The following is a 60819-nucleotide window of genomic DNA, read 5'->3' as shown; positions in this document are numbered from 1 at the left end:
CATGCTCTGTGCCATGGCTGTGCCCAGCTTTCCCCAGGGTTGTAACCACATTGTCAGTCAGTCAAGGGCTCCCTCATTTATAGGTGCAGAAGAGCTTCTCTTTATAAGCAAAGAAGATGATGTCACCAGCTGTAGGAAGAGATGAGAGCAGAAGTTTTGCTTTTCAGGGACAGTCAAAGCATTTCTTTTTCTCCTCCCCAGCTTTCCCTCACTGCCTCCATCCTCATACAGTATTTTTCCAGAAACTCTACTTTGTGTGAGAGGCAGCACCTTTCTGAGGGACGAGTGAAGTGCCAGCCAGCAAACAAGCAAGTCTGAAAAGCCTCCTTCAAGTGAGACACTGCTTCCAAGACATACTTGAAAACACTTATATATATAATTTTTTTTCCCTTCCATGGAAGTTTATTTAATCCTTCAGCTGGTAAACAACCCAATCTGTGCTACACAGCAAGCTCTGGAGGGAAACCTCCCTATCACTGAAGCTCAGTTTTGTTTCACTGAAAGGAGAAACTCCACAGCTTCGTGTGGGCTACCAGGGATGAGGCCAGCAGCGCCAGAGCATGAAATGCCCACCATGCTCTGGAAGTGGGGCAAGAAGAGCTGCCAGTGGCTCCAGCCCACCTTCGACTGTGGCAAAGCTCAGCAGTGCAGGAAGGGAAAGGGGAGGGGGATCTTCTTGTCTGAGGCCAGGGTGGAACCTATTTGGTACCAGCATCCTTTAAGGGAGCTGGGGGACATCGCTACCAAGGTCTTCATTGCAGTGAAGCCAGGGCTGGCACTTGCTCCCAGGACATGCCCATGGTGTACTTGCCCCATCTTGGCTGCGTGACACAGGTGATCTGAGGCTCAGGAGTCTGACTGCTGCTTCCTATGGCAATAGCTGTGATCTGTTTATTTATATTAGACACCTGATGGGGTGGGAGGATGAGGAATGGAGGGTTTAAAGAGAATTTGCAAGGTTCCTTGCATGAGTTATATGCAGGTTATGTCTAACCTGGATTTCTCTGTTTGTCTTCAGGCTCTCATTGCCAAGCTGGAGTGACCTTGGCAGCATGGGCTGCAGCAGCTCTCCCTTGGCCCCCTCCAGTTCTCTTGCCCTAACCCATCTCTGCCAAAGTGCCCCTGAGGACTCCAGCCTGGGCAGAAAACAGTGCTGCCTGGACAGCAGGTCCCACATACTCCCATAGATGAGGCTGCTTGGTCATAGGGGAGGTGTCTAAGTGCAGCCACACTGGCTGAGGTGCCTCTGCTCCCTTGGGCATGGTACAGTGGGGACACCTCAGTGCTCTCACCCACTTGCTGTGGCAGCCACCAGCACCTCCAGCTTTGCCATGGGAAAATTCCTTCCCATCTCCCAGCCCAGCTGCTCCCAGCACCCCCAGGTGCAGTGTGGGTCATAGGGGTAATGGTCATACTTACCTCTGGGCACCAGCCATGCAGGGAAGGTTCATTTCTCTGCAGAAATACCAAGCGGGGCGGGGGTGTTTATTTGGCAAGCTAAGGCTTGTGTTTAAAAGCATGAAAGAAGTCCATGAACAAATAGAAAATAAATTCCACTGCTGCCCTTGAGGTTATCCCTTTGCTTTTTCCTAGGTGACAGCAGATGAGCTCATTCCTGGTGAGATGGTTGGTCCTGGCTTCATCTCTTCAGTTACAACACTACTGAAGAAGAGTCTTCACCTCTGCTCATCATCAGACCATGGCCAAAATGCAGCACAGCCAATGGTATGTAGTCCCACAGTGCAGCCACACCAAAGCCCCACTGCCACAAAGATAGACACGTCCCACAGGGCTGCATTTGGCTCCCATTTGGGATCCCACTGGTGCATTTGTACCCTTCATCACACAATCACATCTTGGTGCTGGGGCAGTGCTGAGGGGCTTACACCCTGTTCTGTACTCCTGGGGGGCAGCTCCCAGGCATCACCTTCTGTTTCAAGCCCACACCAGGTGCCACCACATTCTCAGTCCCAAGCAGAGGACAAAACCGAATCCAATTACACTTTAGGGGTCGCCTAGATAACGTTGATATTTTTCTCATCTGGCAAGAAAAAAACCACACAAAAAACAAAGCAGCCCCTCAAAGAAGCGGCTCCTCGCACTCTCACAGAAGTCACCACGCCTGTAGTTGGGACCACACGTCGCACGGTGTCCTCCTAACTCCGCTCTGCTCCGCTCCTCCGGCGGCTTTCGGTGCGAGGCGGGCAGGGGCCGGGCCAGGGCTGCCCACCGCCAAAGCCTTTCCAGACCTGGAAAGCTCCAGCCCGGCATGAAGGCCATGGCTTCAGAAATACGAAGTGGCCGTTTTCTTGTTTGCATGAGCAGGTTTTGCTTTGCAAAGTGGTATTTAGGCAGGGGGAAAGCCAAGGCTATGACCTAAACGGGTTGGATTGTGGCTGTTGGTTCAGGGTTTGGTTCTTATTTTTTTAGGTGGATATTTCCAAAGGTCCTACGTGACCCAAAAGACACCCTGTAACAGACCAAATATCAGCAGGGCATTGGCCCTGAGCAGATCATGGCTGAGGCTGGGGAGCTGCAGTCACCCCCTACTTGTGTGGCTTTGCTGTTTGGGTCACTGGGTCAGGTCTGATGGGGATGCTGGGCTAGAGGCTGCTGACCAAAATGACCAAATTACCACCACTGCAGAAAAGTTTTAAAATGATATTGCTAAAAGACAAAGCCCTGAGGGTGCCATTCCCTCCCTTTCTCTCCAAAGAGAGCTCACAGGGACTCTCAAATATCCAGCTATTGCCAACACCCCCCCACTAGACAGCACAGTGGAGACGAAGTCAGTGTATCTGCCCTTGCCCCTCACTGTGCCATCAGCTTTTAACAGCTTCCTGCAGGAAACAGTATATAGGAAAAGAAGAAAAGAGAAAAAAATCCGTCCCTTTGTGACTCTGAATCTGACCCCAGATTATGATTCATGACCAACCACGATGAAGAGAGCTTGTGGTGGCTCAAACAATGATTTTTCCAAGCAGAGGCTGTGCTTCATGGGGAAGATGAGAGCCCTGAGCAAGCAGGAGGAATGCACTCCCAGCCTGACTGCTGCAGATGAAATTTGTTGCATCATATAATGTGGTTTTTTGCTTTGAGTTTCAGCTAGATGGGGAGATGCTAAGATAACACAAGAAAGGCCATTTCTGTGAGATCTTCAGTCCAGATTGGGAGAATCAGTCAGACTGCCAGGATCACCAGCAATTTTCCTTTTTCTTTTTCATTGCTTTGCTAAACCCAGCCTCCAAACAGAGCAACCAAGAAAGCAGTGGCAGCACAGACCCAATCAGAGGCAGGGAGGAAAAAGGTTAAGATGCAGGAGCTGAAAGTTGTTAGATAAAAACATTATTTTGTAAAAGAGCCCAAGTGCATTGGGGTTTCATAAAACCTCCCATTGTATTGCACTAATAAGTCAAGCGTTCACAGCCAAGCCAGCAGACACACTACAGCATCCATTACTGGCGTGTTTATTTACAAAGGCAGCCACCGAGCCAAAGCTGAACTAGAGAAAAAGAGGAAAGGCTGAAATATGGTTTTAAAGAAACACAGCTCCTTGGACTGGTTTTAATTTAAAATCCTAGAACTGGGTTTGGCGTTTGATTGTGTGTTTCACCCTCTCCTCCCAGGAATGGATTGTCCAAAGCCAGCCAGCCAAAGAGAGATTTGCCTCTAGGTGTCTCTGTCTCCATTTTAATTCTTCATTTTTTCTCATACAAACACAGACACATCTTCTCTGCCATAGTAAGGAACAGGTGATGGTGGACTGGGAAGGCCAATCTCCCACATCCCAGCACGACACTGAAACCTGCCCCAGTACCTCTCCTGTCTCCCGATGCAATGTGGGAGCCACCAGCAGACAGTGGCAGGGGATGAGGCGCCAGCCCTGCAGGACACTGACAATCTGGTTTCATCTGAACAGACTCCTGGACCCCTCCTGTACATATGGCTTTGCAGAAACAGTCATTACCTGCTCCTAAAAAACAGTCAGTGTGGGGCCTGGGTTTATTGGGCTGGGCCAGAAATCCAGAGACACAGAGAGCTCTGCTGTCATAGTCCAGGAGAACTATGTCTCTCTGTGTCTCTATCAGCCTCTATCATACCTGCTGCAAACCTGCTCCTCCTTCTCTCTCTGGAATATTTTGAATTCCAGCTGAGAGCAGATGGAATAAGAAGAACAAAAAAGCCCTCTAGTCTTTGTCAGGGAGAAATGTTTGGTCACAGGAACACACCACACTGCCATCCCCGGTGATGAGGGACGGTGGAGGAAGCTGGGGGACGACAGAGGAGAACAAGGCAAAAAGAAAAGGTGAGAGCAATTTTAAATGAAAGGAGAAAAAAAATACATTAAATTATTGCTTTATTTCTGGTTCTATGCAAGTCTCTGACCCAGCCCACCCTGCCCTCCCCACCCTGAGACACCATGTTCCCTCCCAAACAGCCCAGTAAGGAGGAGAAAGACCTGAAGGGATCCTGCCCGAAAAAGGAGCCTTCTCAAGACTTGGATCTGCAGAGGAGTCTCTTAGTTAAAAGAAAGTCCCCAGCCAAGGCTACCTACCCTGCAGAGTCCAGTCCCACCACCATTCCCTGTGGAAGGATGGGAGGGAAAGGAAAGGAAAAATTCCAGTCCCAGTGTTTTGAGAAGTGTCCTCCCTCCAGACCATGCACGAACAAGGCATCAGGATGTGGAGGAGACCATAGCAGAAAGGGCACAGGGAAGAAGTCAACCAAGAGGTGAGTACAAGGTGGGAGGAGAGGAGTTGTGGCAAGATGAGAGATACCCAGCTCTCCTTCACCTCTCCCCCCAGCCCCTGCCTCATCGGATGCGGAGGTACGAGGGGATGGAGTAATTGAAGAGCAAGTAGTCCATTTTGTATAAATTAAAGAGTCTCCTTTGGTAGAAAGGGCTAATGTCCTGGAAGAACTGGGCCGTCATGTCGTCCGTTGTCCTGGTGGTCTTGGATGAAGACGGGAACTTGACGCTCGTGTCAGCCCCCACCAGCTGGAGGATGTAGTTGGCGTCTTCGGCCAAGGTCTCGTACTTGCCCACCACATCGTAGTGGACGATGCAGGGGTGGCAGAGCGAGTGCACCCGCTCCCAGTGCTCGTTGAAGGGTTCCTCCCGCTGTGTGCGTGGGTCCAGCAGGTAGTAGACAAACTCCTCGAAGCGCACGTCATCGCCACGCTCCAGGGCCTGGTCGCTGGGCTCCTGCCGGTGCCGCCGGATGATCTTGGTGCCGTAGCGCTTGTGGAAGGCCGTGTTGTAGCTGCGGGTGAACTTGTTGCGGTAGGCGGAGACCAGGCGCTCGAAGGGCTCCCGCACGAAGATGAACTTGAGGTAGCTGCGCAGGCGGTGGTTGATCTCGGCGACGCTGTACTCAGAGAGGGTGCGCAGGTTGGATGAGACGTGGGCCTCGTTGGCGGGGATCTCCAGTGGGTCCCGGTACTTGCCTTGCCCCGTCAGCACCATCATCACCCGCTTCCAGTTCGTGCAGGCCACTTTGGGCACGTAGCAGTAGAGCAGCCCGTGCGTGTCATCCACCACCAAGTGCCGTAGGTCATCCGGGCGCAGCAGACGCCGCTTGCGGGTGTAACGGTTGCAGATGTTGCTCAACAGCTCCCGACGCTGCTGGTGAACAGCCTGCAGTGAGGACTGCTCAAACTGAGGAGGAGAAAGCGAGAGGAGAGGAGAGGAGAGGAGAGGAGAGGAGAGGAGAGGAGAGGAGAGGAAGAGGAAGAAGGAGAGGGAGAGGGAGAGGGAGAGGGAGAGGGAGAGGGAGAGGGAGAGGGAGAGGAGAGGAGAGGAGAGGAGAGGAGAGGAGAGGAGAGGAGAGGAGAGGAGAGGAGAGGAGAGGTTAAGCTGTCACCTGTTCGCTCATGCTGATCATGACCTGCATGCAACATGGTCCACAACTGTCCCCATTCCGCCCCCCTTCCTTGGGCTTGGCAGTCACCCATGTGGGATTTTTGGGGACAACGTTGACTTTGAATGCAACTTGATTTTGGCTGTTTAGCCTAGGTGAGAGAAGACTGAGGGTGGCCCTCATCAATGCTTGTAAGTACCTAAAGGGTGGATGTCAGGAGGATGGGGTGACACTTTTTTTCTGTAGTGTCCAGCAATAGGACCAGGGGTAATTTGACATAAGGTGGAACACAAAAAGTTCCACTTAAACATAAGGAAACACTTCTTTAAGTGTGAGGAAGCCCTGACACAGGCTTCCCAGGGAGAGTATGGAGTCTCCTTCTCTGGAGGCTTTTAAAACCCACCTGGACACATTTCTATGTGACCTGATTGAGGGGAACCTGCTTTAGCAGTGGGTTGGGCTGTTATCTCTTGAGGTCCCTTTCAACCCCTACCATGCTACCAGACTATGAATCTATGACTTGGATATATCCTTGGACCTGTCAGAGCAAAAGTGAGAACAAAATCTGTCAAGGAGCTGGATGAGAAGTCAATGGGTTTGAGGGCAGAACAGGTTAAAAAATATTTGTTACAGCACACATTTGCCCCTCTCCACACACACAATGGGCTGAAGTGCTTGCATCAACATATGCCTGGTCCTTTGTCCCTTTTGATCCTTGCATTATGGCCCAGCAGCCATTCCATTGGTTTCTCAGGAGCCCAGAGTCCCCTGTCCCATCTGAAACTCCTCTCCAGGCTTAGGGATGTGACCTTTCCTGTCATGGATTTCATCAGAAATATCACAATGTCATTAAAGCGTTAGGGGAAGGAAACCATTTCCAGGAACTCAGAAGGGGAAGGTCCCCTCCTCCTCCTACCCACTCTCTCCCCATTTTGCTTACAAAGACTGGGAGGTTTCGTGTCCATCCCAAAGGTCATCACTGGGAACCTCCAACCACCTCATCCAGGCCACAGCTGTCAACTGAGGGCTTCACCTCTGGTGTGCCAACTCAGGGCTGCCCTGGCCCCGCACAGCTCCAAGGCAATGCAATGACCGACATGGCTCAAGACAACAGTGGCTTCCACTTTGGGGTGGTGAAGCCAGTCCTGCTGGCATCACAGGGCACCACAGCAAACACCTCTGCAGCCTGCAGAGACACTGCAACCTCAAGACAAAGGGCAACAGGCCACCTCCTTGGTCGCTACATCCTTGCTGTTGACAGCTGTCATGGCTTAGGACACCTTTTTCCATGCTTCAGGTGCCTCACCTCTCGCTGAGGGACCATAAGGGGTCTTTGGGAGCCACAGAGCCTGGGAGAGGCAGTCTTGTGGAGATTAGGGGGTTTCATCTCACAAAAGCGATAAATCTGTCCAGCTCACTGCAGTGACCACTTTCTCCAGGAACCTGCGTGGGCGTTAACATGAGACAGGGACAGGAGAAAGCATCCCATCCTTGCTCCTTCCAAGAGAATGATAAGGGAAAATGCTCAGATGGAGGAAACACAGATCAACAGACTCTTAACTGCCACCAAGATACGACTGTGACAATGTTGGCTGCTTGGCTATGAAGAAGATACAGCACCTACGGATGTAATAACCATAGCTGAAGAGACATTCTCATGGTACATCTCCTTGCCACACAGCCAAACCTTTCAGTAGAAACTTCTTTTTTTTTGGATGCTCCCCCCCACCTTTTAAAATCAGAAACCCTTTTTGCAAGTGCCTAAAATAACAGAAGAGGCATTTTACTGATGTGATTTCTTTTTTTCAGGTGTTTTTCCCTGCACTTGCATAACTCAAAACTATTGGACCAGACAGACAGACAGACACTGTCTGCAGGCATGGCAACAAATAACTGTGACTACACCAGCCGCCCACTGGAATAAGTGCATGTATTACAGTCATTTCAGAGCAAAATTACTCCCTTTATTTCCTTCTTTTTAAAGGCCAGAGAAATTAAGTATCACTTTTAAGGATATAATCCCACAACATTCCAGCAGCATTAGGGTTTGTTGGCATCATGGCCATGAAGTCCACATTTGCCATTTTTTCCCAGAGAAAATGTAATTTGGTTGCTTATAAGCATAGAAGCATCAACCTGGACAGCAAGATGAAGCATGGTATATGGAAAGGAGATGTGGCTGTAGCAGGCAGTGCACCAGGCAGTGGGGAGGCAGTGGGGACCAAAGCCAGCTGCAGGGACCACCAGCATTGCCCTCTGCTGCAGAAGATGACTGCCTCATGGACATAGGGAGGTGCAGGGCACATTTGCTGGCTGGGGCATGTGGCCATAACCCAGCCCGTTGCACCAGTTAAAGGGTGGTTTCCTGCAGGGAAGTTGGGGGTGAGGATCTCTGTGCTAAGACAAGTCTGGCTGCATGGGGGGAAAACTGCCTGCCCAGCAGTAGAAGAAAACAAATACACCTTTTTCAGCTTCAACTACATCCCCTCAAGCTCCAGTTCAGCTGCTATGGGCAAGTGGGACACCTTCCTCAATGATGTGTCACTGATACAATATCCTGGGAAGCATTAAGAATGTGGCCAGCAGGTTGAGGGAGGTTCTCCTCTGCCCTGGTAAGACCACATCGAAAGTACTGTGACCAGTTCTGGGCTCTCTAGTTCAAGAGTGATAGGGAACTTCTGGAGAGAGGCCAGCACAGAGTTATCAAGATGATCTGGAACATCTCTCTTGCAAGAAAAGGCTGCAGGACCTCAGCTGTTCAGCCTGGAGAAGACTGAGGAGGGACCTCATCAACACTTACAAATACCTAAACAGTGGGTGTCGGGAGTTGGCTTTGAAATCCTCAAGTGGCAACATCTCCTGGGTTTCCCCAGCTATGACTCAGCCTACCAGCAGTGAAACCATTTGCCCAAGTACCAGCAAGGGCAGAAGCTGTTTTTTATCAACAATTACTCCCCAAAGCAGTGTGGTCTTTTGGACATGGCCAGAGACTCAGGCACAGAGACCCTGGGAGTGGTTCCAGACAGTTCAGTGCCCCCCACACCAGAGGAGTGGAATAAGGGGTCAAGCCTCAGCACCACACTCACTCTTCACCCCTTCATCTCCCTTTCCCAGCCATCTTACCTGGTCACTGTCATAGAGGGCCTGGAGTGGGCTGCGGCCGGCCTTTCCCTGCCAGGTGGATCTCATGACTCTGTCTTCTGTGGCTGGAAAAGGAGCAAGAAAACTCAGAGGAGTTGGGAGGGGCTGCTTCCCTCACCCTTTCTGGTGATGCCCAAGTTGGGATGAAGCAACATCTCCCAGGAAGAGACAAATCCATTTGGCTCTGGGAGAAGATGCTCAAGCAATGCTTATTTCTCCCTCTTAGTTTTTAACAAAACCTGCAGTTAGGGTTTCTAACAAATAAAAGACCATAAATAAAGACAACAGCTTGTTACAATTTCAAGAGAACTGGGAACAGCTTAATCCACGTACATCTGTGAAATGCCACTGCATTCAGACTGCACTGGCAAGGGAATGACCCAGGAGGTGACAGGACCCCGGTCAGCCTTGCTACAACCCCACCAGAGAAGAGAGACATCTGTGCTTGGTAGAGATAAAGGACAGATCCAACACTGGCAGCTCTGTGCTGAACCCCCCATGGGCTCAGAGTTTGCATTTCCAGTCTCAGAAACACATTCATTAAAAGACAATTTAGTCAGCTGCTTTGTCTGGATGTCAAGTCTTTTTAAGTTCTTATTTGCCTTTTTTTTGTCTTTTCCTCTCTAAACCAGCAACATCTCCTCAAGTGTTTGAAGTTGAAGACAGCCACCCAAGCACTCCTCGCCCCTTCCCTGCCACGCAGTTGGGCTGGTTTGATTTTGGAGGTCTATTTGTGCAGCAGCACGAAACCTGAGGCTGGATCTGGCCAGCCATGAATGCAGTGCTGGACTCCCAGATGCTCAAGTTGTCATGCTTATAAATTATATGGGGATGCAACCACCTCCCAGGCCATGAAGCATTCACTTCATCTGCCATACCTCAGCCCCAGGGACCTGTTTCCAGCACAACATAGGCAAAATCACATGGCCTGGATGTCTCAAACGTAACGCAGGGAGCCAGCCATGACAGGGATGCAGGTTCACATATGCAGTATCACCTTCCCCCAAGCAGCTGTCCCACCTCTCACCCAATCCTCTGCTTCTTGTGTCTGACCCTGTCTGTTGGCAGAGGGTGCCATGACAGCTTTCTCATAACAAGGTTTCTAACTAGGGGGGTTGTGCATCCTTCTAAAAACCTCATAGGGACATAGTGATGCAGGGAAAACCATTTCTGGCAGCACAAAGTTTCTAACACAGAGGCTTTTTGCATGACAGTTTGGAGCTCTGGATCTTTTTGCTCACTGACCAAACTCAGATTTGTTATAAAAGCTCCAGATAGCATTTTTTTTAACCCAAAATAGCCAAAAGGAAAAAAAAAAACCAAATCCCATCTTCAAGTGCTTATATTTTGCTTAAATGAAAATTGCTCCGAAGCATAAAGTCATCAGGGTCTAAACTAAACATTAGTCATTCCTGGAGCTGTAATTAGGGGAAGTGACTGCCTGACCTCACAAGATTTCACATATGCTTGCGCCTTCATGGGAAACGGCACTTCCTGCAGTGCTGGACTGACCGAGATGTGACTCAATGAGAGGAACAGTTTCTTCTTCAATCTCCTCTATCAGTTACCCCACAAGAGGATGAAATGGCATCTGTACTAACAGAAGATAAGTGGAAGACCCAACGTTCACAGCGCTGGGCTGAGGTGCTCATCTCAGAGGAGCTCCATTCCACATTTCCAGTCCCAGCCCTCTGCAAATGACGGGGAACAACATCAGCCTTGAAAACTCAACTGGCTGCAGCTCAAATCTGCAAGCAGAGAGCATTAAACTCAAGTCCCTTTCCTGCCCAGGGCTGATAAACTCCTGCTCAACATAAGAGCATGATCCAGCTGTGGGCTGTCTGCAAGTGCCCTGCACCACAGCAGACACTTGTCCTATATTTAGTAAAAGCAATGTGGAAGCGTTTGTTTTTGAGATTAACACATGCATCAACCAGAACCTTTCTTACAAGAGACAGAGGCAAAGCCCAGGTGGTTCAGGCTGACTTGAAGCTGCTAGAAATGCAAATTGCTCAGTTCAGGGTCAGGTCATGGCCCAGGAGAAGCTGGCTGGTTTGGCAAGAGGCTTTTTTGGGTGAACAAAAGGCAAATCTGCAGTAAAGCAAGGAGCGAGCAGAGGTCAGACAGCTCAGATCCATGCTCTGACTTCTCTGGGCTGTGCCTTTCCATGCTCCTGAGGCAGGGGAATAAGGCTGGACAGGGCCTGCTGCATCTCGCACGACTCTTGCCAACAGCCCCAGCAGAAACGTTGCAAAATGGCTTTCCTCCAGCCTCTCCCCTGTGTGAGGATTTGGCAGAGAACAAGGTGTTTTCTCCAGATAGCGGCAAACTCTCCTGGGATCCCTCCTATGCTCATGTTGTGCAGGGTCCAGAAAAAAAGAGGAAGAGAAAAAATGGGGGGAAAAAACAAGGAAGAAAAAGCTGCCAGGCTGCTCCTGTGAGCACTGAGCTGTCAGGGGAGATGCCAGCACTCCACACTCACTGCATCTCCACAGATTTCACTCTCCAAAGTGATGACACCATCCCCTACCCTGGCCACCTGCCAAACTCTCCAGAGCCTGGCCCAATGGCAGCTTTTTAGTAGGCTCCAACTGTAGGAAGGGTCCCCCTGCTCAGAAACCATCTGCTCACACTATACACAGTGTCCCGAGGAGAAAAGCAAACGGGTTCTGACTGGTCCATGAGAATGACTTTTGAAGACAGTATTCAGCCCCGTGGTAGAGGGGAAGATGAAGCAGCCGCAGCCATTTGAAGCTCAGCACAGCCCCATACCAGCACCAGAGTCCATCTGTGTGCCCTGGGACCAAAGCTCCGTCCCCTGCAGGGCTGGGGTCTGCCAGTGTGCACTCAAACAGAGACAAGTTTGGGCCACCTGTGCCCAAAGCATCCTCAAAACATCTTAGATTGCCCAGCAGAGCAACACTGGCCATAACAGCAGTAGTCAAGCCATGGCTGATAAGACCCGCCCAAGCCAGTGGCAGGCTGCATACAGTGATTAAACAGAGTTCAGTCCTGCTAAAACCAGGCTTCACCACCTAATACAGCTCTGCCCCATGATCCCAAGCTGTGGTCATCACCATCCCTCAGCCTCAGCACCTGTAACATCTCTGCTGATGCACTCCTCTCCTAGTCCTCTCCTCTGTCACTAGAGCCCAGGTACTCATCATGCAGCTCTATGAACACAGCTCAGCCCTAATTTGAACACAAATCCTCTCTTCCTTCGCTGCTCCATCCCAACAACCTCACCAGCCAATCCCACACCGTGTTCCCCATCCCATCCTCACCTTCACCGCTTGCCACAAGAAGGCAAGCTGAGGAAGGCTGAGCTCAAGGGGCCACTCAGCTGGCTGAACTACACAGCTGGAGAGGAAACCAAACACAGAGGGGCAGCTGGGGAAAGGCTCAATTCTGTGCCTGTTTCTTCCATCAGTTCTGGGATACAGCCTGGACTGTGAGGAAGAGAAGGGGGCAGGAAGGGGGTAGATGGGCAATGACATTTACACACCTCTTTTCTTCCACATGTTCATGCTGAGTGTAAAACAATCACCCCATCCCCTACACCACTGGCTTACCCATCCCTGGGATGCTCCTGGGACTCCAAGAAGTTTGGGAAGGCCAAGGAACACTGAAATATATGACAGTGTTGAGGAGGAAGTATCATCAGAGTAAATTAATGGTTTGTGCTGCATTTTGGCACTATGGCCCCAAATACAGCAGGATCTTCCATCATGGGGGAGCTGCCAAGACCTTCGCACCCTGACTTTACAGCTTGTTACTGAGGTTCTCAGATTCCACCACATGTAGTGGTAATCCTTGGAAATTCAGCATCACCACAACTGCATCCGAAAGCAGAAATGTCACTCAGCCAAGGTGTATCAAGTTTCTAAAGAGGAGAAAACATCAACTCTTGGCAACTACCAGATCACTGTTTGGACACCAAGTATCAAGACAGTGTATGTCCAAAATGTTTTTCCCTGAGATGGGCAGAAGGAAATATCTCATTGGTCCTTTGCATCTTCAAAGGATGCAGCAAGGAAACAGGAGTGATGCAGAGTATGAGATGGAAAACCCCATGCTGAGGCAAGATGAACAGAAATCACTGAAAGAGATGATCCTGAAAGGGAGCCCAGGCACATTTTGGAGTCTCCTGTGCTTACAAGTGCTTTCAGTCTTTCCTTCAGACCTTAAAAAGGCAACACACCTCCTTCTTTCCCCTCACAGCCCAGATTTTAGTGCTGTCCCATCAAAACTGAAGCTATTCTCTTGCACTGGTGTGACATCAATACCACAGCAGGATCTCAGGTTTCAATGACCTGCCAGCTCTCCCTGGAAAAGGGAATAGATTTTAAAGCTGTGACTATTTAGGCGTACTAGCTGATTGCAAAGACAGCCAGACATGTGTGAGGGGAGGGAAAGACTGGATCATGCCGATCCCAGACTTCTGGAAGCAGCAGTGAAAGAATTTGCTGTTTTGGCTGCAGAGACTCTTAATTACAGAGGGAGGTTCTCTGCAACCACAACAGCAAATCCAGTGCCTGAATTTGGCTAGGAGACGAGATTCAGGCAGCAACAAGCCTGCTAGGCTAACATTAGCATTACCAAGGCTTTAGAAAACAGTCTGAAGGGAAGACAACAATTAAAAGATGTGGATGCAACTGGATAGGGTAATAAAATTAACATGGCATTTACTAAGCACAGCTTATACTCATGCAACCTCATCTGTGAACAAAATAAGCTGTTTCTGTAGATCAAACATATGTGGTAGATCTTCACCCAGATATATGTAACACGGGAGATATGACAGACCACAGGAAACAAGTACTTCAATCAGAGACAGTGAAGTTTAAAAGGTGAATTGTAAGGGAGGGAATGCTGGGCAGAAGACAGATTTTTACTAGAATATCTCCAAGGTTGGCTTTGGGATCAAGTTCAGGAGCGAGGCAATGTAAAAACAGAAAGATACTGGTGACAGACAAAGCATTGAAAAAGACTGACATGGCAGGGAGAGAATGAAACACCAAACAGGACAAGTAAGGCTTTGTCCTGGACCAGGGGAGTGGAAATTCAACAGAACTTAACTTCACAGTGTTGGAATTCAGCAGTTTCTGCTACTTTGTGCCTGGAAATGGCAGGAGGTCCCAGATGCATCAGTTCTGGGCTATCAGAACTAAAAAAAGGCAAATGAAGTTCTGAAACATGCCAGGTAAGCTATTTGCCACAGCAGCAAAAAAAAACCCCAATGAACACTCTTATCCATAGCACTGGCAATGCTCACCTGCAGCACTAAGAGCTTGGCTCTCCTGGGACCAAGGCAAGACCAGAGCTGCTGAGAAGGGCTGTGAGGCAGCCAGGCTAGCTCAGGACTTGCTCCATGGGAGATTTCCCAGGGAACAATCCCATCCCTTGCAAAGGCCAACAAAGAGGGATGAGAGGTGTTTCACATGCAGAACATCTTCATGCCCACTTGCTCAGGTGACAGATAGGAAGAAGTCTGGAAACCTCAGCTCAGTGAGAGTCTGGTTGAGACACAGTAGAATAAATCCCAGCTCCTTTTGGGCTGGAGGATGGAGCTTTCAGGCATTTTCCAGTCTGGACCCCGGGTCAATGCAGAGCCAAAAGCTCCACTTGTGTTCTCCAATACAAAACACTGGAAGGAGTTAAAAGCTGGAGACTGAGTGGCCTCCAGCCAAGGGAAGTGAAGAGACAGCAAGCCTGCTTGCATATGAATATGAACCCCAGAGGCCCCAAGGAGCTAAGCCTGAGCCCACCACTGTCTCCCTGCTGCTGTCTCACAGCCTCAGCTTCATTTCCTGTTGTGTCTGTGCAAAACCTAAAAAAAGACAAAAAGTAATCATGGTACCTGGCCACCCAAAATGATCAGTGTGTTAATTACAGCCTGTGGCTCCCGAGGGGTGAGTGGGATAGGTGATTGTTGGCGCTGTGGGAAGGCTCAGCTCTTGGAGCAGCCCCTTGTTGAAGGGGATGCTCTCTCTCAGACAAAAAAAAAAGCAAAGAAGCTCTGAAGTGGGGGGAGGTGGGGCTAGAATCCATCACATTTACGACAGGTTTGTGATGGATTCTTGATCTAAATCTAGGAAAAGGTATCAGCACACATGACAAGTGTGCAGCTGAACTGCATTCACAGGGAAAAGAAGAGTTTACAGTGGGAAACAAAGAACTGTCTTACCCCTTTTGGGCACTTATCAAAAGCAGAAAAAACACCCAGAGCTCTACAGTGTAAAAAGATCAGTACTTGCTTCAAGCCAGTCACTGCAAGAACCAGAAATTAGGACCCAGATCTCTTTGCGGGCCTGGCAAACGAGCTTTGCCAGACTTGCTGACTCTTCTCTGGCACCCATCCTGGGTGATGTTGTGTGCTTCAGTCGCAGGAGCGATGGCTGACGCGGCCCTGACTGCAGCAACTCAGCCCTGCTCCATGACGACAGGCTCCCTGCTAATCAAATAACTGCACCCAAGAGACACGGAGAAGGATGCTGCCATCTAACTTAAGAGAGGATGTTGAGAGTCCGTTATCCAAAGCCAAATCCTAGCTGCAGCCACTGGCTGCTGAATCTGTCCAATTTTCAGTTTCAACATCCAAGAGGGGAAAAGAGAGAGAAAGAAAAAGAAAAAGGAGCTTGGCAGCAGCAGTGACAGAACCAGACTGTTCCTGCACTCTGAGCTCAGTTTTCCCTCCCAGTTTGCGAGCAAAGCCTGGGACACGTTAGCATCTGGACACTTGGACTGTATGAGGATGGTGTAGGGCACGGAGGCCAAGAAATCACACGTAGAAGCAGCAGTCAAATCCCTGGGCAGTGGCCAGTGGTCCACATGAAGAGCAGCACTGCTTGGAAGGCTCTGAGCTATTGGGCTGAACAGAGCTGGTCTCCAGGAAGCAGTTTAATTCTAGGAAGCTCAGGCTTTTATGCTTGGGCTCATACTGGTAGAGAACACATTTGTTTCATTTCCATCTAAGCACAAAGGCTGTGATGTGGGAACCCAAGTACAAAAGTCCCACAGCAAACTCCAGACCCACTGACCTAAGGTTGTTGAAGGTAGTGACCTGTCTGATGGAGAAGCTGACCAGCAGCACTGAGCTGTAGGAAGTGTGGCAATCCTGCCATTCACGCATCTTCAGAGCTAAGGAAGCATCTCTGGGAATTAAAACCAAACCCCTATTTTTATTCTTACTGGAATGTTTCACTTTTGGAACGCAAATTTTTGGCTTCAGCAGAGAGACAACCCAATCTACTCAGATTCCTGGGACTGCTCATTTTCACTGAATCCAGGAAGCCAGGGATATAGACAAAAAGCAGCCAAATTAAAATGCTAGAGAAGACAGGAAAAGAAATCTAACAGAGCTACACGCTTGATTTGGTTAAATGCATCTGTTAGCTTTCGGGATCTGTAAGTGAAACAAGAAGCAGGAGGTGTAACCAGCTGGGCTTCAGGCAGGTGTTTGCTCTCAGAACCAGCTCACTGGCTCACTGGATCACCTCGAAATATTCAGGTTTGATCGAGCATCTTCTCTGCTGAGGCTGAAGATTCGCCACATACCATGATGATGTGGGGAGGGGATGGGAGGACACGGCTGCTTGATTTGCCAGTTTTGGATAAAGTAGACAGATGGCAGCCCTCGTTCCCCGTCACTGCTGCATCACACCAGCAGCTGCCTGTAGCAGGTGAGGTGGGACACTGCCTCACACCATCCTGTGGCACTACTGGGAACATGTATCTTCCCACAGTTCACAAGGGAAAAGGGAACATCCCAAATACTTTGGATGTGGGGCACAGGACTGGAGGTCATAGTGTAGGAAACTTGGGGTGGGTGGCAAGTGCCAGAGACTCGGTTGTGGGTGCCAGGAGAGAGGCATTGCAAATATGAGACCTGTCTGGGGGAGAGCCAAGAGCATCAGTCACAGCTAAGAACATCAATCCCTGAATCTGCAGGACATGACAGGTCCTGTTCTGCCCTCGAAGGTGAGACAGTAACATGATGACTGTGTACAAAGATCTCAAGTAGGTGTTTGTTTTTCTCCAGTATAGCCCCATCCATTGCCTTTCTGGGTGTGATGGAGATGGGCAGGAGAACCAGGGGATGTACAAGGCATTTGAGACTTGCCCAGCAGCCTCCGAACCTCTCCTGAGCCAGAGGGAACCACCTGGGCTGGGAGGAGTTGGAAGGAGCTCTCTCAGGAAGCAGACCAAGTTTTTGGCTACATCTCCAGAGCTGAGGTTTGTCCCCCAGGCAGCTGATGGGTATCTCTGCATTTTGTTTACCCTCCTTCTGTAGGAGACTGTGCCCCTTGGGCTTCCTCAGAGGTGGCAAGCAGCAGCTGGGCCCTATTCTGGCAGGCACACTTGGCAGCACAGCATATACAGGACTAAGAATTTTGGGGAGACACAGCATTTCCAGGTGAACAGTATTCAGACAGGCACAAGCAACAGTAGAAAGTAACCAGTCCTACAGAGAACAACCAGAAGAGATGTTTTCTGATCTTATATCCACACACAGTACTGCTCCCCAAGCACTTGCATTACAGAGGAGAGAGCTCAGCTATTGACTTGCAATGGCCCCCACCTTGCACAGCTTCCACGTGGCAGCTAACAGATCCCTTTAGAACGAACGCTGTATTTGACCTGGGGCTCTGCCAGTGAGTGGAGAGCTGGAGAGGTGATGGAGGGGAACTGGCATCAACTTGCAAAACGCTGTAACTCTAATATTTACAATACAAACATGTATTTCTTGTGCCAGACCAACCTTTTCCATACCTTGGGAAATGCCCCTGTGGCCCTTCCCATCTCTGTTTCTCTTTACATGGTGTCTTTTCTCCCCATTTATGGCTTGTTCAGCCTTTTCTGCCTCATGACAATACCCTCTTGCAGCAGCTAAGAACACAGGCCACGTTTTATTCCCAGCAGCAGGTGAGCAGTGAGTGACTGTCCCAGGCAGGATGGTTAGGTGGACATGGGCCCCAGGCTGCCACCCAACACAGACCCATGCAGTGTGGTCACAGGCAGACCCATTGCCTGTCTGTACTCATAGGGATGGTGAGTAAAACACACATGAGTCTGAAGCTCATCTGCTGGTCCATCACAGGGCTTAACAAAGCATACTTACAAAGTGTACTTCTCTTACAAGACTGCTGCTATGAGTTTGTATAAGACCTTTCCCCAACAGCACCCACACAACACAGCAGGCTGGAAGACTCGTATCTGCTCACTTTGGGGCTAAGCAACAGGCCATTGGAAGTTTTGGCTCAGGTGGCACAACACACCCTTGTTTTGAGGTCCTGCTGAATCAGCCAAGCATGGGATTGGGCCCCGAGACACCCTGTTTCCAATAGCTCAGCCTGCCCAGGCTGCTCCCCACAGGGAGTGAAGCTCTGAAAAGGCTCTGGTTGGTGGATCACGTTGTCCTGACTTAACGCTGTTCCTAGCAGCAGAAACAAAACCAACTGAGTGACTTGAACTTGGCTGGGTCAGACACAACACAATCTCAGCAGCACAGGGATGCTTGAAAGCTTAGCTCAAGGGTTTTTTTTTTTCCACCACTACACATTTTCTACCATCCCTCCAAACCCTTTTAAAACAGCCAAACCAAATGATTATCCCCCTCCCCCCCCACCTCTCCCCTCCCAGCACTCAGAAACTAACTACAGAGAGTGAAACAGAGATGTGTTGCGAGAAGGCTACCCACAAAGCTATGGGAAAAACCACAAATAAAAGCAGCTTGGAGGCAAAACTGAGCACGGCAAGACAGGACGTGCACATGAAGAGGTTTGCACTGAGAACAGCCCACGTGCAACAGGCACAATGAGCTACAGCAGTGAAACACAGACCGCCTCTCCCATGAGCTTGGATGGACGAAGCCATGCACGTTGACATGTGGGAGAAGGTGGTTTTACAGCACTTGAGGTACCAGGGTCACGTAGAAGTGATGTTTCAGCTGTTCTTTGGGGCAAGAAGAGGGAGAGGTGCAGAGGAGGGATGAAGTCTGCACAATGGTCTACCCTCTTCCTCTTCTCCACTTACCTGGCTATGTCTCATCTCTGTGGTGACAATGGAGGGGTCCTACCAGCCCTTATCACCCACAGTCTCCTCCCTGGAAATCTCCCCACAGGACTCTTTTGGCTTTCTGGGAAGCTACTTAAGGCTGAGTCAAAACAGCCACAGATGGCTCTTTAAGAGTGACAGGGCACCTCAATCCCAGCACTCATTTTCAGCCTACATCTCTGCTAATGAAGCATCCCCCAGTACCTCCTTCCCAGCCACAATCCTACAAAGAGCTACCACAGACAGTGACCTGAGGTGACACTTCCCAGCTCTGAGGAGATCCAGCTATACAAACCTCCTGCACAAGAGGGAAAAGAGCATTTTCAAGTCTCCTCTCACCAAACACACAAGCTCTGTGGCTGCTGTCTCCTGGGACAAACCCCTCTGCAGCATTTCCATCCTCAAACCACACAGTTCCCACACAGAGATCTAAAGGTATTGGGACTCCCCCCAATGCCCAAGATTACTTCCTTTGGGAAGGAGATGAAAGGAAGCATCACCCCCTAAAAATAACACCCTTGTTTGCTGCAATCACTGCCTTACAGCTCCCCCAGAGTCCCAGAGCTGTGTGGCACAACTGGACAGTAATGGCAGCCAGGCTCCCTTGGCACTAATGACAGTTTCTCTCTAGCCAAGAAACACGGTCTGAAGAGGGGACAATGAATCACTGTTTTACATGGGGTAATTCGACAGATCGCACAGTCTTTGGCAGGAAAAAATCATTCACTCCTCTTGGGATGTGCCCTGCTGGCTGGAAGGCAGAGGGCCATGGGCAGGAGAAGGATGGAGGGCTGATGCCTCCAGGAAATGGTAATTCAGGGTGTGGATGAAGGCTGTAAGCTTTTCTCTATGGAAAGTGATGGATGGGAAGAGCCACGCAGAGGGTTGAGTACATGTCCTGCTCTTGTTCCAGCCAGACAGGAATGGCCAAGCCTGCCAGGAGCAGCAGTGGTGAATGTCTGGGAGTGGAAACACACAGCTCAGGGAACTGAACCAGGACCAAAAATACAAGCATAACAGCCTTTACCTGTGTGTGAGATCCCTGATGTCTGCACAGTTGTCTGTTTCTGGCACTCTGTGCCCAGGGCTCAGGGGATAGAAAGGCCTTTGGCATGCTGCATTGGGGAATGGAGAGGCAGCAGAGCTGCATCACCTCTCTGTCTGATACTAGGGCACTTGCACTCCCCACAAAGCACAGATTACTCCCAGCACAGGGCTCTCATGCACAGAAATCTGAGGGTAGATGTCCGTACGGACAGCTCAGGAGCCCCGGTACTAAATGCACTACAGGGTTTCTAGCTACTGGTGAAAAAGCTGACCAATGCTCCCTATTTCCTCAGTGCAGAGTTGCAATGCCCCTTCCTCACGGCTATCACCTGCCCAGAAACATTTCCATGTTCAGCAGCTCACACCAGATTGAACAAAACTGCAGACCACAGATATGGAGCACTGGCTTCCAGCACTAAGTGCCACCAGAGTTCAGGTTTCTCCATCTCAATCCAGCTCAACACAGACAATATTGACTTTCACAGGAGTCTCAAACTCTGGGGCAACCTGGATAGGGGAGGCAATGCCACTGTGCCAAGGGGCGACCTCTGAACAGCTACCGAGAGAGACAGCAGCTGTGCAGCTGACCTGATCCCTTTCTCAACCACAGTCTCCTGCTGACTGTCTCCCTCATCACAAGCTCTTCAGTATCTTCTAGTTCAAACATGTCCTGATCACAACCCTAACCAAGAATCACACCTGAAGTGGGCCTTCTGATAGGTCACACATGGGGCTGGCACTGCCCTTACTGCAGTGTGATGATAAGACCTATTTCACATCATCACCCCTGCCTCCAAGGAAAGGATCTAGAAGAACGCTTCTCCAAAGGGCAGCTTCTTCATTCTGACTGCTGAGGGTCTTTGGTGCAGACTGTGGCTGGAAAGAGGACACTGTGCGAGATCACCCACTGCCACACCACAGCCTGCATGTGCCATTCAACACCATGTGGGACATGGGATGGGAGCAGCACAGCATTCCAATATTCAAAGCTATTTGGATTTTTCTCCAAACCACTTAAAAAAAGAGGGATCTCTGCTGAGCATTCTCCAAAGGAACACAGCCAGCACTGCTGACATGTCACCTCTGCTGTCCGTTTCCATTAATCCCTCTAAGAGCTGCAGCAGGAACTGGAATGCACGGTGCTGACTTCTCACCATAGTCCCATGCCTTTTGGAGGGACACTTCCCAGAGCACTTGTGTGTCCAAAGATACAATGGCCTCATGTGTGCATTCTGCTTCTCATGCCTGGCTGACAGACCCAGCCCACAGTGTTTGCAGTGCTAACTCAGCACTCTGAATGCTGGAGCCGAGAGACGATTTTGCACTAATGGGTTTGCAGCCAACTGCGTCTTCCATCTGCTGTGCACAACTGCTCAGACAGCAGCCATGAAGGTGGCTGAGAGGTTTGAGGGAGTGTTGTCTGATGTATGTGGGGCTTTTTTACGTTGCTAGAAAAAGGACATTTAAACTCCTGACGTGAGACTGGGTTTGAACATCCTGCTAGCTCAGATTCCTACCGCATGTCACAGACACCGGGCAGAAAAATAATTATCTTCCCAACTTTATTTTTTGCCTTTTTTCCCCTTTTTTTTCCCTATCAGGAGACTGTCCAGTCTTTAACAACTGCCTGGAAGAGACTCCTGAAACCTGAAATCCCTGGTCTACTCAGGCTTCAGCCAGAAGATTCTCATTTAGGGAGTGCTGGCCACAGCCAAGCCAGCACAGGGACTGGCAGCTGCTGACTCCAGAAGCGACTGTGATTCAGAGATCTGGCTGATGGATATGCTTTAAAACCACATGGACATTACTCTGATGCTCAAGATTCTGGAAGGTTTACTTAGAAAGAAGTTATTGTCATTGCCATTAAGAAGATACTGAAATTACATATGGGAGTTCCTTGTTTTCTCTAAAGCCTCATGCAAGCTTTCCTCTCTTGACTCCTGCTTTCTCGCACAGCTTACTTTGCTGTCATGATTTCTTGACACTTCTGGGACCATCACAGTGTCACCAGGCATACCCAGGCACAGGAATTGGCACAGCTGGCCTGTGACTACGTGGCTCTCTCCTCCCCAGAGATAGGGACAACTTGGCTTCTGTTTTTCAAGAAAGGCTTTTCTTATTCCAATTCAGTCAACTTGAGTCAAGTTAGGGAAGGGAAAAGACAGGGTAACTAATCAAGTGATGGAAAAGGGTGACAGCTATACCATTAACTCAATAAATCCTGAAGAAAGAGAAAGAAAGATAGAATCCAGCTGCTTCAAGCAACCTGCCAAATGCCACAGCACCGTCCGTGGGGATCAGAGCAGGAACAGAGCCAAAAGCAGCTGGTCTGGACACTCTGTCCCTTGCAGTAGTTCCTAAACCCATATGTCTCCTTAGTGGCAGGGGGTTCTGATCACCTGGTACCAGGCTGAAGTAGATGTCAGGAAGGTTAATAGAAGGATCACAAGGATGAGGTGAGGGGATGTATTTTTCTGGGGCAATATGCCTATCTCTCTGCTGTCAAAAGGACTGCAGCTAAGATCTTTACAGAAAACAGAGAATTAACAGTATCCACCAGGAATATGGCCTCTGTGAACAAATAAAATACCTGTGCAGAAGTACCATGCAACCTTCTGTTTTGAAACAGTTAATTCCTCCTACAAGCCAAGCTAGAAGCTTTCCAAGAGCAATTTCTCTTTCCCATTATGCCTGTCGCTCTCCTGGCCCCAGCTGGCTGCTTGCATATATAATGCAAGCCTGAACTGCCAGCATTTGCATTCCTTGTCAATAAACTCCTCCTTTCCAGTCTGCTGCTCCACAGGAATTGCAGTAGAAGGGTTTGTGGTGGCAATGCCAAGGCAGAGATCCCTGCTGGGATGCACAGGGGCTGATGGCCAGGCTGCACCAGAGACCTTCCTCTGCACTGCTGTCCATCTCTTGCATGCTCCCATTGCCAGGCTGCAGAAAGCTCTTGGGCTGCAACAGCAGCATTTATCTACCAAGCCAAGAGCCCATCTGCACCAGCCTGCTGCTTTCTGCTCAGCTGCTGAGGCCACAGCAGGCCAGTGTGTGGGGGGACTCAGAAAAAGAAGTCCCTCTAATGTTAAATGGCTCAATGACTCGCCTATTGAATACATTTCAAGCCATCTTGTCAGCTCCACGCATCTGGAATTGATGAAAGCCTCAACAAGCAGAAAAATGCACACTCAGCAAGCCCTTCCCAACACACCACCTTGCACACAGCCACTCCTTCCCCAGCTCTGTGCCACGTCTCACCCCTCTGCTCTTGGTGGAGGCAGTTGAGGGTCTGTGCCCTGCCTTGCCAAATGACAGCAGGTCATCACCTGTGAGACTCTCTGCCACAAGATACAGAGCAAGAAGCTTTACAATGAATTTAAGAGATGCAAGAACTTGCAAAGGAGGAAAGGAGCTATTATAGCCTGACTGAGACTAAGGAGAACCATCTCCAGCACATAACTTCTTACCACAAAGCTCCTTGTGTCTGCTTCTCCTGCATTTAGCAATGGACATTGCCTGAGGCCACCAAAGAGCCCTATCTCCCCAGTCAGCATGTTTAACAGAAGATACAAACATCACCAGTGTCACTGCAGCACTGAGATGCAACAGATCACCGGTAGCAAAGTGCCAGAGTGGTTGCTGGATTTATCTTCCTGTTGCTGGTCAAGCCCTGATAACGGCTGTTGGCAGCAGATGCTCTGACGACATCTCTCTCCTTTTTGCAGGGAATGAGCAAGGTCCAGTGGAAACCTCAGGAAGAAGGGACCTGGGAGTCTTGCACCCACACCCCCTCGAGCAGCAGCCGTTCATGGGCCACTAAAACAAACTCCACCAGCATCACGTCAGCATCGCTTCAGTCTCACAGTGCCTGTGTCTGCTGATCCTGTGAAGCTAAAGGGAAATCAATCTCTCCGATACTGCCGGGATTAAACCTGGAAAAGACCCAGCTGTGACTATACTGGCCCTGCACCCTTGCCAAAAGGAATGGTCTGGCTCTGCTCATGTGTGCAGGCCTGAACTCACCACCTCCCCGTGCTACAGGGAAACATGACCGTGCTGGCAGCACACCACAGTCACAGCGATGGGAAATTGCTGAGGAGCTTCTGACCTCCAATCAGTGTGTGCTAATCTCCCAGGTTCCTACTTTGAAGGAAGCCCTCTGGAATGGAGGAGCCAGCCCTGGAGCCACACCTGCACCCAACAGCTTCCAACAAACATCACCTTTGAACCTCATGTCAGTATTACTTGTCTTCCTGCAAGGTCAGTCCTTCATGGCACAGAACAGTGAAGCAACATCTGGCCACAGAACAGGCTTGGATCGGGTTTCTGGCAAGGCTCCAAATCCACAGGGAAAGCAGACCACTCCAAGGGAAAGCAGACCACTCCAAGAGACAGCTCAAACCTGCTGCTCCTGTCCCCATCTCAGAAGGGCTGGGAGAACAGCCAGGAGATGGAGGGCTATTAATCCAGTGGCATTTACAAAAATAAGCTGAGAGTAGTGTTGACAAGCAGCCAGAACTCATGGCCCCTGGGTCCCACCATACCACAAAGGTGACAAGGGACTCACAGGCAACAACATGCCCTGTGCACCGCTGTGCAGGTCCAAAACGTTCAACAGCACATCTCCACGCACACACAGCATGGCTAGAGTTGCCAGCCCTCCCATCTGCTGTGCCCAGGCTGGGGGCTTACTGAGCTGCCTCTTCAGCCACTGTGGAGACAGTGACACCTTCAGAAGAGACTTTTGGGGGAGAAAGCAACTTCAAGTCATAGAATCACAGAATAATTCTGGTTGGAAAAGACCTTCAAGATCATCGAGTCCAACCACTCACCTCGCACAGCCAAACCCACTGCACTAAACCATGTCCTCCAGCACCTCATCTACAGGTCTTTCAAATATCTCCAGGGATGGGGACTCCATCACCTCTCTGGGCAGCCCATTCCAATGCAAGTCTAGCTGGATAATGCTCTGGGAGAGTCTATGAAAATTAAGTCCCATTACGAAAAAGCAGGGCCTCACCAGCATCAAGTGCTTCATCAGCACAGCTGGTCTCAGCATCTGTGCTCAGCTATGGTTTGTTTACATGGCCACGAACAGACTCATCTGAGCAAGACACCAGATTCAGATGTGGGGCACTGTGGTTTGCAGCGTCTCTCAGCTGCGGAAACAGCTTCACACCGTGACACACCACTGCCAGGGTTTGGTGACAGTAACCAGGCAGAGCATCATTGGTAAGGTGGAGGGAAAGCAGAGAGAGAAGCAAACAGGGCTTGAAGGAGCCAGGCTGGGCTGTCCACAGAGGTGGGAATGGCTGGTGCTTGGAGAGCCCAGCTGTAGGTCAAGAAGCTCTCGCTGCTGCACAGGGAAGGACTGGAGACTACTTAGGGTGCAGACACTGAACCCACATGCACTTGTGCCCTCAAAACCAGGCTTTCGACCATTTTTAATATCAAAAGATGATCTTCATCTCAACATGGAGCTGCCAAAGGATGTGGGTTATGTGGCCAAGCTTTCCTGAATGAGGACGTGGTGACGAGACACCTCAATTGCAGTTGGTGCTGCCAAACCCCAGGGTGTCAGAGCTGCTGCAGGACTAACCAGAGGGGAGAAAAACTGCCTTCTTCTCCCAGGAAAGACCAACTCCCAGCTCTGCCCAGTCAAATTCCCATCTGTCTGCCTGGCCATAAATTTACAACTGTTTTATCTAATCGAAGCTCATCCAAGTATCAAGAGCTCAGGGGAACTGCAGGGAAAACAGGAGCAGATAGGCCAGACAGCCTGTTCCTCTGTCAGGCTGCAGGAATTCCCCACTGGCTGGCCCAAGCTTGGACACTTCTGTGCCCTAAAGCTAAACCCACCCAGTGCCAACCCAGCAAGCTAAAAACAATGGATTTGTGCAAGTTGAACAGGGTTTTAGTTCCTTCTCTGAGGCAAGGAAGAGATGGTCTATCTAGAAACACAATTCAAGCCTTTGTAGATCTTTGTTTCTGAGCCTTCTAAAGGTATGAGCTGGAAAGGGCTGCATGGCAGTGATCTTCAGAAAGGATATTCATCCCAGTTCCCCCAGTAAGGGCTGCTGCAAAGGGTCTGGGAAAAAATTCCTGCATTCAAAAGTGTTAGGGGAGAGTTTAGCTTCCCTCTCACCAACCTGTCCACCTGCAAGCCAGCAGAAAGATGCCTCCACATCATAGAATTGTGCTGGTTGGAAAAGACTAAGATCATTAAGTCGAACCACTAACCCAACACTGCTAAGCCCATCACTAAATCATGCCCCTCAGCACCTCATCTACATAGCTTTTGAATACCTCCAGGGATGGGGACTCCACCATCTCCCTGGGCAGCCTGTGCCACTGTCTAACAACCTTCTCAGAGAAAAAGTTCTCCCTACTCTCCAATCTAAACCCAGAGGTGCTGCCAGGCTGGTGGGCCAGATGGATAGTACAGATGGATGCTGGATGGCAAGGCTAGGGTGCAGTTCCCATGAAGAACTCTCATGGAGTTGCTCACAAACTCCTCACTCTGAAAAGCCATTTTTACAGCAGCTGCCTGAGATGGAAGCCCAGCACTGCCTGGGGCTGATGCTCAGACATATTTGCTGACCACAGGGCACTGTGTGTGCACAGGGCAGGGGGAGGGTGTTTGCTTTTTGCAATCGCTGTCCTGTCTGTGGGGCTCAGACTGAAAGTACACTTCAGGGCACACTGTACTCTGCCAGATGCAGCTCAGAGATTTGGGGCCTCTTAAATGGCAAGGTGACAGCTGAGGATACTAGCCACCATGGGTTCATCTGGCTAATAGGTCTCCTTGGCTGCTCAGCTCCATGCAGAGGAGGACAGGCACTGGTGGCTTCTGGAATCAACTGTGCTGTCTCTTGCAAGGTCTGTGGATGTCCCAGGGCCTGGCTGATGCTGCTGCAGCCTTCATTTGCTGACCAGCCAGCATACCATGTCCCCTGACATCATGAGGCTTGGAGTGGTCATGTTGGGTGTCACTTCTGCATAGGGCCCAAGTTGCACAGAGCCTCTTCTCACACAATGCCCTTTGGTTCCCCTTTCCTACCCTGTTCTTGTGCATGCTTGGTGCTCCCTCAGAGCATCACACACTCCTTCCAGCACAACAAAGAAAGCACTGACTTTGCTCCCTGGCTCATTAAAACTGTAAGAGAAACAAAATCAAACCACCTCCTACACTGGATGATCTCCTACAAAGCACATGCAGAAAGAGCTTATCTGATCAGTGGCCACCCAGCTCCTGGGCATACAGAGCAACTCTTTCTTCCCAATATTGACCATGCAGGGCTTTGACTTTGACTGAGATTTTGGCTTCCCCGTGGAAGACCTTGGCAAGTGGGAAATGGAGAACAGAGTGAGTCCAAGCTGCAGGAGACATTTTAGGGGGAATCTATTTATCAGAGCTCTACAACTGATATTACTCAATAATTTACTGAAACTACATCAGGTGCAAACCCATAACAGAGCAAAAAGTGGGCTATCTGGAATAAAACATGACAGTCAGCCACAAAGCAAAGATCCTGGCATCTGGAGGAGGGCATCAGGGAAGGGGGACATCTGCAGAGGGCAATGAAGCGCTGATGGAAGCATCTCACTGCCAAGGGGTGAGGTTGGATTTCAGGAAGAGAAAAATTTAAAGATCCATGTGAAACAGTGAGGAAATTGCAGAGGGTGGTAGTTGGATAGAGGCTTGTCCCAAAGCTGCAGATCCTGACGGACTGTCCCTGTTCACAACAGTGCAGTGGGAAAGAGTAGACTGGTCTGAAGTGGACAGCAGAGGATGTGAGAATACAGAGTCCAACTCTCCACTGACACCAGTCACTCCCCTCCATTCATGAACGATTTTTCAGAGGAAAGAAAAAAAATAGCCCCAGCTCTTAGGGTAGCTCCATTTGTCCCTCTTCTCAGCACCTGTGCAGGCTGTGCAGCAAAGGCAGGACCCAGGCATGGTGATGTTCATCCCAGGCCTTTCAGGCCACTGGGGCTACTTGGTGAGATGCTCCCTCCCTCCTTCCCTCTCAGACTGCTAATGGTCTTTAGCTGCCTTTTAACAAGGGAAGTTTTGGGCATTTGCCCAGCTTTGCCTCACAGCCTCAATGTAAAACATGCCTTCCTTGGCCCCACAGAGGTATTTGGGGAATTAAGCTCTTCTTTGGTTACTCAGCTCTGAGAGGAGTAATGGGAGTTAAGCACCTAACGCCTTTGTAGTTTCCTGGCTTCTGATAGCAAGTCCTGGGAAAGACGGCTGTGTTTGCACTGGGATTAAGATGGAGGGTTTGTCATTCTCTCCATTCAGATGCTTGTGGGAAGCAAATCCAGGCCATAATAAAGCCCAGCACCCCCAGGAGTGCCCCAGACACTGTGGGAGCACTCATCTCCCAGCCTCAGACCTGACTGATGATCTCCAGAAGATCCTTCCTGTACCAACACAGGCAAAGGTCCTATTGCTCCCAGAAGGCATTTTTGTGGAGTCTTTATTGCAGGATAAAAAGGAGTGCTGGGGTTTTGAGAGAGGGGACAAAGATGCCAGAGGGATGCAGGGCCAGTGAGGGCTGGACCACCTGGCAGAGCTGCCCAGATGTGAACCTCTCCTGCAGGCACAGAGATAACTCCTGGCATGCTAAGCCTCCTCCTTCCCCCTCCCAAACCTCTTAAACATATCAGAGATTCTCAGGAAACTGTAGAAAGCCAAGAGGGACTAGAGAAAGCATTCCTCATGAAAAGCCTGGCCCTTGGGAGCAGATGGGCTTCATTACTGCCCTGCTCCCATCATTAGACCAGGCACATTTTTCAACCACGGCAGGTCAAGGCTTGAGCATTTCACATCTTCTTCAAACATGGCAGATCTGAGGGCTTTCCAGCCCCTGTTGCCCAGTGGCTGGGCTAGCAAATGTCACCATACTTTGAGCATTGGCTCCTCGAAGGGCAGCAGCTGCATCCTGAGCATCACAGTATTGTGACCACAAAGCTGAGACATGCAAAACTGTCTCACGACAAAAGCAAACAAAACAGAAAACCCAACACCATCTCAGAGGGCAACTTACATTTCACATCCCTGGCCGTGCTTGCAGCGTTAGCCAGGGTGAAGGCAGTGTAGGCACTGTTATCTGAAAGGCTGAGGACATGTGTCAGCCAGCTGACAGAAAGCCTTTGCTGGCTGAACCACGCTCACATCCCAAGGCAGTGCCTGAATTTCAGTCTGAAAGCACCTTTAAACAATGAGGAGGAACTGAGGGTTAAAATAGGCTCTTTCCTGTTCTGAAAAAAAAATCCAACAAACAAACCCTGGTTTGTAAGGGTCTGCTAATACCAAAGTGTTCAGGGGAGGTCTAGGTGCATTTGTAGGTTCAGAGGACCAGGGGTTCGACAGGGCTGCAGTCACGTAACATATAAACTCTATAATCCCTATCACTCCATAATCTCTATAATTTGTCCTTCCCAAAGGGACCAATCTTTAGGTACAAGGATGGAGCCAACTGAGAGCTGACAAAGGAGCAACCACTGACTTTGGATGCATAGCTCAGAAAACCTGAAAGGTCAGATTTGCAACAATGAGAAGTAAAAGCTTCTCCAGGTACTGATGGTGCTGAGAGATGCTGAACCATTCCAAAGTTGGTAAAGAGTGGTGGCAATGGGTATCTTCCATATCCACCTCAGCACATTGGAGGGCTGCTAACCAAACCCAAAGTGATAAGGCAGTTTCCTGCCTATGACAGGTACCATGCTCAGTGGTGTGACTGCTCATCCTCCTACAACACCCCAGTCCTCCTCTCTCAGGCTAGTGAAGTGGTACCTCCACTCCAGGGCTGGCTGGAGGAGGCTTTGCTCTATCAGTGCCCAGAGGAGATCCAACTGGTTGATGTAGGAGAAGCTAAGGATGGAGAGAGGGATGTTGCTGCTTCCCTGCTTGCAACCCTTACTGGAACAGATTCTCAACCTTGGTGCTATTACGACCCTGGTTCTGGCATCTCTTGTTGTGAAAGAGTCGGATGGTTGAGTACATCTAACTCACAAAACCTCATGGAAGTACAACAGTTCATGCTGATAGGAGGTTGTGAAAGAACATTGGGAGTGCAGATGTCAGTGTTAAGCAAGTGCTGCTAAAAAGGCCTAAGAAGCAACAGCTGGATGCTGCAGTTGGACAGAAATGGAGCCAAAATGAAGCAGCATTTTGACAATGAAAATTTTTCGTTCTCTCTTATTGGAGAAGGTGATTCAGTGCTGGAACAAACCAGAAACAACAGGAAGTGGAGCACTCCCTGTCCCGCAGGCTGCTTCTGTGCAGGGTCTGCTTTTCTTTCCCCCATCACCTCCAGAACGCACAAGTCACTGGGCTGGACACAGGAAGGATGGGGCAAGAACTGAATAGCCTGGCTCTTACGCGAGCATCTCTTGGGATCAGATCGAACGGCCTCACCCTTGCTCCTTGCCTCAGGCTTCCAAAGGTGCCTTTTCCTCCAAACACTTCTGACTTTGCAAGGGCATTTTTTCTCAAATAACACTGGTGAGAGGTGGAAGGCTGTGTGAAATGCTTTGGATAGCACTCAATTGCCTCTCATTAGGAAATATGGTTTTTGGGATGGAGGAGTTGCTTATAAACTGCTTAGGAGACTGCAAGTTCATGCACACATCCCTCTGACCCCTCACTAGTCACCTGAAAACCACCAGCTCTCTGGATGTCAGAACAATCTGCCTACTCACAGTTACCTCAAAAGTTCTACCATTGCGGTGGCCTCACAGCACTCTTGATTAAGGGCTGCAGAAACCACAGATGCAGATGAACACAGGGCCTTACCACCTGCCACTCACCTCCCTCTACCTTCTTCAGATGTTCTCCTGTCCCTCTACCCTACAGCTCTACTAGCACAGTCATCCCCAGCTCCCTCACTGTTAAAACCAGTGCAGTTCCTCTGAGAACAGTCCTGACCAAAGCTCTGATGTAGACAAGGATAAGCACCCTCCGGCATTTACCACCATGCCAGTCTGGACACGCTACCAGCAGAGACAGGTGAAACAAAGGTCTGAGAGCACCACTGCTTATTCCCACTGTTTCTATGCAGAACATGTATGGTGTGCAGAAGTCTGCGTGGCCACCCCAGAGATGCACCATCCCTGAAGGAGTCAGCAGAGAAAGGTCAGGTTGCAAGATGAACAACAATCATGCTGAGAGGAGGCAGGATCTGGACCATGTCACTCCCAGCGCCAAGCTGAGATGGCATGAAGTTTGCCTAGGAGCTGAACATATCTGACCACACCATTAGTTCAGATGCAGGAGGGCCTGGAGATGCTGAAATATGTTCTAATCAAACCCCAGAACTATCCACTGGGGCAGTCTTTTGTCAAGCCCAGCTGCCAGCGTGCTCAGCACCACTTTGCTGCCTTCCTGTGATGCAGACATTCTGCCCTTGGCCATGTGTCTGTGAGTCTGGAGTGAGACAACTAAAGGCCAACATGACAGGTCATCCCCATCCTGAAGTGAGCAGGGGGATTGTCCACATGCTGAAGTTGCACCCCACGGACTACAGTTCCCACGGCCACCCACTGGTACAGTCAGCAGCAAGGAAAGCCAAAGCAAAGCAATTGGGGGATGAAGTCAATGCGCACTCAAACCCACATGCAGATGCTCTCCCTGGGTAACACTGAGAGTTGTCTCACCTCTCCTGAGCATCAGCAAGGCTGTCAAACACACCTGAGCTCAGACTCCTCCATGAAGTACAATGGGGGATTCTGCCACCAACTTCGGTACAAACTCAGCTCAGCACCAAAATAACCAACCCAGCAGCATTTAGGAGCAGAGTTATTACAGCACACGCTGGTGTGTGGGTGTTCCTGGGGCAGAACAAGAAAGCCTTCTTTCAGCCCTGAGTTCAGCATGAACCGCCCCAGCACATGCCTGCCCAGAGGGAGTTAAAAGTGGAAAATGCAAACAGAGGAGTTAATTCCCGCTCCCCTGACTAAGCAAGCCGTTAGCCCTCTCAAACTCAAAGCCTTCTGGTCTCATCATCTTTCCTCCCATCTCATATGCTTTGCCCTGGTTACAAGATGGTTCAGTCTCTCTGTGCTGTTAGCAAGGATTAAATTCAGCACTTTAAATGCAATGGACCATGGGTGGCCCAGGAAAGGCAACCTGATGAAATGTTAAAGATTGAGGAAAGGATCTGACTGCTCCCAGGGAAAACTCACAGCACTGCTGCTTTTTTTTTCTAGCATTTTTCTTTATTATGATAGAGAAACCAAATGACATCAGACAACTGGACCTCCACATAACCTCAAGGCAACCATCACTTTACAGGTGACATTTTTCTCTGCAAATTGTTTACATATTATAGTAACTTGTAACTTCTAAGAGAAGTAATTGGCCTCAATTTGCTTTCCTTTGGGATAAAAAAAAAAAGAAGTGGCAATTTTTAGCTTGCTTCTTTTCTGTATATGGTAATGACCTTTCCTCTGCTAGCTGCAGCTTTTCACAGGACTAAAGAGGAAAGGAAAAACTGTCAAGTGAAAAATAATAAGGGGAAGAAATGGTACAGAAATGAAGGCTGCACCCAGGGACACAACTATGTGGTTAGAAAATAACCAGGTTTTAGAGAACATTAAGATCACTTTAATTCACCTCTTCAGTGAACCTAAAGGGGCAGATCTGTGGAGGGTGTTCACCACCCTCACAAAAGGGCTTTCACTGAGTGACAAACACTGCTGGTTTCCACCAGCTGAGGATCCCTACCCCAGACCTATCACCACCTACGGTGCCTTTCTAAACCATACTTGGCTTATACTAAGGGAACAGACCTGAAGCCTATTAAGGGTGTTGAATTTCCCAAAGGCTCAGCTGGCCAACACTTCTCAAGGGACATTCCAGACCTGAAATGCCCCAAATCCCTCATGAGATGCCATCACCATTACCATCACCTGGTTTGCTCTGACTTGACAAGAACTCTGTGTGAAACTGTTGAGATCACGCAAGGAACTGAAGTCAAAGAAGCACAGAAAGTTCTGCTGACTCAGACAGGCAGAAGTCTCCTCTTGAAAACCAGAGCCCTAAGAAAAGCCACATTTTCCAGTCAAAAAGCAAATCCAATGTAAAAGGCAATCATCTCTCTGTTAGGAGCCCTGGAGATCAGAGCAGACTCAGTGCTCCACTTTAAAACAAGATGCATATATCTCTTATTTAACAACAAAAAAAGTTACTAAGGAATACAATGCTGATTACATTCCTCTGGGATTACTGAATTCATTTGACAAACTTCACATGCTCTTCTAGAAATAACAAATGCTTGTCGAAACCTGACTCCTCAATCTTATACAGCCAACAAGCCTTTTTCTTAAAATCACTTTTAGGGGGGAAAAAAACCCCACATTAAAGTGATGGAGCAGCCCTTATAAAAGGAAAATTGCATTTCATTTAGTCCACGCTGATAACATTCCACTAACGCTTCCTTCAAATCAATCTTCTAGATCTTAAGCTGTAACTTTAGAGGCCCCATTGATGGCTTGCCGCTGTCATCAGAAAACATTAGTGCATTGTTAAAACTACAGGAATTACCCAATAACGTCTCTCAGGGAAGAGGAGCTAATTTCCCCACCAAAAAGCTGAAGGCGGGCAGGGAAATAAATAACCTCTCTAGTACAAAACTGTTTACATTCTAGTTCTGAATCGTTTCCCAGAGCAGGAGATAAATTCTAAGAGTACACACTAAGGAAGCCCCTTGAGCAATTCAACCACATTCCATGAGAATTTCAGCGACAGCGTGTGTGAAATAAGCACTTTTTGGACAGAGCAACTCCTCTTATCTACCCAAAGCCCAGCACAGCGTCAGGAAGACCGCACGAGTTGCGCACAACTTTATGCCCCGCTGGCATGAACGGGACAGTCACCCGAGAGAAGCTCGCCTCGAAAATAAACCACGAGTTTCACTGCGGAGCAGCCGCGCCGTGATGGGGAGTCAGTCACGCGTTGCAAGCACAAGCGACGGTGAAGTTCAATGCCGCCGGCCAGGAAACGGGCAACCTCCGGGCGAGTTCGCCGCCTGACCCCAACTTAAACTCCCCCGCGGATCGGTCCCGCTGGACCGCACCGGCTTTCAGCTGCACACAAGTGACTTTAGGAGCCGGCGAGGGGCTGCCCGCCGCGCCCGGCACCCCGTCCCCATCCCATCGCGATCCCGCCCCGCGGACCCGCCGGGAGTGCCACCGAGCGTGCGGATACCCGCGGCCGAGGCGCGCCGGACCCACCTGGGTGCAGGCTGCTCTGGAAGTAGAAAACGCCGAGCAGGAACGATCCGAGGCCGGCGGCCAGCACCAGCCGCGGCGCCCGGCCCCGCCGCATCCTCCGCCGCGGCTCGGCGGCGCAGCCCCCGGCAGGGCAGGGCTGGGCAGGGCAGGGCAGGACCGGGCCCGGCCCGCCGCCCCCCGCCCGGCCCCGCCGCCCCGCTCCGCCCCGCCGCCGGCAGGAAGTGACACCGGAGCGGCTCAGCCGCGGGAAGGGGAACTTCGCCCCCCGGCTGCCCCGCGGAGCCGCGCCGGCCCCTCGGCACCCGGCACGGCTCCTCCCTCCAGCGCGGCGCGGCAGCTCCCGGAGCCGTGCCCGAGCCGCGCACCGCAGCGCCCGGCTCCCGCGAGGGCTGTACAACTAACTCCGCGCAGGGCAGCAGCGAGTTACTGGCGCTGCGCTGGCCGCGCTCGGGAGTTTCCTGCTGACTTTTCTCTTTGCGTTCAGTACCTCGTAAGCATCGCAGTGTCGTGGCCTTAAGATATGCCTCTTCTTCTTTTTGTTCTGGAGTTTTGGTGGTTTTTTTTTTTCTCGGCCCTGCAGACTAACTGAAATAATGCTTCTGACTAATTCTAACTCCAGCAGTAAAGTTGTATAGAGGGAGGCCATAGTTTTCTACTAATCTCTGCTTTTGCTTATTTGGAAAACAGGAGCACGAAGCTCTCTGGCTGCATCCTCTAACTCTGGGGTCTGTAATTGCAGGCAAAACAGGCTCTGAGCTTCTGTTGCCCCACTTTTGAAATAGCAGCAATGCTGTTGACCCACCTCTGTGGAACACTCAATCAATTCAAAGGTCACTTGACAGATTAGAAGGCCAGGGTGAGAGATGGATTCCCACTGGCAAGAGTCAATCATTGCTTCTCTCTTCATCCCCAAAATACTTAACTTTAAGAAAAAGAGCTCAGCTCAAGGAGGAGCCATTGGGAATGACAAAGCAAGCCTGGGTGCATAAATACACTGGGGCTTCGTTCTGGCCTCTAAATGAGGCCAGAGTAGACCAGGAGAAGGAATTAGTTGCAGAGAAGGAAGCCAGAATGAAATAAGAACCCAAGCAGCCTCTTGCAAATTGAGCTATGACCATGAAATTACACAGCTCTTTAAAGTCCCTATTGGATGGTCTAGAGAGGGCGATAAAAACAAGACCCCAACTGAGACCCTAATATACTTACACCTCTTTGGAAGGACACCCCAGTGTCTCCAGTAACCATTTGAAAGATAACCTCCCCTCCCGAGGCCTGTGCCTGTCTGAGGGGTGCTGGGAGGGACTGTAAGGCTTGTCAATGGGGAGCAAGACACGTAGTGCCAGGGGAAGGTTGATGGCTGTGGGCTGGGAATGGCTGTGCAGACATAGGTTACTCTGTGTTGTAAATGGTGCAGCAATTTTGGACCCTTTGATGAGTAAGCAAAGAGCTGGGATCTGCCTCACATGGAAAGATGGTCTGAGAGATACCAGGGACGAAAGGGCTGCAGAGTCCAGGTGTGGATTAGGGACTGGGGATGTATGAATACATCTTGATATCTGCTTACAGGCATTACTGTCATAAATGGGGATGCACTACAAACTTAAGACCTTTATTTTGTTTCTGAAGAGGCTTCCAACAGCTTCAGGGAAGAATAAAGATGTAGAGGTTTTGTCAGCATTTGAAGAGACTAGAGCAGTTCTCTGGGTGTCCTCTACAGCAAAAGAGATGTCTGGTGCTGCTGTCCTTGAACCTCTCAAGGGAACTGTGAGGCTCAGAGACTGAAGGCATATCCAGCCTGTGCAGTGGGAGCCCCCTTCCAGTCACTTTCCAGGAGCTGGAAGGCACATTCAGACAGTACATTTTTCACTATTTATATCTCCTAGAAAATCTACCTCAAGACCCTCGGAGGAGCTAAGGAAAATAATCATCCTCTTAGGCCAACTTCCCTGAGTTCAGGAGGAAAAATGAGAACAGCAGAAGTGACCAAACTTCAGCCATAGTTGGACATTCCCTTAAAAGAAAATACAGTAAAGCAACCCAGTTGAAACTCAGACACTGACCTGTTGAGTCCTGCTGCCTGCTGTCTGTATTTCATACCCCGAGGGCAGGGCCACGGCCATCTGTGATCACATCAGATATTCAAGGCTTGTCTTCCAGCAGCCTGAGGTGAACGTGCTGTTCTGATCCACAGGGCTAGAAGGGGAAGCACACCATGAAAAGTTCAGAGAATTCCTACATGGACTCAGCTGCAAATATAATCAGCTCCAATGACAAACACTCTTTTTAAAAGGACAAACAGTTTTAAGGGGGAAGGGGTACATTATGGTAGGAGCTGTCAGGTGACAGTGGCACCAGCTGCTGGGAGGTCAGGCCTTTGTCATTCTGAGTCTGAGAAACCTCCCCAGTCCCACATCTGATGTCTTGTACCACCCCTCCATCCCCTGGAGTGCCACCATACAGAGAAGAAAGAACAACTGCAGCCTATAAGGCAGAAAACAGTGGCTGAGAGTAAAGATCACCCCAGAAACTTAGAAGGGCAGAAGATTGAACTCAGGCTCTCAGACTCCCAAATTATTATTCCAAGCCTATTTCTAAGGGAATGGTTAGATTCAGTCTGCATTGGAAAAGCCCCTCTCTCCCTCTTCAGGCATACTGGTGACTGGAGAACAACTGAGGCATGAAGCACACAAGAAAATAGGGCTGCTGAGCAGCATATATGAAATGAGAGTGGCAGTTTTCCATGGGTGAGCACTGAGCCTGGCTCTCTTAATCTGCCACTGTGCCAGGTTAATTGGAACATTGAGAAATGACTATTTGATGGAGAAGCAACAGCTTCTTCCCTGCCAGGCTGTGAACTCCCAATGGAAGGGCCACCCAACTCTGTCTTCACAGTGCCTCACGCCACAGGGTTCAGACCATGGCTGGAGCTATTTATGACTGTAAAGGCAATATTGATAACCCAGAATAATGGTCAAAAGACTCTAATAACGTGGCCTTGAGAAAAATTGTGTGTTACTGGCAAGGATTGGAACTGCATCTGACTTGTAGGTGGAGAGAGTGCTTTTTGCCTGCAGAAAGATGCTGTGCCTTTGACACAGTGCATGCTTGAGTCCCTCCCTGCTCATTACTGTCTTCTCAGCGGGTTTCTGCTGAATGCCTTGCTGTTTCCCAGAACCTTGGTGCCACTCAGTGACATTAACGCCAAGCTTTTGTCTGATGACCATGTTGAATGGAAATTAAACAGCAGCTAGTTTCAGATGAAAACTGAGGAACCTGCTGAACTCTTTCCAAAGTCCTGGTTTTCCAGCTGCTGTGCAAAGGAGCCTTTCTGGGGGATAGTTTGATTTTACACCCAGTTATTTAATTCTGGAGCCTGAATGCCACAGAAGTGGTTACCCCTGGCCTCGTGCTAGTGAGACCTCCATCTGCTGGTGGCCAGTCATGAGTGCATGCTGCCTTTGCTGCCACAGCTCCATTTTACCAAGCTAGCAAGGACCTGGGCAGATATGTAGGGAATTACACTGGTGCAGTACAGCCTTTTTTCAGAGACCAGCAGCCAGGGAGCTGCTCACAGAGATGAACGTGAGTAATCTCCTCTCTGTTTCCTAAGAACTGCTTTAGGCATTGCCCTGCCTCCAGGATTTCTACAGGCCCCAGTGTATCCTGATACTCAATGCTTTGAAAACGTAATGTGCCAGCTGAGAGGGCTCTTGCAAAGCCCCAGCTCATCCCCTACTTGAGCAGATGTTGTGTGCAGCTTGTTCTGAAAGTTTCCCCAACATGGACACTTTATGATTTTGCCAAGCCATCTCTTCCATCTCTGCAAACCCTCAAAAAATTTTCTACCTGAATCATCTTTGTCATAACTGGGACCTGTGACATTTTGCCCTGAAAGATAAGCAGAGTGCCTGGTTCTGTCTTTGTATTAACCAGGAAAGGTCAGTTCTGCTAATAGCACCAAGCTGAAATGACCTGCTTTCTCATACAGTGCATGGATTTTCCATTGTCTCCTGTTGTCCTTTTCACATGTAGAATGTGAGTTTTCAAATATTATTCAATCAAAACACTAATGCTTATGCTTACTTTGTGCTGGTACACAACAGCCATAATTGAAAGCAGCAATCATACTGGGGTGGTGTTTTCAGCATCATGTGCTGGAATAAATATTTGCAGGCTCAGTATGTAAGAGAAAGGTTGGATAAAAGGTAGAATTTACATTACATACCTCTGGAGAGGTAACTGGAAAATTAAAACCACAAGTAATCAAACAAGACTCTTGATTGATCTTTGAAATCCATGGCCAGATTTTGCCACTTGTTCATACAAAGTATTCCTTGAGAAATCTCTGTGGTCTCTGGGGGACAGAGCAATAAGCAGCTGATCCCACAGACACTCCATCCCCTGGGGAATCCCACTGGTTTGGTGGGTATGACAGCATACATTGCCTAAGGTGAAACCTAAGGTTCATACGCCTCATCGGAAAACAAAGTACTAAGGGCTAGGATAGTGCAAATAGGATCTGGTCCTGAATAGTTAATATTGTAACCTGGCTAATTCCATAGCTTGCTGACCTTCCTGTTCCCAAACAAAATGCTAATCACTTCCCAGAGATCCTTTTGCAATTATCTCCCCATCCCCTGGGAAATCTCTCTAGAGACAAAGAAACTAATAACTGGGCTCTGGCTTCTCACCACGAAATGCTGGCCTCTGTCAAAGCAGATTTCTAGAGATCATTCCTTTAACTTTCTTGCTGCCACAATTTAAAAAAAGAAAAAGGAAAACCGAAGCAGCAGCAGCTGTTTTCTTTTAAAAGCAGCAGTGGGGATGGGAGCAAAGCAAATTACAGGCTTTCCAGAGGACTGCTTTCTGTCTGCAATTCTTGCATCTACTGGAAATGCTGTTGGCATGATGAAAACTCCCATCAACCATTTTATTCAGTGGTGGCAACTCAAGACCATGTTTGCCTTTTATACTGGGCATTTGTAGTTTATGCAGTGTTACCAGCTGGGAGCTTGTTCTCTGCTGATGTCTGGTTTAGAGGCTCACACGAGGAAGGGTTGTGATTTACAGGTAGACACTGGAAAGCCAATTGCCCTTGATCTTAGCCTAGTGTTGGGAGCTGCGGTTACTTTCAACAGCAAGAGCAGCAGATCCATTGAGCCTCCCACCAAGAGTGTGAGACTCACTCCTGCTGTTGGGCTTTGCTTTGTGCTGTGCCATTTCTTACAGATTCACAGCAGAAAGCCACAGCCCAAGGGGCTTCTTGCTGCCCAAAGCCCTGGCTGCAACTGGTTAGCCCCATCTACCATCCCTGTAACAGCTACACACAGGGTTATAGGAAGAGAAAAGGATGCTGTAATGTTGCTGCACGGCTGAGGTGGTAACCAGCTAAGGATCTTTCTGCTCAAAAGAGCTCTGTAAAACCCTGGAGCAAGTTACTGCTACAGTCCTGCCCATCATGTGTCAGTGCACTGCAGATGACTCAATATGCAGCTTCTGCATTGCAAGGAAACACAATTCAGAGGGAGAAGATAAAGAGAAGTAATTTTTCCACTGTGTCTCATAGATCTCCTGCAAGCAAGGCTTTGCACTGAGCAGGGACTCATATACTCAGTGCTCTTTTTCACACTCTGATTATGGTGTCTGGGAAAGAGGAGTCTGAAGACTTAGAGCACAAATAGGTCTTGCAAGAAAAATGCATTTCAAGTTTTCCTCTGGAGGTGAGAATTTCTCCCTCTCATTCCTTAAGATGTTGTCTTCTCCAAGGAAAAAACCCTATATCTGCAATATCATGAGGGGTCTGAAGGGAAGGGTAAAAACTCCTGAAACAGGACCCATAGGGTTTTACCTGGCACACAAACAGCTAACTCAGAGCAGCTACATTGCCAGACTTTTCATAGGACCCAAAGTACCTTCTCTTGCAGGTTTCTTAGGATTAGTGGCCACCAAATATTCACTGTTTAGTAAAAATATCTTCTGTCTCATTCTTACCTGGTGCTGCAAATTCCAACAAATAACACCAAATCCTGCTGTGGGGAAAAAAATACTTCTACAGGTACATACCCAAATGCCTCACAGGCTCTCAAGGGTCCAAGCCTGTAATTTTTTGAACAGATGGAAAAGCCTGACTACGTCCCATGTCTTGCTGCATCACCTCACAGTGCAGCATAGCAATATTTAAGTCCTTGGGGGATTACAAGCACTGCTCTACTACCTGAGTTTAGATTAAAATTAATGAAAACCAAGGCAAAGCCAGTCTTCCCCAGAGAAAACAGGCTCTTCTCATGATGGCCAGATCCACATCAGGACCAGAATGTCCATCTCTGCAGATATGGTGGTTCTTCTAGCAGAAAGGACTGGGCTTAGACTGGTGAATAGAGATGCCATGTCCGTGCCAGCATGCTTTGTCTGGGCAGTCTGATGGCACTGGTGCTGGAGAGCATCCACATCAACATCAGCCAGGCATCCTACCTGTGAGAGCTGCTGTTAGCTTCTAGGGAAGCAGGGTGTGCACACAAATCTCTTCATTTTGAGTACTGGAGCATCACAAACAAGATAGCGATGGTACTGAAGACAAGTAACAGGCAGCAGTGCTGCTGCCAACTTTTGTTACGCTGAAGAACATCTAAATCCAGTAAAAGCCAGATAAACAAACCATTGAGCTCATTTTCAGTGCACTGACCAGTGTAACATTGTGATGCCTTCCAGCTGGGCATCACTAACAACTGTCCACAATTTGTTTTGAGACACTTCCATGAGACAAACACTCACTGAACGCTTTAGTGTGGTGGTGAGAAGAGCTGTTTCCATGCACATTGATGCAGACACACCTATTCTGCAGTCATGCTATTGGGAGCACAGGTTGCAGTCAGAGAGAAGGGTGGTAGAGACATGTGACAGCCCTCTTCTCCTGTGGGGTTCCTGCCTTGGTCCCCAGGAAATCGTTTTCCCAGACAGAAATCCCTTGGGTTTCCCTTGGGCAAAGGCTATGGAAGGGGAGAGGTTTATTTGCTGTAGCAGCCAACTCTCAAGACCCAGTGAGCTGAGTTTTATTACCTGCTTCCCTGAAGCCCTTCCAGAACAGAAGAAACTAAGCCTGCATTCTGGTCTTCAGCTGAGAGCAACACAGAGGGGAGCCTGCATTACTGGATAACACCAAACCTCACAGTATTATATCATGACCTTGCCAGGGTACTTGGGAGTCCGGTTTTTGCAGTCCTTGATCTCTTAATCCTCTGTCTGCATTCAGGCCCTATTGGACTATCCCAGCAGTGGCAGGTGAGATAGACACAAGACCTGCAGCACATGCTGACTTCACTACAGTGTCATCATGTCAGAACAAGAAATACCCTCCTTGTCAGCCCAGGCACAGTTTGCATTCAAAAGATTCCCAAAATGGGAAAACAGATGTTTGGAGATGCCACCAGGAGCTCTCTTTATATTTCAGGGCAATTTGAGCACTGTGCTCTTTAAACCATTTGGCTGAAGCCGGTGATAACTAAGAGGGAGGAAGTGTTTGCCCACACAGGCATGACGCCTTTGCTGGTGTATTTGCAAGCCCAGAACTGTTAGTTTGAAGCCTGTAATGAAAAGGCCAGACCTTTGGCTGCTGTAAGCATTTGCTCAGAGACTGTATTCATTTTTATCCCAGCCAAGGGACCATGTCCAGGAAGTCTATATATACATTTGATAGAAAGAAATTGGTTAACATCATGCTTTTATACCTTTAAAAAAGTATGAAACAGCTTGTTCTAAACTGGGCTTTAGTTGCTTGGAAGTGTGTCACTCAATAGAACAGACAAGCCTGGTACCTTAGGAGCAGAGAGCAAAGACTGGTCAGAAATTTCTGGGGAAAGTCCTGTTTTCTGGACTTTGATTTATTTGCATTGACTTTTTCATGACCAGAACCCCAGGACCAAACAATCTGGTCTTGTGATCTCCTATATCCAAGATTGGGATCTGGGCTGTTTCTTTCTCGGGCTCACTAGGTCTGAGCAAAGGTATATTTATCCCTGAGAGTACAGTGAGGGGGTGTTCTGTGGCAAGAAGTGCTCATGGCCTAATGAAGCAGCTTCTCAGCTCAGTGTCCTGACAGAGTTCTCTTCTCTTTAGCATTCACTTCACTGCTGTTACTCACACATCCAGCCAAAGTGGCTCCAAACACTAAGGGAAGGCGAAAATAAACCCTCACACTGTAAATAACAACATAAATTACCATCAGTGGGCAGAGCAAGCTATAAAAGTCTTCTTGACCACAGAATGAGCATGCTGAGAAACTTCCCTTTCTCCTTAAAACCTTATGTTATCGGTAGGAATAGAGGTCCTGTATTTCTCGTCCCTCTTACACCAGGATCTTGAACAGGTGTGCCCTTTCTCCCCTCAGCATCCCATGTCCTGACAGTGTACCCAGGCCATCCAGCACTACTGACATTGGTGACAATCCCTACAACAAAACAACCTGGCCCTGGAGGAAGAGGAGAATGAAAAAAGACAACAGAACAGAGGAATGTTTTCAAAGAAACTCATGTGACTTAAGTGCTGCCCTCACTGACCACGTTTAGATGAGTCTTTATGTTCATTAATCCTTTTCATACTGCTGAAAAATTCCCTCAGGACTAAACCCACAGTTTCTTGTTTACTAAAGGAGGCATGATTAAAATAATCATCATCGTATAAATATCATTTGCGAGTCTGTACCCTGCACGTACTGCCACAAAGTCAAATCCAGTTTTGCTCCTGCAATTTTAAGCACAGGGAACTAATTGCATATGCCTAGACATGACAGGACTGGCCAAATACAATCTAAACAGCTTCTGTTTCATGGAAACCCTGGCTGAAAAGGCATATAAATATTCTTTGCCCAGCAGTCATTCATGACACTCTCTGTTTTCACCCTTCTGGGGAGCCTGAGATACTATTTTTATTTAGGGCAAAAATAATAAAGGTTATTCTTCAATCCTCTGCGTGCCCTAATTGAATTATGTCTGCATAGTAAACTGCAGCACTGCTAAAGTCAGACAGCCACCTACTCTTTAGTGTCTGCGAGGCAAATCGAGGAGGCATGGTGTCTGCCTCCTCCAGAAACTTTATCCAGAGGTGTCTTTTGCAAGAAGTTTAGTCCTGGAAAGTTACTAAATCAGCTTAATATGGAGTGGAGAAAGCACATTCCACATGTCTGAGCAACCACAGAGGAAGCCCAGCCGCCTGGCTCCTCTCTTTCATAAAGAAATCTTGCGAACAAGGACTTTGGTCCAGTGTTTGCACAGTCCATTGTAGACAGAAGGGAACAGGCCATTGGATTTGCAGCTGGAGCTCTTATTACTAGCACAGATAATTCAGGAGAAACAGTCCAAGTAGCTCTGTAGACTGCAGCCCAAACAACTTAGATCAAAGTTTTACAGGTAATTCATTAGCCTCTTCTTGCAGGTGTTATCTATGGAGTGATGATTCATGAGTTTCTGCATCATATTCTACCAGAAGCCTGTGACTCCCAGTCTTAGTTTCCATATACTTTGGGTTGCAGTGAGAGTATACCTGTCACCTCACTATGGGCAACCCTGGATACTAGTATCAGTATGACCTGCAAGGTACCAGTATGACCTAAAAGAGGTACCATGTAAGTGAAGATTGGCTGGCTGAATAACTGATCCTCTGCACTGCTCAGGGCATGGCCAGACTTCCTCTCAGAGCATTTGACTTGTAATATTAGCACTGCTGAAAATGATAAAGAGCAGTCTGGGTGCTACCAAATCTATATTTGATGGCTCGTACCTCCTGTATTTTTTAAGCAGTTGCTGTATTTCCATCTGGTTGCAATGGGACAGGCTCTACCCTTTTCAGGGTAGCTAAAATAATCCACAGAAACACCCATGAGCCTGACCTTCTCTGAAGTTTTCTGTCAGCGAGTAAGGGAGAGAAAAAGCTAATTCTTTTCTACAGATGTTCTCAGCAATACTGTGATTTCAGCAAAGCAAGAGAGAATTCAAATGCCTCTCTCAGCTGAGGAAGAAAGCTCAGTCATTTGCCTTCCCCAAACCTTCCTTCCAACTAACAGTGCAGCCTGTGTCATTGGAAGAAAAAAAACTGAGAAAAAATGAAGCAAATAGTAGGTTGGTGGGAGTTTTTTTTGGCTGTTACTTCTGTGGTTAAAGCTACAGCTAAAAGCAGCAGTAGCAGGTTACAGCAGTAAGTGAATATGCTACTGTGCAGAGGTTCAATTCAGTGAATTGGGCAGTCTTAAAAAAAGACATTGGTTTTCAGACTATTAGAAATGAATTTAAGCAAAACATGATTAAATCTTTCAGTGGGGGCATGTTTAAAAAGCTTCAAGTGGACACAGTACAAGAGAGCTCAGGCATCTGTTGCGATGTTTAAAACCCGAAGTAATGAGAACTGCACTGAAGCCTACTCTGTTTTACTTCCCTTTAGCATCCTGGAGCTAATGGAGTGAAAGAGCTTGAACAAGTGCACCAGTCAGCCTCTCTGTGGCTTATGCCCTGAAATGCCCCTGCCTAACAATTCAGTACTGCAGACCTCCAGTTCTTCAGAGGGTTCTCCCAAACGTGAGATGGGGGAGTAAAGCCACCTTCAATCTCCTGGTTTTATCAAAGCAAGAGTAGGAATACCTAACAACTAATGAGGAAACAAAAAACTGCTGCTCAAATTGTAGGGGTGGCAGAGAAGGACATGCTCTGAATGAAATATAAATGAATACAATACTGCAACGTGGCCTTTATCCAAGCTTGCATGGTGTGTGCAGGCTGAGGCTCCCCATTCAGAGCTCCCTTACATACCACAAAGTTGGTGTGCCTCAGCCCTGTGATAATGTGGGATCAAATCCCTCTCGGCTGAAAGCACCGAGTTCATGATGCTTATTAATGTTGCTCACATTCCACCATGTGGAAAAGCTTCATGCTGCCCAACAAAGCAGCTGTAACTGAGCAATAAGATAATCAATGAGAGGTAACCATGATTACACATTATCTAGAAATATGGCTGGCCCAGAATATAAACTCTGGCTGCATGCAAGGAAAAGATTAGGAATTGGGGAAAAAATGTAATAAAGCTGTGTTATTCTGACAGTTAATTCTCATCCATGCTGCAGTGCAGTATATATGGCTTTACTGTCCTCTCCTATTCTGCTCTCTTAGCTGTATTTCCTCTGGTAGCTGGTTTGTAGCCAAGCAAACTATTCCTGCAGAGCCCAACAATGATTCATGGTGCTAAACCAGCCAAGCATGCAGTCAAGGCTAACACTGGATTTCCAGCACCTCCTCTCAAGAATTCCAAAGCTTGGTGAAGTGAGCATGACTCCATGGATCTCCTGAGCCTCTGTTTGGCTACACAGGAATTTATAGCTGTGTAGTCACTACAGCTTTACCTGAAGAAGGGATATACTTTAGTAGTTAACATTTTCCAATGAAGTCTTGATTGGACTGTGCAGAAGCCAAGAGTAGAAAATCATTCTCAGCTAAAGCCTCAGAAATGTATTCAGCAATCAGTTAGGACAAGTGCACAGTAGAGAAACCTAATCCTACATCCCACCCTTTGTGACCAAGGCTAGGAATGACAATAAATCTCTTAATAAAGGAATGAAATCCCCTCACTTTGCACATAGTGTCTCAAACATCTGCCCTGAGCTCAAAGAGGTCTGGTCTGCAACTGCATGTTGACATTTGTGAATGTGACAGAAAACTATAAGGGAAAAAGTATCAATCAGTAGCAACAAGAAACAACCTCTCATGCTTCCTTAATGTGTTAAGTAACAGCTGAACAAAGTAAGAATATGTAACAGCTGAGTGGAATATCAGACTGTACAGAAACACCTGGCAGTGCTAAAAGTGTCAGCTTCTCCTGCACAGAGAAATATTCCTATATGGACTTAGCCAACAAAACTTTCCATCCACTCCAGCTTCTGAAACAATTAATCTCATGGAAACCAGAGTGGGAAATCCTGCTGGGGAACCAAATGCTTTAAAACCAGAAATTTGGTGAAAGATCCAATGATGGCGAAAGCAAATGCACCTGATTTTCTGGGCTCTGCTCAGAGAAAGCCTCCTTTAGTTGCAGTGACAGGTGTGAATACCTCTGTTCTCCTGCACCAAGCCTTACCTGCCAACTTTAACTTATATTAAGTGCAAAATGATGGGGGGATGGGGAGACATCTTTCCTTAACTAGCTTCAGAGGTCTGTATTTCTCCTTGTCCAAAAAGCCATTCCACCCGTCTGACCTGAAGAATATTGACTATGAAATCAATCACCAATCTGAAGATACCTGAAGAAACCCACTTAGCACAAGCATTATCCAAGGAGATTATGTCCAAACCCTCTCCAGATGCAGAAAGTGCCATTTCTTACAGTCCAGGACTTGATACTAAACCAGCATCTGACTTATCCTCATTCCCAGGACCCTGCATGCACCAGGGTAGAGACAGGTCCCAGAAGAGTACTTTGAACCTGGCAGCCAAGGAAGATATTGAGAAAGTGGGAAAGGCAATGTCATCTCTCAGTTTTGGTGGCTGACTCCAGAGGGCTTGTAGCAACTGGGAAACCTTCAATATATGATTATCCAGGCTCATGTAAACCATGAAAATCAGATTGTTTGCTGTCTTCAGGGAGGACAAAAACATCCAGATGCTCTCCCATCACTGACCCCCAGTTCAGGGCCTGAGGACAGATTTGCAAGGGTTCATCCCTGACACACAGATGGGGACACAAGACCCCAGGTGAATTTGGTGAAGAGAGGGAGAGAGCGGACAGCAGTGAGTTGATTGGCTTAGATGGTAAGAGAGGACAGGAGCAGGGAAAGTAAATTATCCAGGAGACAGTCTGTAACAGGAGGCAACAAAACAGGCTATGATTTTACTCTTTGTTTTATACTGGCTCTCAGGATGGCTCTGCCTGACACCAGAAAGCACATCCAAGACATGACAAGTTTCAAGTCCAAGGCAAAAGGAGGAAGATCTCTACCATAACCCAGTAAGTATTAAGAATAACATTCAGTAACACATCTTAGTCTCAGTCATAGAACAGCTGAAACATTTTTGCTGAAATCTAAAGCAAATTAATCAGCATGGAGCAGACACTCTCTGGTTAGGAAGTTTCAACCCAAACAGTTCCAACCTGGCAAAACTATAAGCAGATGAAATGAACTGTTGTTGCTGGAAGTGTAACAATGTAACAATAACTGTAACAATAGGTGGTGTACCTGCACCACTTACTATATGCACAAAATCTGGTATTGCCATGACAAAGACAAAATAGAAGGCTGACACTGTTAACCACTATCACCTAGAGCATTGTAAGGAACTCAGGGAAAGCAGCTTTTTCCTTGGAGTTGAGAGGTGGTAATTGCACCCTCTCTTGCAGAGGAAACACTCGTTACTGGATTTAAATTTCACAGATCAAAAAGAAAAAGCCCTCCAGGTGGTTTCTAATCCCTGCAGTTAACTGAGCCTATGAATTCTGAGACCCCCTCAGATAGACAGCATCTCATTTTCCAAGCCTTTTATGAAAAGCCTAATAAAGGTGAAATGAGCAGCACTTTTATAACCCATTCCAACACAGAGGCCAGGAGTAGAAACATCAGGGGGCACTGCCAGGTTGGTACTGTGACTTCCCTGTGCTGGAAACTTGAGGATGAGGGTGTAGTTTGTCTGAAGATGTAGGCAGAGCTGTGTAAGGGACTGAGGTTAGAGAAGGAGAGGATGGAAGGCAGTGGTGCACAGAAGGAGTACACAGTGGGTGCACCAGCCTACAAATTGGATTGACAGTTGCATAAAAAGAGATTAATATAATGACAACATCCTGGGCTTTTAATTTAAAGTCTTCAATCAGGTACTGAAGGAACATTATAGCTATTACCTAAGGAAGACAGGGGAATCGTCAAAGTAACTTCAAACACCAAGAACTCTGAAGACTCACTGGGGTGGATGTTTGCAGGGCAATACCCTTTGGTATTCGAGCACATCAAAAAGATGTATAAAAGAGAGTCTCCCCCACAACATCTCATCAAAGTGACAGCAGTCCCCTAAAGCCACTCTCACTGACAAGTTCTGTTCCAGTTTGCTGTATCACATGAGCTCTGTGTAAGACCATAGAGACGCAGATGCGAAAGCAGAGCTCTGCTCACACCTTCAGCAGAGCTTCCTCAAGCCAGCTCAGGCAGGGGAGAAGCTCAGGGGTGTCAGCAGCTTTCCTCCCCACATCTCTGCTTTGGAAAGGGGCTAGTTGATGCGTCCTGGCGAGCTCCAAAAGTGTTTTAGTGATGCCACTATAAAACCACTTGATTCTGAGGACACCATGTTGCCAAGGAAGTTAATGCCACACACTGATGGTTCTTTACCGCAAAAAATACACAGCCAAGCATGCAATGAGTTTTGAAAGCTTTGTAGGAGCCCCATAAACACTTCTGTGTGCTGATGAGGTGAGAATATGGAGCTCTATGCCCTACCAGTAGCCACAGATTCCTTTCCATTTAACTCAGTGTTTAACCAATTACACATTCCCTCCCATTTTAAGCCTTCTGTTGCGTATTAGGCTCTTGTGACAAGGACCTGTAATCCACACTATCCTCTTCCAAACATGAAAGCCATAACTTCACAACAACTGAACATGGACAAAGCAGAAAGTAAATAGAGCATTACCAGAAAGGCATGAGACATGCCTGGAGGCATAGGCTCACTGATCCTTGCATCAAGGTGTAGTGAATTGCCTGTAATTGCAGAATGAGTCAGTGGCAGAGCAAAACAGAGGAATAAGGTAACTTGATTCCTGTCAGTTCACTCCAAAAAGTTAATCTGTGCTCCTTCCTCATCCAGGTACAACCTGGGACATCCAAGTCCATTATCAAAACAGTCTCCCTCTCCCATCTCCCTGGAAGGCTGGAGGTGCAGCAGAGCCAGTGCTGAAGGTCCGTCTCTGGCAATGAGCAGGTAACATGTTTTTGGGGGTGTGGCATTGGCTTCCAAGCATCCCTAAATGTCCTGTGCCCTGTTAAGGCAACAATGGCCACCTGTTGCAGGAAGGCAAATGTTTCAAACACTCATTCCAAAAAACACCTGATGTTGTGACAGAGGATCCCTCCAAAATGAAACCCAAACCCACAAGGAAGTCTCCATGCTGCAAGGTGATACGCTGCCAGCAGAAGCAGCTTGCTCTTAACTTGTACTGAACACTCATCCCATTTGAGTATTAAGGACTTGGAGGGGTTTTCTGACTGTTTTGCTGCCCTGCAACAGAGCCTGGAGAGGGTGAGGAGTCCTCCTGCAGCACAGGCCATGGGTGGGAAGGGATGGAGGGCTGCCTGGAGCAGGCAGGAAGGCTCCACCTGGGGTCTCCAAGATGTTTTCAAAAGACAGCAGGTTTTGCTCTGAGGGCAAAGGAGAGGAACAGAGTTATGTCAGGCATAGAGCTGAACTTACACAGGTACACAGGCATGTGAGGGTAACAGTGATCTCCATGTCTCTGAGAGGAACAGAAAGCTTCCATCCTACTGAATTCTCTTTCTTTGCAGATTTATTTTATTTATTGAGGGTCTCTCACAGTTCAGGAGTACACAGAACAGTTAATTTCATTTACTGTGAAGTGCCACACTGTGATATAAAGTGTTTCCCACACAGGTAAGATTAAAAGGTTTCACTGAATTGAAAACCTGAATTACATTTTATTACATTCAAAGGGGCCAGAAAGCAGAAAAATGGGAGAAAAATCATTTTCCATAGGTTGAAAGGAGATGGAAGTTAATGATCTCTCCTGGTTAACTTACAGCCTCTTGTGCTTTCTGGGTGCTAATGTTAAATCAGCCAGACTCCTGCCAACTTATCTCCTAATTACTAATCCATTTTTTCATGTTCAGTTCAAGTTCTTTTACTTACACAACTGTGTAAGTTCACTTTAAGTTCACTTCCAGAGTAAAGGGAAAACCTGTCACTTTGCTTCAACTTGCCCTGGGAAATAGTACATTATCAATGCAGCAAAACATGAGCATGGGTGCATAAGCTGGGCTTTCATAACTTTAGCAGGTTCTGCCGTGTGTGCACGTACAATTCAGTCCAAATAAGCTCTCATAGTGGTTTTGTTTGCTATTGTAGCACACTGGCCAGCCTGCTTGGATATGCATTTGGACATTAGAAATGAAACATTGCAGAGAAACTGGCTGAATTTCAGGAAAATCAGGCATCCTTCCTGGGGAGCACATCCACCACAACAGCAGGGGCATTTAGCAGAGATGCACTGAGCTTTCTCCCCATGCTGGGAATGCTCTGACCCCCAAACCTTCACTTTCCCAAGCGTGCCCACTGCACTAGGAGACCAGGCACAGTGCAGATCAAGATCAGGCTATTATAGCAGGGTATTTACATCCCAACCTGCTCAGGGTGCTACTGAAGGACAGAGGGAATAATGCCATTTCTAGCACAAAGACAACCTCTATCTGCAGTGAGGTTATGTTGCTCTTTAAAGAGCAGCCAAGAGCAGAGTGTGCTCTCCAATCTCCAGTCACCTCAGCCACCCACAAGCTGCAGGAGCCTCTCTGGCCCAGCGTCTGTGTGTGTTTGGAGGGCCAAGCCCCCAGCAGCTGCACTGATGCCACACTGAGCTGCCAAGTCTGCTCAGATCCACAAAGCCACCACGTGCTCTCAAAAGCATCCCCCACATGTGCCTGTAATTTTGTCTCAATTCACCCCTGAACCTCATGGGCATAGTAGGCTCCCCCTCTCACCCCTCCAAAATGCAGTGCAGACAAACCCCCTCTTCATTTAACTTAAGGGAAGGAATATATCTAAAAGCCCTGATACAGAAGAGCACGCTTCCCTCTTTGTGCATGAGGAGCATCAGCTGGAAAGATGCCAAGCAATTACTGAGCCCCAGAAGAAAAAAACCCAGCAAACTAGTTATCCTGCAGAAATACAAACCAAGGCTGGAAGAGATTTAAATTAAACAACAACAACAAAAAAACCTCAAAAGAGGAGCAACACATCTATGGCAAAGCACCCAGGCCTTGAGAGGGGAAGTGTTTATCCTCCACAGCATCTCCCGGCTGCCACAGCTCTAACAAACTCCCCTAAATGTCCTGCATAACACATGTTGCCCCATCAATCACAGCAAGCTCAGAGGACCTGCACCCAAGGATGTATGGCTGAAAACCATCAGAAGTACATTGTCAGCAGGGGGACACTTCTCTTGAGGTCATTATCTGCTGATTACACTCCCTGCTTACTACCAGCCACGTTGGGTGGACTGGTCTGGCTCTCACAGAGTACTTTCTGTTGGCTTTTGACCCAACTGAACACTTACCCAACCTAAATATTCCTAGTATTTGTTTCACAATGCTCTTCTGAATCTTAGGAAGTGTGCACTGGCCTTATTTTGGTTTTGGTGTCTTCTGTGCTGCTGTGGCAGACAAAAGGATGGCTTCCTGGCACAGATCAGTTTGGTGTTTGGATTCTCCATTCCAGCATGAGCAACCTTTATGAGAAGGCTGCAGTTTTCTCCAGCATATCTGTTACTCAAGCTGCCCTTACACTTTCTGCTGGCATTTTGCTTTGGTTTTTTTTTTGGCTGGTTTCCCCCTCTCTCTGGACTTGGTTACGAGGAGTTCACTGACAGAGCAGGCTATTGCACAGCCTTCGGGCTGTGATTGGCTATGTAAGATCCCAAGACCTTTTTGTTATAACCCCTATGAAAGGGGGAAGGCAGAGCTTTGAAGTAAAGAAGGCCCTTGGTTTTTTTTTTCTTGAGAACATCAAATCTTCTGGATCAGACAGGACTCGCCCAGGGCATTGTTCCTAGAAAAAGGATTGTTTTAGCTGTAACCTCAAACTACACCCTGAGCAATAACGGGCTGTGGGTGCAGATGGATCTAAATTCCTCTGGCTGAGTCTTTCGCTGGCCAGATGCAAGCGGGCTGCAGGCCAGACACTGCTGGGCTGCGTGAGCACAGCTCTGAGCCCAGTGCTGAGGGCTGGAGTCCTCTGCACACAAACACGGAGCTGGGACTCCACTCCCTCCTCTCCATCTCAGCCTCTCTCAGCATGGAAGGTGCCAACATCCAGATGGGGCACGTGTCCTCAGCACAACCTGTACACTAACACAGCTCAGGCGCTGCCTGGCCTGATCTGATGCTGGCAGGAAGATCCTGTGTGTGTCTCTGCACTCAACATCATGCACTTTTATACCTTTTTTCCTTTTAATTGAAGTGCCAATCTCTTGCAATTTAACTTGCAAGCACTTTTGGCTACCAAGTGAGTTTTGCTTTCCAGGGTGTCACAACACCTTCCATTCAGGAGTAACATCAAAAAACCCCTAAATTGGCAAAATTTGCGGGGTCTTCTGCAGCATCTGCCGTGTGATCCCAGCTGTGGAGGAGGTGGCTCACCCTCTTCTCATTGTGCCTTGATGCCACGGATCTAACAAGGCAGCAGAGGAACTCCAAATGCTGTGTGAAGTAGGGTTTCATTAAAATAAAATATACCAAGTGCATTGCATGTATTGATTTGTAATTCTCACCAGTGGTTGTTTTTGCAAGGTAATTGCAGATGCTTGCTCTTGTTGCTTGCAAAGAGAGCAGTCAAATCTCAGTCTGTCTTGCTTAACAGCCTCTGCATCAAAGACCTCATGAGAGGCCTGGACACTTTGAGAGGATCAGCAATTATCCATGGTGCTGGCTTTGCATTTACTTTCCTTGCATATTCATGCCAGCGATATTTTAGCATGCATATAACAGAAGCAAAGACTGACAGTGGGGAGATGCAGCTGAAGTGAAACAGATGTCTTTTAAATTCAGAACACATACAGCACAGAAACACTGAGTGATCAAATACAAACTAGAAGCGAAACCAGAAAGAAAACCCAGATTTTGTACTTAAAACTGAGCACTGCAGAAAGAACAAAGAGCCTAAACTGTGCAAAACAAACTTGCTTTAAAAAATCCTTCCTATCTGAATGCCCTAGTGCATTGTAGCCAAGTAGCACAGGTAAGGAATCTCAAAACATTCAGTTTTATGTCGACCATGTCCCTTTAATTATTACTTTCTGGCATGGCATGTAGGACACCTCCAGGCCAATACACAAACAGTGTTGAAAGTACAACTGTTCCTTCCCTTTGGGAACAAAAGTTTCCTGATTGTTATATAAACATATTTGGACTTCTTTTTTAAGAGGTTCATCCCATTAGCAATTATACTCTTAACAGTGAGTCAGAGCACGTTTTGCTGGAGTTTTAAAACGTGTAACTTAAGGTCAGAAACTGCTAAACTTTACCAAGCAAGCAAACCCGATGTGAATCAGTCTTATTCACTCCAGTGGGTCTGCAGCATGTGATCTTAGATTGTGAACTGTGCAGAGCAGCTTGGTTTTAATTGCAAGGGACTGGGCACATTCAGGCAAGAGCAAACCAGAAGGTTAAAAAGAGCAACTCTGGAGAAACAGCAGATAATTATGAAATGAACAAGAACCAAGAGTGGAGGGTTTCTCTTTTTCCTGGTTAATCTGGGAAACTTATTCAACCGAGGCAGCAATCAGTGGTCATTACAGCAATGCTGCGACATGCAGGCAGTCAAAAGAGCTGAAACCCAGGCTTTTACTGTAATCACAGACCTGAAGACAGACATTCAGCTTCTCTTGGAACAGCTCTCTTCCAAAAGCAGACCTGAAATGTAACCCACACACCAGAGGCTATCTTTGGTATAGTCGCCCTTCTGGATAAACCAAGGCGATGAGTTTCTTGGCAGTGGAGCAGAGCAGAGTTACTTATAACTCTGATTTGGCTTTTGTGTGGCACAGATGAGGCCACAGAAAGAGGCAGGCAGGCTGCTGAGCCTCAGCTGCTTCATTTTGCTGCTGCTCACTTTGTATTTTATGAAAGCTTGATCCATACGGATTAGAGAACTGCCTCCTCACCCTCACGTTCATCTCACTTGGGCTTCTGAGAAAGCTAAAAAGAAAGAAAAGATGGAAGTATTACTCAGATTATAATACAGCTTCTGTTTTGTGCATGTGCCCATTGGCTCAAATCAAACAATAAGGTTGAGTTTACCCAGGTTCTGGTAGCATACCAAGTTATCAGCTTATGTTTCTCTCAAAAAGCTTGTGATTGCTCGGGCTGCTTGCACGGCCGTGGCCTGGCTGCTGCCCCTGTGGCACGGCCACACAGCCTTTACACACTTCTGCTTTTTGCCTGGGTACATTTCTATTAACGTCTTTTCCCAGCCAAAACCACTAAAGATGAGGCAAAGGGCAAAAAACTCCAAGGCTGTCAGTGAAACTGTTCTTGAATAAGGTGACATAAGCCTTGCATACAGAATATTAAGCTTAATCTTTGAAAAGGGACATCAGAAAGGCTGGTAGGCTTCAAAATGAGCTACAACAGCTGTGTTTTGGTTGGCCAACAACTGCTCTGCTCTCTGGCTGTGGCTGGCTCGGCTCATGTGAAAAAGGCAAATTATTAAAACACAGCATTCAGCAATCCTGTCCTTGGAGCACTTGACAGAGCAGCCTCCTCCTTTGTATTTCACTGCTGTGAGTGAATCCAGTAACAAAGCAAAGTGGAGTGATAATGTGATGTGCCCGTGACAACAGAGTCAATGATAATTGTACGATATTGTCCCTAGTTCAAAGCAAAAGATCCCGTTTACTGGCTTTAGAGCACGTCTTTTTGTTTCAAAAATACCCTTTGGGTAGGGAAATACACGCCCTTCTCTCTGTCTGCTTTAACTGCTGGGTTTAATTGGCCTTATTTTAGAGCATAATAGATAAATCAGCAAGACATGGCAGAAGTAGGAATAAATCAAGCTAAAAAGCTTTTCATAACTTACTAGTCACCACAGAAGGAGAGAAACTGCCCATTTTCCACAGTAATAAGCTATGCTACTGACCTGAAGCGTAGCTTAAAATAATTAACAGGCCCCAAAAAAGAAAGGGTGTGCACATGAGTGGATCTGCAGAGCCACTCCACCCAGTACAATGGGGAAAAAATTAACTGGGTGGACCTGCATTCCCATGGCAGCTCAGAACGACTGAGCTTTATATTTCTGTGCCTGGAGATATAAACTTCTTGCACACGATCACAGGCAGTGAGGCAAAATAAGAGCTTGAAAAGCAAAGCAAGACAAAACAAAGCACTTGGGAAAGGAAAAAGTTGAAATAATTTGTAGAAGAAGATAAAGAGCAACTCATTGTGTGCTTCAGCAGCACTGGTTTTCATCTTTGCAGTAATTATATCATTTATTAGGTGATGTTTCCTACAGGATCTTTACAGCTATTGTGGGAGGATGTCATAACATCCGTGCTTATCACATAACTTTGAGGATCTTGCTGAGGGAGACTATAAGAGAAGAGAATGAGAGACACAAATTGTTTAAGAAAGATCATGTGCTCTGTTTGAATACAAAAGGGGCACAACACACTTAATGGAGACAGGGGAAATAACTACACAGCATTTTTTTCCCTGCAGATGTAGGATGTCTGGTATTCAGATCTAACATGCTATCTAGGACATCTTTCATATAAGGATCTGTAAAAAAAAGGATGTAAGCCCTGCCAGTCCCTGCTGGGAAGGAAGGAAGGAGTTCAAAGCAGAGAAGCAGGTGTAGAAAGCCTGAGTGATCTGGAAAGAAAACTAGAAGGAACATTGAGGGGACAAAAAGACTTGTGCCACACACCAAAAGAGTCCCTGGTGTTGTTAAGCTGTACAGAGGCATTGCTTAAAATGAGTTTCCTCTCCTCTGAAGGGTTCCAGGATGACTCTACTATAGGGTCTGGCCATTTGAGGTTGATCAATAACCTCACTGTTGACAGCAGTTTAGGAACCATGGAGCTCTGCACCATCACTTCAGAATCATAGAATCATAGAAGGAAAAGACCTTTAAGATCACTGAGTCTAGCCATTAACTGAGCAGTGCCACATCCACCAGTAAACCAGGTCCCTCAGCACCTCAGCTACACAGCTTTGCGATATCTCCAGGAATGGGGACTCTACCACCGAATCACAGAAGGGTAGGGGTGGGAAGGGATCTCTAAAGATCATCCAGCCCAAGCCCCTGCTAAAGCAGGTCCACCTAGATCAGGTCACACAGGAACGTGTCCAAGTGGGTTTGAAAACCTCCAGGGAAGGAGATTGCGCATCTTCCCTGGGCAGCCTGTGCCAGGGCTCCCTCACCCACACAGCAAAGAAGATTTTCCTTGTGTTTAAGTGGGACTCTTTGTGTTCAAGCTTTTGTCCATTACCCCAAGTCCTATCACTTATCACTTAGGAGAAGACACCGACCCCCACCTCACTACAACCTTCTTTCAGGTAGCCGTAGAGAGTGATCATGTCTTCCCTCAGCTTCCCCCTTTACAGACTAAACACCCCCAGTTCCCTCAGTTGCTCCCCATCAGACTTGTGCTCCTGATTCTTTCCCAGTTTCACTGCTGCATTGCCCTGGACACACTTCACCACCTCAGTGTCCTTGTAGTGAGGGGCCCAACACTGAACACAGCACTTGAGGTGCAGTCTCACCAGCGCTGAGTAGGATGGGACAATCACTGCCCTGATCCTGCTGGCCACACTATTTCTGATACAAGCCAGGATGCCATTGGCCTTCTTGGCCACCTGGGCACACTGCTGGATCACATTCAGCTGCTGTCAACTAACACCTCCAGGTCCGTTTTCACTGGGTAGCTTTCCAGTCACACATTCCCAAGCCTGTAGTTTTACCTGGGGTTGTTGTAGCCCAAGGGCAGGACCCCACACTTGGTACAGGGACTTGAGGCTAAAGTCAGACAAAAAAGTAGGTTGAGCTCTAGCATAGGTTCAGACAACATGTCTTACCTTATTAGACCTTTGTTAGTCCTGGTTGGGTGACTGTCACTTCTTTGTTGTTTCCTCAGGAATGTCCAAGAAGGAAAGTCAGCGCCATTCACTCCACCTTCATGACCAAGATATTCAGTCAATGCTTTAAAAAAATAAAGAGAAAATAAAATGGAAGTGTAGTTTTTGTTTGGAAATACAAAGCCCCCATTGTTATCAGTGGTACAGAGAGAAACATTCAAAATATTCCATTTCTATTTCTGGAGTCAAATCAACTTGATTTCCTCTTCCTCAATAGAATGCCCTTTTGGTATTTGATATCTCTATTTTAAAAAGCCAATTTTGTTGTTGTTGTTAGTGAAAAAGATGCTAAGAATCCTCCCAGAATGCACTCATGAATAAATGTTAGATTCATTCATTTCCTAAGATCCATCGTCTTGGCTGCACAACATTACTTGAGGCAACAACTACAAGTTTGTTGTGGGGCCCACTTCAGGTCTGCTCTTAACCTGCACCTCTGCAGAGCTGAAAGAATCAACTGCTGCCAGCTTTGGCAAAAGATCTCAAACAAGGGTTGCTGATCACTCTGCACAAGCAGGGTCTCTTCAGTGAACCTCAAGGAGGAGGAATTAAATCTAGACATCCAACAGTACATAAAGAACAGAGGTACCAATTTGACAGTGGGCTTATCTGATCGCAAGGCCTTGGGTGTCTTTGTCTTTTGCTCCACTGTGCTCTGTTTTTCTGTCAGTGTTGTCTGCACAAGTCTGCTATTGTCTGATTCAAGCAGAATGAACTCGGTGAGAAGAGCACAGACTTCACACACTCCTGTGTCCAGGAAGTTGAGTCTGTAGGTCAGACACTGGGAGCAGGGAGCACAATACATCAGAGCACTTGGGATGCTTGGGAAGACAAAAGCTACACACAACTATGCCTTTAACGTGCAATTGCTCTTCATAGCCATGCCTGGTTTATGGAGCTGGGAAGCTTTTACCTTATTTAAAAAGTAAGCTTTATGGATCAGCAACAAAATGGTAAGGTTTGTCTTCACTGTCAGGATTTTGTTTAGAGCCGTGATGGAGCAGAGAAAGACAAACTGGGGTTTTATCTCTTGAGAGTTTGTAGTGACTACAGTTAGAAATATCACCTTTTGAGCTGTAGAAAGAGCACATTTGATCTGGGAATTGCTCAGACAAGAAAAATCAATATGGTCTGGTATAATTTGTGATTTACACAAAGTCGTTCTACTCGTGACTTCTAAAGGCTTTACACCTCCTAGCAATAGGCGTTTTTCAAACAGATTACACTGAGGACTCTAAACCCCACACAGCTCTTCTCTCCCTCTTGGCTGATGGTTAAAGTTTTAGGTTCAAGTCAGAGGTAAAGCAGCCAAATGGATGAGGCAGAACTCTGCAAGGAAAAGATCAAATGTGGGCACTTGTGACATCAGCTCCTAGTTGGGGAAAGGTTTAAGCCCCACATGAGAGTGAATAGCTGTCAAACTCTTCTGCCAAGGTGCATCTTTCCATGGCAGCATCATGTCTTGTCCCAAAGAGCCACACTGAGCAGAGCAGAGGAGAATAGCATCAAGCTCTGCCCTGCGGCAGCATTTTAAAGCTGAAGGCAACCTGTGTAACTATCCAGCTTTGTTCATCTGGGAGAAGAAATTGCTTTTTGAGTGCTGGGTTTGTTCTACACTGCTACTAAGCTGAGAGATTTCAGTCAGGCTTTTCATTGCCCTTTTTTCTGGTTTTTTTTGTAGTTTGTCATCTGAGGAAATCCATGTGAGAGTAAAACCAGTAAATTCATTTTACAGGATGAATGCAAATGAAAGCAGTTGTCTAAGCTGTCTGTGTCAATGCAGAACTTGATTATTTTCTTCCATCTCCATCTGCTGCCTGCTTATAGCTATTCAGGTTTACCATTTTCATTGTCCCCAGTTAATGCTTTCTGCTGGAGTAGTGCCTTCTGCCTTATCACCATATTGTCTTCAACATCTGATCTGCAGAACGAGGGTGGCATCCCAGTAGTGCAGCCATATGGTCTGTAGCTCTTTCATTGCAGTACAGAAGCGTGGCTCTTTGAAACGGAAAGTGTCATTTGGTCTGAAATGGTTCTGTTTGGAGATGGATAACTGCACATGCAGATCTAAAGTCTCTTGGAGCAACGCTTCCATAATAAAAATGAGACTTGTGGTGACAGTTTCCATCATGGTAAAGCAGATGAGTTCTTATAACTCCTTTTGAAAAATTCCACTCTTCTGTTTGGCCCAAAAAGAGAATTCTTCTATTTGAAGCGTTGATCTGATATTTTGTTATTCAATTAAACTTTTCTGCCTTTTTGATTGACTCAGTTTCCTAAATGTGACACTATGAGGGAGGAACTTGTTCACTACTCTTCTCCCTGAGACTGTATTTAAGATCTATAAAATTAACCTGAAAGTGTCTTATTGTGCAGCTCCCTTGTATTTGCTGTGCCACCTCCCCTGTAAATACATTCCCTGCATTAAAAGAAGCCAATTAACCTCCATCAGTTCACTGTCATTTCCATGACCTTGGGCAGTCAGAATCCTCCTTCATATCAACATTCCTGTTTGTTTTCAGCTGTTTTCTCCTGCCCTCCTACAAGTGACCCCAAGCAGCAGAACATGGGAACACATCCATGCTCACCACTCAAAAAACTGCACAAGGTTTTGTTTTAGCTCAATTAGCCTTGATAGTATCCTTTTAAGAAGAGATCTTGCCTTAGTGGACAAGTAGGAGTCTCTGGACCCAGTCCATGAGGAGCTTTCTGATTTACTTCCTTCACTATCTACTCCAGGGTCCATTTCTGAGAGTCAGGAGATGACTCTATGTATAACAGCCTAAACAGCACTATCTGACCTTGCCATGCACAATATTTAAGCAGTGCTGACAAACTAACTGTGTCAGGGATGCCAAAGCTTGATGTAGTGCAGAATTACAGAGGAGACATCTCAAACTGTAGATACAGCAGGGACAAGGGATTAGTTACAAAATCAAGATGGAAAGGAGTGATTTGGAAACTTTACCCCTTCCCATGACTACTGATTCAGTGAAGCATTTTTTTCTGCACTGCAGTCATAGCCAGCAGCATATACAGAATAAGGATTGAAATATTTTGAAGTGCTGTCACAGTGTGAATGATTTCCTTTAGAGTATAAAATCAGACTGCAAAGTTATTTTCTGTCTGCAGCAACACAAGAAGAATATGAATGTGATCATATCTGGCCCTGGGCATACAGGAGAGCAGAACTGGCCTTAACCAGATTCTCTTTTTTATTCGTAGTCCTTCTAAGATGTATGAAATCCAAAAGAAATTCTGAATCTGGCTAGATGTCTCCTAAGAGGAACAGGATTCCTGCATAGCTGGAACAGCATGACTTTGATGATTCGCAAACGTGTGATTTAATCATTTCATTATACACACCTTTTCTCAGCAGGCACCACAGCCTAAAGCAGATAGAGACAAGCAGTAGATAAAACAACACAACGTGCTTTCTAGCTAAAGAGATTGGAATCAAAGAGTTTCATCTTGAAGGGCACTGATATCCTGTGTGCCTTTGGACATGGCTGCTAACAGCGGGTGTGTGGGATGCCGCCGAACTGAGCGTTGGAGAGTCCTCTGCTCAGAAGGGACATCCCGGGGGATAACTTTGCTTTC

General features: G+C 47.7%; 1 protein-coding gene across 1 annotated transcript; it reads right to left on the bottom strand.

Annotated features, from left to right (window-relative positions):
* Nucleotides 1–4434: 4434 nt before the first annotated feature.
* Nucleotides 4435–34451, bottom strand: CHST13 (carbohydrate sulfotransferase 13). The gene is made up of 3 exons (XM_062008448.1): nt 34350–34451; nt 8985–9067; nt 4435–5659 (listed from the first exon to the last, which is right to left on the bottom strand). Exons 1-3 carry the CDS (start codon nt 34441–34443, stop codon nt 4814–4816), a joined length of 1023 nt encoding a protein of 340 aa, XP_061864432.1. The 5' UTR covers nt 34444–34451; the 3' UTR covers nt 4435–4813.
* Between the last annotated feature and the right edge of the window lie 26368 nt (nt 34452–60819).

The sequence above is a fragment of the Colius striatus genome, chromosome 15, assembly GCF_028858725.1.
Source record: "Colius striatus isolate bColStr4 chromosome 15, bColStr4.1.hap1, whole genome shotgun sequence".
Taxonomy (NCBI): Eukaryota; Metazoa; Chordata; class Aves; order Coliiformes; family Coliidae; genus Colius; species Colius striatus.
The sequence above is the reverse complement of the archived record's forward strand: the minus strand, read 5'-3'. Positions and strand labels throughout refer to the sequence as shown.

Coding starts and splice junctions, on each gene's coding strand:
- CHST13 (XM_062008448.1), bottom strand. CDS start 34,443: ATGCGGCGGGGCCGGGCGCCGCGGCTGGTGCTGGCCGCCGGCCTCGGA. Junction 9,068..34,349: donor CCAGAGCAGCCTGCACCCAG/GTGGGTCCGGCG, acceptor CTCCTTTTCCAG/CCACAGAAGACAGAGTCATG. Junction 5,660..8,984: donor CCCTCTATGACAGTGACCAG/GTAAGATGGCTG, acceptor TCTCCTCCTCAG/TTTGAGCAGTCCTCACTGCA.